This window comes from Paroedura picta, chromosome 9 (assembly GCF_049243985.1).
Source record: "Paroedura picta isolate Pp20150507F chromosome 9, Ppicta_v3.0, whole genome shotgun sequence".
Lineage (NCBI taxonomy): Eukaryota > Metazoa > Chordata > Lepidosauria > Squamata > Gekkonidae > Paroedura > Paroedura picta.
Window position 1 is genome coordinate 4,004,865 of NC_135377.1, and position 72,089 is coordinate 4,076,953.

At 46.5% G+C, this 72,089-nt stretch overlaps 2 long non-coding RNA genes across 2 annotated transcripts; one reads left to right on the forward strand and one right to left on the reverse strand.

Annotated features, from left to right (window-relative positions):
• Positions 1 to 3,380: 3,380 nt before the first annotated feature.
• LOC143844141 (uncharacterized) lies at positions 3,381 to 52,038 on the reverse strand. Its single transcript, XR_013233827.1, has 3 exons — positions 51,818 to 52,038; positions 34,469 to 34,577; positions 3,381 to 3,887 (listed from the first exon to the last, which is right to left on the reverse strand). It is a non-coding gene; the product is annotated as an uncharacterized LOC143844141 (long non-coding RNA).
• On the forward strand, positions 19,331 to 51,697 carry LOC143844142 (uncharacterized). Its single transcript, XR_013233828.1, has 2 exons — positions 19,331 to 19,634; positions 49,737 to 51,697. It is a non-coding gene; the product is annotated as an uncharacterized LOC143844142 (long non-coding RNA).
• Positions 52,039 to 72,089: the final 20,051 nt, after the last annotated feature.

A 72,089-nucleotide genomic window follows, 5' to 3' on the forward strand; every position in this document is an offset into this window, starting at 1 on the left:
CATTGGCAGAGTGCGTGCTCTTTCTCTTAGTAGTAAGGAGTGAGTTGTCTGCATGCAATTTGAACTGACTGGCCCTCATTGGCAGAGTGTGTGCTCTCACTGGTCAGGAATGAGTTATGTTTAGTGATAGTGAGGAGGACTCTTACTTTTTGGAGTCCTTGTTTCAGCAGCCAGTGTCGATGACTCCGTGGGAATTTCCACCAAGCATGAAAAGATAACCTGCAAAGAAACAATCTAACCGAGGCTTTTCATGTAGTGTGTGGGCTAAGGATCGTTGGGGTTATTATCAATCGCTGCTAAGGTAACGTAATGTTACTCACTCATATATGCTTTATGTTTTGAATAACAGTTCCTCTGGGGGAAAGTGGCTGCTGAGGTCCTTCCCAGGTTCCACCTTGAGGAAGACACCAAAACGGAGTAGGATTTCTGGGCATTCTGAGATTTTTACCCATTGAAAGGCCAATATGGCATTCAGCGATGCTGCTCAGTTTTGATCCCTTCCATTATGAAAATATTGTTGTGAATAACCTTGTGAGTGCATTAAACCAGACTGAGTCCACAGAATTTAGGATGGTTAGGGCTGGTCTCTGGATTTAAGTGTTTGTTTTGGTTTATGTAATAGGCCGGTTAATGTATTTCTAATTTATTTTACTGTATTAAATATTTATGTTCTGTTTGGCAAGGCTAGTTTTATCCAGTCTTTTTTCTTTGTTTTTTTTTAGCTTGGATTCTTTACCTAGTCTGTGGTCCCTTTGCTTCAGCCCTTAATCTCTAAATCAGGGGTAGTCAACCTGTGGTCTTCCAGATGTTCATGGACTACAATTCCCATGAGCCCCTGCCAGCATTTGTTGTAGTCCATGAACATCTGGAGGACCTCAGGTTGACTACCCCTGCTCTAAGTGATGTCTGGCAATGTCCCGCTATTACACCTAGCCTCCAGGTGGCAGAGATGAATTCCCCTGGGGGAAATGGCCACTTTGGAAGGTGGATTCAAGGACATTATGTCCCAAATCTCACATTCTCCAGGCTCCACACCCAAATCTCCAACCAGCATGGTCTAATGGTTAAGAGCAGCAGCTCGCAAGCTGAGTTTGATTCCCCGCTCCTCCACATCCAGCCAGCTGAGGGACCTTGGGCTTTTCACAGCCCGGATAGTGCTGTTCTGATTCAGCTCTTCTGCCAGGCATTTGGTTGGGGCCAAGGACTTGTAACATCATCTTGGTTGGCCCCCTCCAGCCACAAGTTCCCCTGGGATAAATGAGGTATTCGTATGGGCAATTCCTTCAGACTTTGAGGCAGTAATGGAATCTGAGAGAGGTGTTTTAATTTGTTTAAACTAATTTAATTAATGTTGTTATTTTTCCATGGCTACTTTTAATGACTATGTGATCATATAGTTAATGACCCCGAGCCAGCTTGCTAGAAGGGGCGGTTATAGAAATCCAAATAATGAATAAATAGTTCTTGGGGCCTTCACTTTTTACGACCCTGATGCTACCTACTAGGCCCTAATTATATAACATATGAACGTGTGTTTGTTGTTTATTTGACCACTGCAGTTCATCTGGTCACTGGTCACATCATGCATAACCATTGATGTTAATCTGAGGAACTGTAACTGCAACCTTTTATAGATTGCTGTAAACGAGAATTCATGTTTTCATGGTGTTTTTAATGTGGTTTATATGCCCTAGATAATAAGTAAGTGTGCTTTAATTTTTTTGATTTTATTTTCTTGTTTGCTCAACCCTCAAGTTCCTAAGTTGATTTTTCAGGTTCAGATTTTGTTCCCTTCTAGTATTTCACTTTTTTAAAAGGCATTTCCGCACATCAGTAAAAATAGCGTTCTGCCAGCTGAATGGCAAAGCACTAAATTTTGTTGCACTTCCCAGCCCTTCCTCACCTTTTTGCTGTCTCGCCTTTGTCTGCTGCCTTTTCGCATGTCTCACCCGCCACATCTGCTGCTGGAAATGGCAGAAGAGAGCAACACACCTTGTACATGCCTGTCAATCAATTCAAGCAACCCATCCCCTTCCACCATATTTTGACACAGTTTAAAGGTCCCATGATGCCCCTGAATTTTTGTAATTAAAAAATCATACTTCTCCGTTGCAATGCCTATTCATGGAATCATAGAGGCATAGTGCTGTTTTAACACCACCCCTTATGGGATCATGAGTCTAATACTTTTAAACATTAATATCATTCCTGAATGTTTTTTGGGGGGAGAAAAGTTTTGAGAGGCACGCTTTGTGTCACAACTTTGAAAAAATATTATTTATTTCTGGCATCACCTACATGCGTGTTCACCTATTCGTTGCTCCAGGCATGTTGCCATTTTAAAAAAGAAATTCCCACCCCCGGGATCAAGGGAGAGAGAGGCGGGTTTCTAGGGCGGGATGAATCAGGCAACTTTAGTGCGTTTGAGGCTCCCTGCCTTCCTTCTACTGGTTGGCTGCTGGTTACTTTCTGGGTGCTAGTACTTTTTAGGTTGGGGAATCCACTTTATGCGATTCCACAACTTCACTTTAAAATGTAGTGAGCTGTCAGCTGGCCAGACGCTGGATGTGGGCGACGTCATGCAGAGCGGCTGGAATATAACGCCTACATTAGGTAAGCATTTCACTATATTTACTGCGTGCAGAAAAGCCCTTAAAATCTGTAAACCCTACCAGGTAAAGCTGTAACTGGTACATCTTTGGGGACAACAGAATGCAGACGAGTGGCCACAAACCCTCCCCGCCCCAGAATACTGACGATTTAAAATGAAATTGCAAAAATATTGGCTCGGAGCATGTGTGCCATGGGCAGGGGAGGGGCCTGTTAGAAGAAGGGAGCAGATCTGTTCTGACAACTTTATTCTCGCCGCATTATTTCCTCCACCACAACAAAATCTGTCAGATGGAGGAAAAACAGGAGACACTGCTGTGAGCAAGACTGCCTGGTTCTGTCTCTTCGTTGTTAAATATAACCTGAATAACAACAACAATCCTTCTAAACATTTTTTTAAAGTTATTTGGCGAAAACTCCCAGTTGGAACTTGTGTGTCTGTTTTGTCAAATTTGACAAGGCAGAGTAAATAAGGCCGGGCTGGCCTTGTGCTGTTCAGGGATCAAGTCCAAATCACATGAGATCTTCACCGGCAGCTGCCAGTGTCCAATGTTTGGTTGCTAACCTCCGGGTCCTACCTGGAGACCTCCTGGAATTTTAACTGAGCTCCAGATTACAGAAGGAGAAATTGGCTGATTTGTAGGGTGGATTCTATGACATTGTACTCTAAGACCTAGGACTGTACAGTGCACAGGTTAGCTTTTCAACAATGGCCTACGGGCTTTGTGTGTGTGTGTTTAATCTTACAAAGAATTAAGTTGTACAAAATAAACATTCACATATTTTTTATTTATAACTTGGTGTCTAGCTTACACAGACATTCGATCTTTTAAGTCTTAACTATTCCAGTTAGGTCTTTTGTTTTCTGTTCTTGGATACATTTCTCCCCTCCTTGTTCTTTGTTTCCTACCCTAAATCTCCAATTTCCCAAACCCAGAGGTGGCAACATTATCCAGTTGGATCCTGGGGTTCTCCGAGAGTTACAACCGATCTCTGGACTACAGAAATAAGAACTACCAGCTTTAGTTGGGGAATTCCTGGAAATGTGGGATTGGAATCTTGGCAGGGCAGGTTCGGGGGAGAGAAGAGATCTCAAAGGGATACACCACTGAGTCCCCCCTCCAAAGCAACCTGAGAACTGATCTCTCTAATCCAGCGATGAGCTGCGATTCCAGGAAATCACCCAATCCCGCTTGGAGGCTGGCCTCCCTCGAAGGGATCAGTGTTGCCTGGAGATCCGCTGTCATCCCTGAAGACCTCCTGCTGTCATCTGAGGGCTAAACAAAAATGAGTCCGTGTGAGGTACAAAACAGCGTAAATAAGAAATCTTACTACTGTAATCAAATAGCTTTTGCTTCTATACCAGGGGTAGTCAACCTGTGGTCCTCCAGATGTCCATGGACTACAATTCCCATGAGCCCCTGCCAGCAAACGCTGGCAGGGGCTCATGGGAATTGTAGTCCATGGACATCTGGAGGACCACAGGTTGACTACCCCTGTTCTATACAGAGAAAGCACGCCATCATATAGCCCTGTGTGCTGACCAAAGGCAATTGTGCATCCCTGAAGTTAGTGCTAGAACTCCTGCTCCCCGCCTCTGTTAACCCACATACATGACACCCGCCTATGGCTCTGCCCTTGATGCATCACACACACACACACACCCGCCCTGGCCAACAGTTTGTGCCAGCCATGTTTGCTGGCTAGCATGCTAAGAATCCTTGGCACATTTCACAAAAAAAAAACCCCATGCGCCTCCTTTTCACCGCCAAACGCTGGAAGGGTACATTCTCCTTGTCGGGAGCCAGCAGAGCGACTGGGGCACAGCTGTCTGAGCCAGGTATCGCAGCGGAGAGTTGAGCCACGTGGGTTAATTGAAGGGGTTATGGGAGGGATAGATTGGAGCCTCATCGGGTTGCCAAAGCAATGAAGAGGAGCTTGGTTGTATGCATCCATCTTCCGCCCCTTGATAGACTTGGAGAGACCGTGGGGTCGGGCTTGCATTGCAGCGCCGCTGGGTGCTGATTGGCCTCCATCTCTTCCCTTTGCATTTTAATTGAAATCGATACCAGGGTGCGATCAGAAAGGAATGAAAGAATAAATAGTTTTATTCAGGCAAGAAACGACTTTGCAAAGAGAGAGGAGCGAGCCCTAACAGATGTTCTTCCACTGGAGGCAAACAGGGAGGAGGTATGCTCACAGGAAGTCTCCAGTTCAGCCAATCAGGACACAGAATATTATTTGAAACATACCAGGAAGTTCCTAGTCTGAATATGCTAAATACACGTCTCCTCTGATGCCCCCTGTAGGATTTTCGTCAATCTGGCACTCTACAGAACTTGCCTATCCCAGCAAAATCAACAAATGCATGTGCCTTCTCTGTTGTGGCCCCCACCTTATGGAATGGCCTGCCTGAGGAGGTCAGAGAGGCAAGCTATGCAAGATGGAACAATGTTTGGATCCAGGGGCATCTTTAAGACCAATAAAGTATCATTCAAGGTATAACCTTCCATGTGTACACACACTTCCTCAGATACAATGAAATGGGAGCTACCACTCCATACTCATAGGTAAAATGTAAGCAGTAAATTAACATGTGGCATAATGAGAATGTTTAACAGATTCCAGAATCCAATAAGGATAACAAGCTGAGTTTACAGAATTACCATTGGTTTGAGTTCAGTTCCAGGGGAAAACATAGTGAGGGAAATAATTATGTCAAAATGGGGGAGTTTGGGGCAGATGTAACTGTGGAATGCTGAGAGCAATTTGCTGAGAATCTGCCCTTGTGCTGCACACAGCTAACCTCAACATCTGTACAGCATCCTCTCCAGTTCCCGGACCAATTTATCACTCCAAATTACGTTACATTATACTGTTCATTAAAATCTACTATTCAAATATATTATTCCATCTAAGAGATAAAAATAAAATAAAGAGGACTTATGGCCCTTCTAGGAGATTGCTGAAACTGCAGATGTAAGGGCTAAATGAGCTTAGCATATGTAGTAGGAAAAGAAACCAATATCCCTATTGAGTCCTGAGGATTCCATTATTCTGAGTGTTGTAATAACTTGCAACTCAGCAATTTCCCTTTCTACTCTGCTCTTGTACCTCCTTTGTAATAAAACAGCTACTTTGAGGTCACCCATTTAATGTCTAGGAAGGTTGGCAGGTTCTCCCAAAGGGTTCCTCAGTCTGGTGATTCCCGTTAGATTTGTATCCATTTATTCTTTGTCCTTTGCATTTAATGCCATACCGTGTTAGAAGATGAGCATGTGAATAAGCCAAAGAAGGTGTAGTTGATGTTGTTAGATCCAGTGATTGTCTTGTCTGGGTGTGCATGGTAGCAAAGTTGGCATCTGGGTTCTTTGCAAAGTCTGATATCAGAGATGCTTTCACTCTACTGACAGAGTTTCCAGTCTGAGGCTGATTCCGCACAGGCAGAAAAGGCCAGGGAGGCATCCGTATGGACCCAGGACTAATCCCTATGTTCATATGACATCGCTGCCAGGCTGCCTCCCTCACGAGCTTGGCGCAAACTGGGCTTTAGAAGCCCTGTGCTAAACCCCACACAGAAGAATCCGTGTTCCCTTTCAATGCTATGGGGGCCAATGGGGCCTGCCCTGCAGCAGGCCCATCTGGACAGGAAGAGACAGGACTTCCATGCCCAGCTCCTCCCTGCCCTACAGAGACCTAGAATAGTAGAGTTGGAAGGGACCTCCTGGGTCATCTACTCTGCCAGAAGCAAAAACAGCCCAGGACAGCTTTGCAGTGCGTCATGGTGCCACAGGGCAGGGCAGGGCTGTTTCGTTTTATTTTACAGGAAGGTGAGTTTGTGTGGAAGGCAATCCCACCTTCCAGCAAAATAAATTAAAAAAAAAAAAACCACAACCACAAGTGACGGGAATGGCAGGTATGAAGAGTAGGTGATAACCCCAAGAGCTAGCAGGCAGGGGGCTGAAAGAACTTTCCATGCCAGTTCAACTGAGCGATCTTCCTATCAGCCTTGATTGGTCTGAGACTCACTTTCTTTCTTTCTTTTTAAATCTCCCCATATGATATCTCTCTTCCTTTTCCACCCTTGGCTGTAAACATTTAACCTTTGCTTCTTTCCCTGCCTCTTAATTGCCTGCTAACAGATTGCCGTGTCCCTGGATTTACTTCTAATACTAAATCATTTGCCAGCCTAAATCCTTGGGACCATCGCTCCACAACAGAGTGCGTGTATCTGGCTTGTGTGGGTAACCCACTTGCTGATAGCATTTGACGTGTGCTGGGTTCCTTAGCCACATCAATCAAGGGGGTATAATTACACGAACTGGCCCAGAGAAGCGGAGCTCTCCACTGGATTCCCTTCTAGTTTCAGAGATCATTCTTCTTCCGAGTCTTTCTGTCTATGGGAGGAAGGGAATGCCCTAGCCATGTGCTGCACATGGTGCTGGTCATTTAGAAACGGTATGCTATTGAATCTGGGCCAAAAATATGCATCAGGGAGCAACACCTATGGCTTTTTAATCTTCCCCAGTACTGATGGCTGCGGAACAGTGTGAGATTCTGCACTATCCAATTACCTGTTTGGCAGAGGTGGGGGTGGAAAGCATCGGCAATTCCCAGCCACCCTACCGCAACTCTGTAGAGTTTTCAAGGCAAATGAGTCACAGAGGAGATACAAATACAGTACATTTAGAGTCAGTAACTGCAAATATTGAAGAAGTAACTAGCTGGAGAGACATGGGAACTGAAGTGACTTGCTCATGCCTGGCAAATAAAAGTCAGTAGTTGCCAGGAAGGTCCAACAAAATCGAAGGCATAAATGACCCAGAATTCGTTCATTTGTTTGTTCATTTGTTTGTTCATTTGTTCGTTCATTTATTGTTACGCTGCCGCTCTCTAGAGGTCTTGCAGCAGTTTACAACATAACAGAATACTGTAAAATACCATAAAAGGCCATAAAAACACCCTTGCAGACAATTAAGCAGATGGTGATCAATTGCAAAGAGAATTCTAATCACCCAGTCCCCCCCCCCCCCCGCATTCAGCCTGATCATGTTCTTTCCTGCTGGGAGTGAGAAACCAGATCTAGTCATGCCTTTGGGGAGAGCCTCCAATGGTAACACCAAGACTCCACCCTGGCGTAAAGAGCTCCATCTTGCAGGCCCTGCGGAAAGCTGACAACTCTAGCAATGCCCCCTCCAAGCAAGGGAAGTCTCCTGCCTGCAAACCCAGATTACACAGGGGAGTGAGGGTTAGAGGTGGTACCGCTGCAGAGTTTTTCTACCAACCAGAAGAAACCAGGAAGGGTTTGTAAATCCATTCCTTCACAACCCCATTCATGACTTAATCTCAGAGGGCTTGGGGAAAATTCTGTTCTACTTGTTTGTTCACTTGGTTGGAATTTGAACTTTTAAGAGGGCTCCCCCACCACTTTTTTTTTTTTTGGCTTGCCTTAACAAGCCATCTTAACAAGTCCTCTTTGCACAAAACACAAACTCGAATTTCTCTTTTGTAAACGTTGATGAAGCACACAAAATGGCCTCTTCCCAGAGGAATAGTCTCTTCAAAGGCTTTTAGTTCCATTAATTAGGCAAGCTCTTTCTCTGTGGGGTACCTCTCTTTTCTCTGTTTGCAATCGTAAAATAATGCCAACAGTGCAGTAAAGAATAGCAAGTGTTTACAAGCCCTTAACTGTGTAATTATGTTCTCAATGCCTACATTGTTGCCTACTGAAAAATATGACTTTATGCTATATTAACACTTCTGCATAACAACCCGGGAATTCACAAGGAACTGCAAAATAGAGGTTGAATCTGTGGAGAATTTCTCCACTTTTGATTCCGGTGTAAAACCAGAAATTACCGCCTCAAAAAGAAAATCCTTTCTACTGTACAAATCTTCACTCTTTTCCAGTACTCATGAATGCCAAGAGCCTAGCTAGCTCTGCCAAAGGAAACAACTATCAAAATTGATTTCCTAGTATGACTAGCTTGACTTCCAGTAACACATTCAGCTCAAGTATTTCAAATAACAAATCACTGGGATACAGTTCCAACTCTCTTTGGGGTTATTTCTTCTCATAGCCCTACTTTGGAGCTATTTGTACTACTCTTTCCAAATATCCACTCTTTGATAAAGTTATTTGTGACCATTGTTAATGGGTTTCCTGACTGCAATTTCTGCTGTGCTTCCTGAGGTTGTAATTGGCCGATCCCACTCCGGGCTGCCCCTGGCGCATTGCTATGGAGCGATATGCTCAGCAGCATGCTGAGGCCCCATGGGGGACACATTTCAGCACCAGATTGTCTGGGAAAGATGTCAGTGGCGGAATAGTTCCACCATGCGGGTGGACAGTGGAAGGAGTTTATTTTGCAAAATTCAAACAAATGCCCCATTAGACCCTGCAGCATAGCTAAGCACTGTGATGCTGATTGGGGCATTTCTTGTCCCTTCTGGGCCACTGTAAGCCCAGCTCTTCCCAGTCCGCAAAGGCCTGTTGGAAGAATCCATGTTTCCTAAGCCCAGGCCAACTGAGGGCCCGATCCACAGCAGGCCCGGCTTCCATATGACTGCCCCCTCGGCCTCTTCCGCCCATGCGGAATCAGCCATTAAGACCTTTTATGTCCCTCAGTGTTGCTGCCTTTTCCTAGTGAATTGAATCCCCAACTCCTGCTCTGACTTTATGGCACCCCTTCCTCAAAGGGGCATTTATTTCAGGGAATTTTTTCTTGAATTTCAATCCAACCCTCCCTGTGTCTCAGAGACAACTTGGGTGGGAGCAGGAGGGTAATAAGTGGGTGAACCCAATCAGTAATGACAGAAAATGGCAGTGTGTTAGGAAACCAAATTCAAATTTTGGATTTCTGCAAAGAAAACTGTATGTTAAGATCCAGAGAGGAAGAAACCGCTGTAAAAGAAGATTTGGAAACTGCAGGGTAAGAAGGTATGTAATTCAGATTACTCCCAGGGAGAGAAAATTCTGTTTGGAAAATTTTGCATTGTTTGATTCTTTAAGAATGCTGACAGGAGGGTTTGTTCTTGTGCAGAAATGGTGTAAGAGAATTAATAACATGAATTCTTAAAGGGGATTTTATATCACACACACACACACACACACACACACAAAAGTATCAACTCTGAAAAAGAACGCTTAAGGAAATCCTGATTTCAATTCATTTATTTTCTTTACACCAAGTAAAAGATCTCTGGTTCTATGGCTCAAGCAGAACAAACCAGAATGTGAAGACTGGATTAGATTCAAGATAGAATTGAATATAAATCTAAGAATGAATGAATGAATGAATGAATTTGACTAGATGGCCCTGTCTGCTCAGTCAGATACTGAGTAATACAACTTCACCGCATTGGGAACCCTCTTTTGGCTGGGAAAGCAGCCTAAAAATAAAAACAAATAAATAAATTGAACTGCTATCCCTTTAATCATTTCAAGTCAGTTCCCTAAATGTACAAATATAACTTAAAGTTTTACTGCATTATGAGTATTGCCATCTTATACCGCTCAGAGCCATGTGGAAGGGCAGTATAAAAATCTAAAATAAATACATGAATAAAATAAATCTCAGCAGTCTATAAATGGCTAGACTCTTCAGTCACACAAATTCAGTTCAAGATCGCACTGTGTCGTGGGTCACAGATCCCAAAACATTGCTCTTTTTCTCTAGAGACAAATGTGTGAGACCATAAACTGGGTAGAAAGGTGCCATACAAATGTTTAAAGTCAATTAAATAAACAAGTAAATAAATATAAGCAATGTTAATCAGCTGAGGAATAAACCTTTGGTAGGTCTTAGCTAATAGATCTTTAAATTTTGAAATTACAATCAGCGGCTTGCTATGAAAGGCCAGAGTCTACCCCCATGTGTTCTCTGGCATATTAATCTAAATCCTGGAAGAATTATGCCACTCAGAGAAATTATGCAGATTAACCAAATATGCAAAATTTCACATCATTTATTTTGGAAGAACTCGTGTTTTGCACAATTAATTCTATTTCTTCTAAGGGTCATTGACCTACAATGAGATCAATTCTCTGGGGTCAAACTGGCACCCCAAGAGATCTGTCACACTTCAGATGTGATAAAAAAAAAATTCCTCACCCTACAGGGAAATAAAAAGAAGGGTAATTTGTGAGTTCTCTTCCCCCATTGCCTTGGGAAGGTCTGGTATATTTATCAGCTGCAAAGACTGTTAAAGTGACTGATTGTCACTTACATAAAAGTGACAATTATGAGATTTACCGAGCTTGGAAAATAGCTTTTATAATTGAGATGAGGGCTTTTTTATTAAATTTTTAAGGCCGTGTTTTGGTGTTAAAATGAATTGTATGGGTGTTAAAGCTCACATTTACCCATCAATGCTTTGTCATCGTCACTCCTTGGGCTGGTAAAGACTAAAGACGCTTAAGACTAAAGACGCTTAACTCTTTCCACAGAAAGTATTCCTCCCCCCCCCCCCCCCCATTTTGAGCAATTTGGGGATTGACAAGGCAGCGGGCATTAAAAAGGTCACAGAATTCTGTCTGGGCTTTTGGTTTCCTTTTTGAACTCATGAACAATCTCAGTTGCTTTAACTGGCAAACTTTCCTGCACTTAGAGCCCCATCCCTGAGACGTCCCTGAGATGTTACTTCAGACGCAATCTGACCAATGGCATCATGCTGAATGTCCTACTGCAGGAGTAGTTAACCTGTGGTCCTCCAGATGTTTGTGGACTACAGTTCCCATGAGCCCCTGCCAGCAACCTGTGGTCCTCCAGATGTTCATGGACTGCAATTCGTGTAGTGTATGAACATCTGGAGGACCACAGGTTGACTACCCCTGTCCTATTGGCATAGTCTTCATCTTAGATGTGGTGATGATTTGTGGGTTTCTATTTCCCCAACCAAGAAAACACTTCCACCCTTGGGATTTACAGGTCTCTACATTGCAGCCCTGGATTTCCTTGGTGGTCTCTCATCCAAATATTAACCAGGGCTGACTCTGCTTAGCTTCTGAGGTCTGTTGAGATCAGGCTAACTTGGACTATCCAAATCAGGGCAGGAAATACCTACTATTACTTCTTCCCCCATGTCTCTTTAAAGTTGCTGTTTTTCCCACAGTGCCAGCTTCTTCTTCGTCTTCGCCTTAAAATTTCCAGGCAATCAGGGGTCATGGGCTGGTTATCTGCATGCCATATAGCAGCCATTCTCAACCTTTTTTTTTGGCCTCAGCCCTTTTAAGACTAGACTAAAAAAGGACTAAGCCAGGGGTAGTCAAACTGCGGCCCTCCAGATGTCCATGGACTACAATTCCCAGGAGCCCCTGCCAGCATTCGCTGGCAGGGGCTCCTGGGAATTGTAGTCCATGGACATCTGGAGGGCCGCAGTTTGACTACCCCTGGACTAAGCTATACTCGATGTTCCTTGCCTTATATATCCCTGAGAGAACCTCTGAACTATTCTTCAGGCTTCAAGTAACGCCAGAAGTGGCCAGCTGGCCACGCCTCCCTGCCACGCCCCTGGAAGTCACGTGTTTATAGTGTGCATGGCATCACTAACTAAAAGATTGTTAAATGAGGTCCACCATAAGAAAACGTCAGGCCGAAATATACATGCTCGACACAATGATTCCCCCCCTCCTCCTGCATGTGTTCAAGAGCGCAGTTTGCAATTTGACTCAAGGAGGTTCACCCACCCTTAAAAATAGCACCCACTCTCTCTAGGTGGAACTGGAGTGCCTCTTATTGCTGGTTGTCAAAGCCAGAGAGTGGAGATTCCCCCCAAATTCCTTTTTATGTCACCCTTTGATTTTTAAATCTCTGTGGTTGACAGTCCTTGGTAACCGATATTGGCATCATTCCCATAAGTTGTTACTGAAGATTGGTACTTCATGATACACTAATTTAATCAAGTGTAGGGGCGAAGATGGGCAGGGCTATCTAAATTCCCCAGGGGTCGCCGCGGTATCATGTATTTGAAAGCGTGCCGTTATTGATGGGCAACCTGGCAGTCTAGCATTCCTGTGTTTTGCAGTAATTGCTCTTGTGAAATGAAATGTCAACCTTTCTTGGCTAATTACAGGCTTCAGAGGGAAATGGATTTTCAAGTCCTCGTTTGTACAGCTGCTTCTAGGTCTGACGTCTCCCAGCCATTGTTCATTAATTATATTTACCAAATGTTGGTGACAGTCCACAACAGTTTCCCTCATCTCTGGCTCAGCAGTATTAGGCAGGTCTCTATGCAGATGCCTTGGAAGTTGCTAAGAGAAGGGGAAATAATGATAGGGGGAAAGCTAGACTCTTAGAGTATAACCTTAAGAATGTATTCAGATTGGTAGCCGGGTTGGTCTGAAGCAGCACAACAAAATCAGAGTCCAGCAGCACCTTTAAGACCCACAAAGATTTAGTCAAGGCGTGAGCTTTCGAGTGCAAGCACTCTTCCTCAAACTAAGAACGCAAGAATGTAAATATGTATCGTGAGCACTGCTGGACCAGACCAGAGGTCTACCTAGTCTCGCACAATGGCCAATTAGTTCCTCTGAAGATCAACCAACAGGATATAGAGCCCAAGGCCATCCCCTGGTGAGAGCCTAAGAAGAGCCCTTACCAAGGACTTCTCTTGGTAAGAACCTAAGAAGAGCCCTGCTGAATCAGACCAGTGGTCCACCTCATCCAGCATCCTGTCTCACACAGTGGCCAACCAGATCCTCTGGAAGACCAACAAGAGGGCCAAGAAGTCAAGGTGATGAGAACCTAAGAAGAGCCCTGCTGGATCCAACCAGTGGTCCATTTAGTCCAGCATCCTGTCTCACACAATGACCAACCAAGGTGAGGCTGAGAGAACTCTAAGAGAACTGGGGCTGGCCCAGGATCACCCAGCTGGCTGCATGTAGAGGAGGAATAGGGAATCGAACCCAGTTCCCCAGATTAGAGGTTGCCACTCTCAGCCACTACACCAAGCTGGCTCTCGCGTAGAACAATACTCCAATCAGGATCTGATACCCAAGGCCATTCTGTTGGCTTGCTTGCAGCTGTTCCCCTGCATCACTCAAGCCCTAAGTAGCTTAGCTGCCTGTCCAGAGCATTCCATCTTGAGGTAGAGAAAGCCCACCGTAAAAGAAACCCTGCCCTGGATGACCCAGGCTAGCCTGACCTTGTCAGATCTCGGAAGCTATCCAAGGTCAGGCCTCAGATGGGAGACCACCAAGGAATTCCAGGGTGGTGATGCAGTGGCAGGTAATTGAACACTGCCTTGAAGCATCTCTTGCCTTGGAATCTCTATAGCAGGGATCCTCAACCGCTGGCAGGGGCTCATGGGAATTGTAGTCCATGAACATCTGGAGGACCACAGGTTGACTACCCCAGCTCTATGCGATCCCCATAAATCAGCTATCACTTGATGGCATTATCCACTTCCCCACCACAAAAGACATGCATTCAGGAAAAGCTTGTAAAACATGCCTTTCCTCAAGATTTAGAGAAGACGAGGAAGGTGTCGTCTTATTTACCTTCTGCAAGAGGCCATTCCTCTGCAATGCATCTCTTTTGCCCTTAAGTGCCGCTGACGCTTCAACAAATTCATTGGAGATGAAAATTCTGTCCCACGGGTTTGTGGGTCCTAGAACGATATATATTCCCCGGCACTCAAAGCATCATTTCGCTTTTGATCTCCTGAAACAATCTTCTCCTTGGCTTTTGAGCATCAATCTGCACTCCCTGGAGGGGATTCTGACAGCAGTCAGAAATTCCCAAAGGTGCCACACCGCTTCAAGATGAGACCGCAGGAAGCTCAGTCAGAAACAAAAGAGGAGGGAGGGAAAACAAATCGCTGGACCCTTTTGCCAGCTAGAGAAACAGAAACGTCAGGTCTGGACCTTGTGAGCCCATGTATGTCCCCAGAGAGCTGTACGATCTGCGCACACAAATGGATTGGTGATCCCTGGGCCCAGCAACTAGCCTCCCACACCCCTTCTTGCCCCAGGGACTGTGAGGAAGGGGGAAAGAGTCTCCTTTCTGGAGGAAACACTGAGGTTTTCAAACAGGTAGACGAATATTGTGCTATAACATGCAAAATTGCGTCAAAAGCTTATTATTGGAAATCTGTCATGCCTTAGGTACCATATTAATCCTGATATGTTTTTAGTTTAATTCTTTTTTAAATGTTTGCTTTTTTAAAAGTATTTATCTGCTGTTAAGCGCTTTTATTAGATTGCAATTTTAAAAGTGGTGCACATTCTATAGGTGGCTTGGAGCTGCATTGCAAATAAATCTGTCTAGCCTCGAGGAGCGCCTGAGCTTTTTCGGCCCTCGCTCCCGCCTGGTGGAATGAGCTACCAACTGACACCAGGGCCCTGACGGAACTAGTGACATTCCAGAGCTCCTATAAAACAACACTCTTCCGCCAGGCCTACAGAGGCCAGGACAAAACAGCTTACAACAAAACAGATTACAATCTTCTTCCACCTCTCCAAAGTTCCATATCATTTGTCTACATCAGGGGTAGTCAAACTGCGGCCCTCCAGATGTCCATGGACTACAACCCCCATGAGCCCCTGCCAGCGTTCGCTGGCAGGGGCTCATAGGATTTGTAGTCCATGGACATCTGGCGGGCCACAGTTTGACTACCCGTGGTCTACATCCTGCACTGAAAGGCCTACTCACAACAACTAAGAACAACTAAGAGCAGAAGTCAGATGAACTCTTGAAACATGGAAGGGTGGTGTCCCAGTTTGTACCTGTAATGTTTCAGTGAGATTTTCTTGCAAACCTGGACCCAACAGCCCCCAGGGGCTGCTCCCACTCTACTTGTCTGAGTACACAATATTGACTTAGAATCATAGAATCATAGAGTTGGAAGGGGCCATACAGGCCATCTAGTCCAACCCCCTGCTCAACGCAGGATCAGCCCAAAGCATCCTAAAGCATCCAAGAAAAGTGTGTATCCAACCTTTGCTTGAAGACTGCCAGTGAGGGGGAGCTCACCACCTCCTTAGGCAGCCTATTCCACTGCTGAACTACTCTGACTGTGAAAACGTTTTCCTGATATCTAGCCTATATCGTTGTACTTGAAGTTTAAACCCATTACTGCATGTCCTCTCCTCTGCAGCCAACAGAAACAGCATCCTGCCCTCCTCCAAGTGACAACCTTTCAAATACTTAAAGAGGGCTATCATGTCCCCTCTCAACCTCCTTTGACAGGCCCATGCTCTGATTCAGTCAAAAGCAGCTTTATGGGTCCCTCTTCTGTGAAAGGAACTTTACAGTACGTAGATCCATCCCTCTGCAAATATCCCCATCACCATTTTGCTCACAGTATTTGAAAGCTGGGCTGTGCCCGAGGAAACAGGTACTCGATTTGCCCCAGCAGTGGCGATCCAAAGAAAGCTAATGCTAAAACAAAATAGCCAGCCTGGGAGGTATCACAGAACTCTTGCTTGCCTGTCCGCCCGCATTGTGGCTGATTACAAGACAGAGCAATCCAAGATTGGAAACGTATCCGTCTGCCCCATTCTGGGGGAAACCTAAATGGTTCTGTCATCTTGGCATCTTCCCCCTCCAGAAACAGGACGGTGTGTCACTAAACAAGCACTTGGAAGGATCCAATAATAACTTTAAGAGCCCCAGCGTTTTTAAAGAAAAATGAAACACAACAAAAGGGACACAGGCCCATGGTCTCTCCGTCCCGGTTAACCAGCTCCAAACATTATCCAGCCATTTCGGAAACACGCTGAACGCTGAAGAACAAGGGGAACTTTTGCCCCGGCCATTCACTGGAGCTTTGCAAGCAAGCAGGGAAGAAAATGACCCCCAACAGCATCCTTTCTGTGCAATTCTCAGGAGGAAGAAAAAAGGACAAGTGGAAGATTTTCTCCTTTGTTAGGAGTCTCCTAACAAAGGAAGCCAGACAGCAGCGTTTCTTCATCTCCAGGCAAGCATTCAGCCGCCATCCAGCCTTTCAGCTAAATATAGAGAAGCCCCCAGCTCCCTCATAAGTGCTGCAGGAGTCTGTGTCAGGGGTGGGGTGGGGGGAGGGGGGGAAACCGAATGCTCAGGCGGCCTTTGGTGACAAATTCCCATTTTCTTCCCTATCAGAAAGTACAGCTGGTTTGTTCTGCTGAACGGGCATAAGTGGCACACTTCATTGTTAGGGGGGAAATGGAGGGAGAAAATCAAAGAAGCAAGTTTGTGTTGAGGGTCCAGATTGGGTGGTGCATTTTTATCTCTCCTTTTCTTCCTCCCCGTCCCCTTCTCTCCCAAAACTTGTCGCCAATGTGCTAGCCCAAGGCTTCCTGTCTTCCACTTTCCAGTGGACAATCATCTGGAGAACTCTGTTTGATTCTCTCCCCCCCCCTCCTCCTGCACATGCAGCCAAGCTGGGTGACCTTGGGCCCATCACAGTTCTCTTAGAGCTCTCTCAGCTCCACCTACCTCACAGGGTGTCTGTTGTGGGGAAAGCAAGGGAAGGCGACTGGAAGCCTCTTTGAGACTACTTTGGGAAGGGAAAAGCAGGGTAGAAAAGCCAACTCTCCTTCTAAAAGCCATATGACGTCTGCTTAAAATGTGGTAGTTGTCATTAGCAGCTTATGGCCTTTCTTTGACTAATCTCTCTAAATACGATACTTGGGTCATTGGGGTCAAGACGAAGAATATGCAGATTTTTGTCCTAACTAGGTCAACTCTAGGTTTTTCTTTTAAATTTTGGCTTTCTGGGATTGAATTGCACAGGGGAGTATATCTCATTGGTGAAAACGAGTGAAGGAATCAGGGCTGTGCACGATTCATGCTTTAAAGAATTAGTGACATCTTCTGCTTAGGCTAACCAGTGCTGGGAAGCCGTGATCTGAATAAACGATGCAGATTAAGTTGATCTACATATATTTCAAGGGTTTTCCGCTCTTCCTTTGCTCCTGCCAGCCTTGGTATGTAGTTTAGACAAATATCCTGCCCTTTGCTTGAATGCTCGGTTTGGATATTAGTCTTGTGTAACAAGAGTTTATGCAGCATTTATGTCTGAGTGTGGGTTGATGTGCTGTGAAGACACTTCTGAGATGGGCAAGGAAATGACAAAGGGGACCAGACAGCACAGGTGGATATTCCAAAAGATGAAGGTGAATGATATACCCCACGGGCGGTGACAGTAAGCTAATCCATAGGAAGAAAATCCCTAAAACAGCCATAGCGTGATGTCTTTCATCGTGGTAAAGGTAAAGGTATCCCCTGTGCAAGCACCAAGTCATGACTGACCCTTGGGCATTTCCTTGGCACTCAATACAGTTTTACTCCCCAGCAAGCAAGTTGGATACTCACTTTACCAACCTCGGAAGGATGGAAGGCCGAGTAAACCTTGAGCCGGCTGCTGGGATCGAATTCCCAGCCTCATGGTCATAGCTTCAGACAGCATGTTGGCTGCCTTACCACCCTGCGCCACAAGAGGCTCTTCACCATGTTATACACCATCAGATAGCTTCTGGTGACTTTATGAATTAATGTCCTCCAAGACCTCCTACCCTTGACAGCCTTGCTCAGGTCTTGAAAACTGAAGGCCATGGCTTCCTTGATTGAGTAGATTGATCTCATAAGAATATAAGAAGTACCCTGCTGGATCAGGCCTGTGGTCCACCAAGTCCAGCATCCTGTCTCACTAGTCCCAACCATTTCTGAATACAAATTTAATTTTCAGTGTCTGTGGCATTCTCATGATAATCATCTTCCAATATTTCCTTGTCCTTTTGACAAGTCCACCACCTATGATAAAATGATGCCTTTATATCTTGACATTTCCAGCATTTCCCATTACAACAGTTGCTCTTGGTGATGTCTTTAGGAGCATTATTTTCACTCCCCATCCTAATAATCCCCAGCATAGCATTTGCCTTTAATAAACTGCAGTTACACACCAAGTCAACATTTTCAGTGAGTTCTCCACCATGACTCCAAGATCTCTCTCCCAGTCAGTTGCTGACAACTTGGATCCCATCAAGATTTGTTTTGTACTGGCACCTCCTCAAGGGGTTTTCAAGGCAAGGGATAAACAGGTGTTTTGCCATTGCCTGCCTCTGCGTAGCATCCCCGGATTTCCTTGTGGGTCAACCTTACTTAACTTCCAAGATCCAGTGAGATCAAGCTAGCATGGATTATTCAGGTTATCATAGCGGGGTGTTTGGAATCACCTTTTAAAAGAGCAACACGTTTAAAGCAACAGGGAGGACATGTTTTAAATTTGAATTTCTTCCCAGGGATTGCAGACATATTCTATTTATTAAACTTGCAAAGCAGCTCGATACACATTTAGTTTTCCAGTGGTGTATATTAGCACCTGCCCAGGGAGAATGAGATTATTTTAGCAGGGTTCACGCACTGCACGGATTTTTCTAATGAATCGCCTCTTTAGCATATATTTCTGCCAGCTGCCAAAGCGTAAGAAGCTGTTTCTTTAAATATTCAACATTCAGCCCCTCAAGTTGCGGCCTTGTGGAAATCCTCTTGCGATCCAAACAGAATCCTTTATCTAGTTCAGTTCCATAAAACAAGCAAACAGTTTCTTATCATCCTGACTTTGAAAGGCAGGCTTTGGCTCAGCGTGTTCTGAAATGTCAGCTTTTCTCTGGGCGTCTCAGTTTTCATGCCCCCTAATTTCTCATTTCATTATCTTTGCTTATCCTCTTGGCATGCCAGTGTCTTGGTTTGATGGTTTCCATCTGATTTGTCCTCTTGACGTCGGGGGAGAGAAAGCAAATACGGCTTTAAAAACCAGGACTCTGCTCTGATTAAAGGATTCATCCTTTCTCAGCAATTTCTTAAGACTGTGGACCGGCGAGACAACCTTATTAAGATGTAAAGCCAAATCTCCATTTCACGTTTCATGTATTCTGTGCTCTCGAGAAGCAATAGACAGTCTTCCGTGATTTCACGAGGAATTTGATGGCTGCATTTTCCCATCTTGGAGTTACTTATTTTTGGCCGTGCCAGCTCTGGAAAATTCCTGGAGATTTGAGGACAGACCCAGAGGAAGGCTGATTTTCAGGAGATGAGGTATCTTAGTACGGCAGGCTTTCGCAACCAGGGCTTCATGAAACTCTGGGGTTTCTTGATGGCCCTGGAAGGGTTTCCTGAATGGATGGGAGTTACCCTATATACTCATGAATAAGCCTAGTTTTTCAGCACCTTTTTTCACTCTGAAAAAGTCCTCCTCGGTTTATAGGCGGGTATATGCAGTAATTGAAATAAAAGCCTGCTCCAGCTAATCATTGCTCTGGCAGCTTGTAGGACATCAACAGTTTGACTGAGGGACTCTGATCTTTTTTTCTTTTTGTCTTCACTTCTTCCTCTTCTTAATCACTTCTTCCAAACTATTCTTTTGGTTTCTGTGGGTGAAAAGTGGGGTACAAAAACCAGCAGTTCTTCGTCCTCTTGACTTTTCTGTATTTGTTGGGGGAGGGGAAGGCTGGATGGGAGATCCTGTGATGGTGGAGCATTTCCCGCCCTTGGCTTATATGCAAATCAATAACTTTGCCCATTTTGTGGTAAAGCTAGCTGCCTTGGCTTATATGCGAGTCGGCTTATATGCGAGTATAGACGGTAATTAATTTTATTTTTAAAAAATGTAACAAATTTATTGGGTGATAGGATCATATATGGTTGTGTCTTTTGGTTTCTGTGGGTGAAAAGTGGGGTACAAAAACCAGCAGTTCTTCGTCCTCTTGACTTTTCTGTATTTGTTGGGGGAGGGGAAGGCTGGATGGGAGATCCTGTGATGGTGGAGCATTTCCCGCCCTTGGCTTATATGCAAATCAATAACTTTGCCCATTTTGTGGTAAAGCTAGCTGCCTTGGCTTATATGCGGGTCGGCTTATATGCGAGTATAGACGGTAATTAATTTTATTTTTAAAAAATGTAACAAATTTATTGGGTGATAGGATCATATATGGTTGTGTCGACCTGCCCCCCAAAATAGCCAATGATGGGCCTGGAGGGGGTGGGAGGGGGAGGGGCCTCTTGAGGGCGTGTACACAGCTATGCTTCCCAACCATATTTGACATGATTGTGCCACTTCTGGGGTTTTTAGAAGCCTGGAGAATGTTTCAGGGATTTTTTAATGGTAAAAAAGTTGGGAAAGGTTGCAGTAGGACATAATGCCATAAAATCTAAGCTCCAAAGCAACCATTTTTTATCCAGGTGAATTGATCTCTGTACTCTGGAGATGCGTTGCAATCCCGGAAGACTTCCAGGCCCCACCTGGAGGCTGGTAACCATATTTACAGTGAACCCCCCTCCTTCCCATATTCTACTAGATCATGTAACTTCAAGAAGGCAATAACATGCATAGAACAAGCTCACCTCCTCTGTTGAGACAAGATGAGTAGCCATGTTAATCTGGATGCACCAGTAAAAAGAACAAGAGTCCAAGAGTACCTTCAAGACAACCCTTTGTCTTCAGCCATGGAGAAAGGAAGTGGGATATCCCCCATATCCCCACATTGACAAGATAGCGGGCAAGTACCTTGTGGCATATCACATCAAACGCTGCTGTAAGATCTAATTATTGCTGAATTATTGCATGTTGGACTATTGTATTTTGAAATGTTGTAAACCACCCCAAGATGACAGGCCCAATATGGGGGTGGTTGTTATAAATCCTAATAATAATAATAATAATAATAATAATAATAATAATAATAATAATAATAATAATAATAATAATAATAATAATAATAATAATGTAGCACTGACCAACCCAGGCACAGCTGTCTCGGGATATCATCTGCCAGGCCAACCAGAGCTGTCTCCACACCACAGCTGGGACAGATGTTGGGTTGATATGAGTCAAGGACCAATGCTTCATCTGGGTATCCTAGAAAATGTTCTGCAGCCACACGCTTAACCACCTTCCTCAGGAATGTGAGGTGTGCCACAGGGCGGTAGTTGGTTGGGTTGCATGGAGGGCAGACCACTGCCTCCTTCAGACTATCTGAATCATAGAATCATAGAATCATAGAATCATAGAGTTGTAAGGGCCCATAGAGGCCATCTAGTCCAACCCCCAGCACAACGCAGGATCAGCCCTAAGCATCCTAAAGCATCCAAGAAAAGTGTGTATCCAACCTTTGTTTGAAGACTGCCAGAAGACTGCCATCTGGTTACTCTGCAGACTGTATTTCACAGAATGTATGCAGTAGACCAGCCTGCCCCAATCATTGTAGTCTATGCATCATAGGCCATTTCCAAAGTATTATAATAATGTATTGCACCTTGGTAAGGTATATCACACTGATCTGCAGCCAGCACCGCCACTGGAGTCTTTTTGGGGTGAAGAGAGTAAGATCGAGGGCTCCCCCCTGGAGACTGACAGATATACTCAAGCAACACAGTCTTATTGCAGAAGCAGTCACCTCCTTGATAGACACGTCCTGGTGGTAACAAAGCAGGTGTCAACTGATACAAATGGAAGATTATTGTTGCTGTCACTGTACGGATGGCTGTCAGCTGGCTCTGCCTCACCAATATCTATCCAAAATAAGCCAGGCTTGTCACCTTTACTATGTTGTGGGGGGGGGGGGCTGTTTGTTGTGGAATCTGACAGAATTTTGTAATGGCTCTGGACACAGGCAGTCCATGAATAAGAGGAGCTAATTGCATGGGTGCATAATATTTCAGTGGAAGCCAACACAAGTAGCACCAAGCAGCACTGAAAGGGGAAGAAAGAGAGGGGCACGGGGCTGAATGCACAATTTCCAGAGACCAAGGAATCACTCTGACAGTCAGGAAAGCTATTTTCAAGAGTTTCTAGATCATAGGAACAGAAGAAGAGGCCTGCTGGAATAGACTGTGATCCATTTAGTCCAGCATCCTGTCTTATGCATTGGTCAACCAGATCTTCTAGAGCAGGGGTAGTCAATCTGTGGTCCTCCAGATGTTCATGGACTACAGCAAATGCTGGCAGGGGCTCATGGGAATTGTAGTCCATGAACATCTGGAGGACCACAGGGTTGACTACCCCTGTTCTACAGGACCAGCAACACAGAGGACGAGGTCTTCATAAGAACAAAAAACAGAGGCCTACGGGATCACAATGTGATCCATTTAGTCCAGCATCCTGTCTCATGCAGTAGCCAATCAACTCCTCTGGAGAGCCAACAGAAGGGCATAAGATATCAAGGACTTCATAATAATAGAAGAGAGATCAGACCAGTGGTCCATCTATTCCAACATTCTGCTTCACACAGTGGTCAAAAAGCAGACGGAGGGCGAACAACACAGAAGACAAGGCCTTCATTAGAACAAAAGAAAAGTCCTGCTGGATCAGACCACTGGTCCATCTAATTCAGCATCTTGTCTTACGCAGCTGCCAACCAGTTCCTCCGGAGTGACAATAACAGGATGAGTTTTTCTCCTGATGTTGCCTCCTGGCTCTGGGATTCAATTGATATCCACTGGTGTTTGGAGCCAGCCCATGACTTCTTCATATACTCCAGTTCTGCTGAGCTCTGCCCCCCCCTCCCTCCGTTTTCCCACTTTGAAAACGGATATCTAACCCACAGGGGGACATGGGCATCCTTCAAAGATAGGTCAACCAGACCCTTGGGACAGTTTCAGCCAATGAGAACTAGCAGCAAAGAAACGCCTCCAGAGTCATTCTGGTCTCCAAGCAGATGGTCACATCAGAGACATTTGATGGTCCTTGCAGAATGGCTCTTAAGAATTTAGCCTGCACTTTTCTCAAAACATTCCTACTTGTTTTCTCTGCAGCGATACTCAGGAGTGTCCTGCAGAGGAGTTGCATGAGAAGAGGTGGAACTTGAACCCACAACCTCAGAGGCCCGGGCAATGTCTGCCATTAAGCCACTCAACCACATCACCTTCAGGCGCAACCGTGGCGTCCCTGCAGCCCAATGCCTCCATTCCGCATTCCGCATTCCTTCCACGCATTACCCCCACACTCCGGATCGCTTGTCCGTATTTGATTCTTCTTTTGCACGAGGGAGAAGGGAAATGCGGAGACATTCAAAGAGGAGCGCATGTCAGCCAAGAGGAGGAGTGCTTCACAAAGCGACAGGTATTTGTGTTGACATTCTGACTGGAGGCAGTACACAGGGCGAGGGAGATGAGGCGAAGCCAAGAGCAGAGCCAAAGCCGGCCCTGCTAATCACGCTTTCCTGCCTTCTCTCCGCAAGCCTTTCCCGGTGCCATAATGAAACGACGGCAGTCATGTTTTGATCAAGGGGGATCGCCCGATTAAAGAGGGAGCATTTTCCCCCTAGATGTATAATCAAAGGTCCCTAACAGCTGAAATCTGTTCTTAAGCAGCCAATGCAGGGTTTAAATTATTCATTTGCCACTGAGCTCTCGACGTGCTAATTTGTGTTGTCACTACTTTGAACCTCAGGCAGAGATGCCAGCGGCCACGAAATGCTAGGTGTGCAAAAATTCTCCTGTGTCACGCCGGGGTAAATTTCCCCACCAAGTTAGGGGTGAACCACCCTCCTGCGCTCTGTTGCTGCTCCTACATGGGTTGATTGGACAGTCGGTGATTTCGATTTCCCATATTGTGCTGTTGGTTTTGTCGTTTTGTTGGCATTGCATACGCCTGGGGTGAATTTTTGTCTCTGCGCTTCAGAAGATAGCTGAAGATATAATGTGGGAGTAAATGCAAAATGATATAGAATCATAGAATCCTAGAGCTGGAGGGGAGCATACAGGCCATCTCGTCCCACCCCCTGCTCAATGCAGGATCAGCTCAAGCATCCAGGAGATGTATCTGTCCAGCTGCTGCTTGAAGACGGCCAGTGAGGGGGAGCTCCCCACCTCCTCAGGCAACCCATTCCACAGCTGAACTAGACTCCTAGAATCCTAGAGTGGGAAGGGGCCATGCAGGCCATCTAGTCCCACCCCCTGCTCAGTGCAGGATCAGCCTCAAGCATCCAGGATAAGGATCTGTTCACCCGCTGCTTGGAGACTGCCAGTGAGGGGGAGCTCCCCACCTCCTCAGGCAACCCATTCCACAGCTGAACTAGACTCCTAGAATCCTAGAGTGGGAAGGGGCCATGCAGGCCATCCAGTCCCACCCCCCCTGCTCAGTGCAGGATCAGCCTCAAGCATCCAGGATAAGGATCTGTTCACCCGCTGCTTGGAGACTGCCAGTGAGGGGGAGCTCCCCACCTCCTCAGGCAACCCATTCCACAGCTGAACTAGACTCCTAGAATCCTAGAGTGGGAAGGGGCCATGCAGGCCATCTATTCACATCTCCTGGTCAATGCAGGATCAACCTCAAGCAGTGGAAGGAGGGAGACCACCAATGAAGTGGAAGGAGGACTTCTCCCTTGCATGGAAAACCCCTTGCTGAGGGAAGCTAAGCAGAGATGGCACTGGGATGGAAGCCCACCAAGGAAGGCTCTGCAGAGGGTTTATATAACCAGTAAAAAAATTGCATTTTAAAATTGTTCCACTGGATATTTACAGTCCCTGTTTGCACTGTGAGAAGTGGATACTCAGAAGTAAAGCTACGACATACACAGCCCAGTCTGTCCATCCATTTGCTTCTTGGTTGCATTCTCCACGGACAGGCCATTCTCATTTGTACTGTGTGATGAAGCAAGTATCCTCAAAGCTAAAATGTGGAGTTGGCCAAGTCATTTGAGCGATTAGGGGGGCAGGGGTGTTTGTGGCAATTTTATTGAGAGATTTTTAAAGAGAAAAATTAACCCAAGAAGGAGGAAAAAGACAAAATTAAGAAGTGACTTCCACAGGGGTGGCCAAACTGTGGCTCTCCAGATGTCCACGGACTATAATTCCCATGAGCCTCTGCCAACAAACACATATTGCAGGGGCTCATGGGAATTATAGCCCTTGGACATCTGCAGAGCCACCATTTAGCCACCTTAAGTCAAATACACTTAAAATTACAAGCTTTTTATTTACTCTAGAATTACAAAAAAAAAAATTCTGTGATGTTATACCCCTCCCGTCATCAAAATCACAAGATGTCATAGTCCCATTGTATACGGCACAGACCACACCTGGAGTACTGTGTGCAGTTCTGGAGGCCTCACTTCAAGAAGGACGTAGATAAAATTGAAAGGGTACAGAGGAGAGCGACGAGGATGATCTGGGGCCAAGGGACCAAGCCCTATGAAGATAGGTTGAGGGACTTGGGAATGTTCAGCCGGGAGAAAAGGAGGTTGAGAGGGGACATGATAGCCCTCTTTAAGTATTTGAAAGGTTGTCACTTGGAGGAGGGCAGGATGCTGTTTCTGTTGGCTGCAGAGGAGAGGACACGCAGTAATGGGTTTAAACTTCAAGTACAACGATATAGGCTAGACATCAGGAAAAAATGTTCACAGTCAGAGTAGTTCAGCAGTGGAATAGGCTGCCTAAGGAGGTGGTGAGCTCCCACTCACTGGCAGTCTTCAAGCAAAGGTTGGATACACACTTTTCTTGGATGCTTTAGGATGCTTAGGGCTGATCCTGCGTTGAGCAGGGGGTTGGACTAGATGGCCTCTATGGTCCCTTCCCACTCTATGATTCTATGATTCTATCAAATCCATAATTTATCTGTCCATTTCCCCCCGCCCCTTTCCATGCAAAAAGTCTATAAGGGATTTCCAGTCAGCCATAAATGCAGATACTGTCTCTTTTCTCTGATCAAACAAGTCAGTTTTGTTTCCTCCGACAGTTCTTTGAGTTCCGCCAACCTTTCATGTATGGTGTGGGTAATGTCAAGCCTTTCCATTTTTGAGCACCCAGTCATCTCACTGCCGTTGTCATATATAAAAACAATGTTCCGTGCCCTTTTCCCTCCATGCTTAGCGATAAAACATCTATTGCCATGTGCTTTTAGGTCTTCTCAACTCCCCAGCGCAGGGACAGCTGGTCTCCCAGGTAGGGCCAGCGCTCTGCGATTCAAGCTTTCCATGTGGTGATGCACTCGTTCCAGGCCTGAATTTTGGCTGCTGGTGCTCGAAGGAGCTTTCTTCTTTTTCAGAAGCCTATCAAAGGCTGCCAGGAGTGAAACATCAAGATTAAGAGGACCGAAGACAGAGTCAAGTGGGTGGATGTTGGAAATTTATGTCAGGCTTCTGAGAGGATTGGCTTTGATGCACGTTGCTTTCCGGGGGAAAAGGGAGAGCTTGAAATCCAGGTATGTGTGTGGAGAGGGGGATGCCATAGACTCTGGCTGTTCCTTCAGCTCCCCACCAAGTTCTGGCCTGCCAAGTACATCATGCGCCGCTTGCAAATCTTGCCTAATTAATTGCCTCAGTTTTCCTGTGAAGAGGAGAGCTTGGCCCGGCCGATTTCAAGCGGAGAGGTGAAGTGCCTCGCCAAAAGGGACAGGGTTGGAGTTGGAATACAGAGCAGGTGGCCTGGACGCAGTTTATTTTGGCAGTGCAAAAGATGAAAATAAGAATAACTTTTAAAAACTGCTTGTCGAGTTTCAGTTGAGAGGAAACCTTGAATACCATTTGGCCAGGTGCTAGCAGGGAATTATAGTTCATCTCCAGATAACCTCCCCTCAGCCAACCCGGAAGGGCAGCCTCTAAAAATTAAGTAATTATTGTTGTTGTTGTTGTCAAAACGATTACAACCTTGATCATATATTTTTGGGGAAATTGGTTTTAGTTCCATATTTGAGAGCAAGGTCTGATTTCTCTTTCTGTATTAAGAAGAGGTAGAAGAGTTGGTTTTTATACCCCACTTTTCACTACCTGAAGGAGTCTCAAAGCGGCTTCCATTCACCTTCTCTTCCTCTCCCCACAACAGACACCCTTTGAGGTAGGCAAGGCTGAGTGAGCTCTGACAGCTCGGTCAGATCATCACTATCAGGACTGTGACTAGCCCAAGGTCACCCAGTGCTTGTAATCACGCTAGGCAAAGGCCCTTGGTCCAGTGCTGACACCCTGGAGAAAATGGGTGCTTTGGAGGGTGGACTCCATAGCATTATACTCCGCCGAGGTCCCCCCCCCCTGCCCCAAATCTTGCCCACTCCCAGCTCCACCCCCAAAGTCTCCAACTATTTCCCAAGCCTGAGCTCGGTTTGCCTGCTCTGGCTTTGGGATATTCCTGGAGATTTGGGGACAATATTTGGGGTTAGCTGTTACCAAGGGAAGGGCTTTCTCAGTTATAATGTGGAAATCATTCTCTTGTGACATCCTTGCTCTGGGGAATTTCCTTAGTTTCTTCAGGGCTTGGGAGGCTGAATTGTTCAGGAGGTGAATCAGTTTTTCTGGGCTGCTGTTGAGTAATAATCTTAATGTGGCAAGAATTATTTAATTTATGATTGGATTGCAAACTCATTTATTATGAGCAGACAGTGCGATGTGATGGTAAGGAAGGCAAATGCAGTCTTCACACAAAAATTGCGAGATGTCCTAGAGGCAGTTTGGTGTGGTGGTTAGGAGTGCGGACTTCTAATCTGGAATGCCAGGTTCGATTCTGCGCTCCCCCACATGCAGCCAGCTGGGTGACATTGGGCTCACCATGGCTCTGATAAAACTGTTCTGACCGAGCATGAATCTCAGGGCTCTCTCAGCCTCACCCACCTCACAGGGTGTCTGTTGCGGGGAGAGGAAAGGGAAGGCAACTGTAAGGCGCTTTGAGCCTCCTTTGGGTAAGGAAAAGTGTCATATAAGAACCAATTCTTCTTCTTCTTTAGTAATATCAGGGCTCTCCCAACCTCACCCACCTCATAGGGTGTCTGTTGTGGGGAGAGGAAAGGGAAGGCGACTGTAAGCCGCTTTGAGCCTCCTTTAGGTAGGGAAAAGTGGCATATAAGAACCAACTCTTCTTCTTCTTCTAGTCCCACTGTATACTTCATGGGTCAGACCCCACCTGGAGTCCTGTGTGCAGTTCTGGAGGCCTCACCTCAAAAGGGACATGGACAAAATGGAGAGGGTGCAGAGGAGAGTGAGGAGGAGGAGGATCCGGGGCCTGGGGACCAAGAAGAAGATCCAACTCCATAAGGGTGGACTCCATAAGTGAAGCCACGGAACTCCTTTGAATGTATTGTTTCAATTTTTCATGCAGGAGTCACCTTGAGTGTGAATTGCTTTGGAAAACTGGGTTATAAATGTTAGAAATCAGAAAATACAATGCACAACAACAGTAGAGAGAGAAAAACACAAACTCTCTCTGTGTGTTAAGTGCTGTTAGGTCACTTCCAGGATCTGGGAACGCTGTGAATTAATGTCCACCAAAATGGCCTCTTCGTTGAAAGCCTTGCTCAGATCTTGCCAACAGTGAGCCATGGCTTCACTGACGGAGTCCATCCATCTCATGTTGGATCTTCTTCTTTTCCTGCTATCTTCTGCTTTTCTTAGCATTATTGTCTTTTCCAGTGGCTCTTGTCTTTTCATAATGTGATCAAAGTAAAATAACCTCAACAGTGATTTTATCTTCTAGGGAAAATTCAGATTAGATGGAGGGGGAAATATCTATTTTGTTTTTTTTTCCCCTTCATATTTTGATTAATATTTGTCACAAGCATTTCTATCCTGCCTATTTTCTTTGCTCTGTTTTTGCTTGTTTTGTTTATTCTGTTTTTACTCAGTTTTTCCCGCCATTGATATGCAAAGCCAGGCGCCGATTTTAACGGTTGTGTTTGGATTGGATTTCAATTTTCTCATCTGTGCTCTTTCATCTTGAAAAGCCCCGTATCAATTTCACGTCTCCCTTGTGCAAACTGATCTCTTGTTCTAGCCCATCTTTCCTGGTGATAAAACGTTCGCATCAAATGTGCTTATTTTTACAAAAGTTTATTTGTGCATCGGCAAATTACCTTCAGTCCCAGAAAAAAAGCCTTCCAAGAGAGGATACTTTCAGAGTGCAACCATGTTAGTTTAGTACAGGCATTCGCAGGTAGATTTGTGTGAAAACCTGGAGTTTCTTGACAGACCTGGGCTTAATCTGCTCTTACTTTGTTTATTCTGTTGTGGATCTTGCTCAATTCAGATTGATTTGAACTCTGGTCTTCCTCTATCTCCCCCTCCCCCCCCAATTGAAACAGAAAGTGTTTTGCGCTCGATTAGGGAAGCTCAGAATGGGGCGGGGGGGGGGGGAGCCAAGCATAGCAAGAGCTTCTTTATTTTCTTGAATTAGGGGGAGGGATAGGATTGGGGATAGACAAGGAAGGGGTGGGGAACCAAGAGTCAAATCTCTGCTGAGAGAAGTTAGGGCTTCTGGAGCACAGTCACTTTAAGGAAGCCTTGCAACTGGGAATCAGGAAGTCTTTGAACTGACGCCCTGGCCAATCAGGGAAGACTGCTTTGCTACGGCATTGGAGGCCCAAGGCAGTGAGTTAATTCACAAAAGCAGAGAGATGCACATTTACACATGGTGGTTTTTGAAATATCGAGGCTTATATCCACTCCAGGATATTACAGGGGAAAGGTAGGGTCACCATGAATCAATCATACATAGTGCAGAGAAAAAAATTTAAAGCACCCCAAATCAAAACGGAAATCGAATTCAGTGTAGGTGGGAAAAAGAAGAGGAAGAGGAAGGTTGGTTCTTATATGCCGCTTTTCTCTACCCAAAGGAGTCTCCAAGTGGTTTCCATTTGCCTTCCCTTTCCTCTCCCCACAACAGACACCTTGTGAGGGAGGGGAGGCTGAGAGAGCCCTGAGATTACTGGAGAAGAAGAAGAGTTGGTTCTTATATGCCGGTTTTCTCTTCCCGAATGAGTCTTAAAGTGGCTTCCAATTGCCCTACCTTTCCTCTCCCCACAATAGACACCCTGTGAGGGAGGGGAGGCTGAGAGAGCTCTGAGAGAACTGCTCTGAGAGAACTTATCTGTGAGAGCAGCTCTAATAGGACTCTGACAAGTCTATGGTCACCCAGCTGGCTGCATGTGAAGGATCAGGGAATCAAACCTGGCTCACCATATTAGAAGCCACTGCTCTTAACCACGACACTAAGCTGGCTCAGTCTGACCCTCATAAGGACTAAACACCACTTACTCTCCCTTGATGGGAATCACTGTAAACACAAGACGTGGAAATGAAAAAGAATTGAAAAATTACAGATTTGTCCATCCTGCCTCTAGACTGGCACAACTGAAGCAGGGAGGGGAAAAGTACACTTGTAAAGCTTAAATGAACTTTAAAGATGCCCAGGTCCCATGGAAGAAAGAGATTCTCCAGTCTCATTAAAGAAAAGCGTTTCATAATGTATTCAACTAGAATATTAATGCCGCTTCCAGGTTCTTTTTCCCCCTGAACATCTTGAGAACCTGCTGGTGGAGGGGAAAAGAAACATGTAAGCGTTTAAGGAAAAGAACAGGTTTGGTCGTCTCTTCCAAAGCATTTCCCACCAGGCTAAAGAGAGGCAGATTTGCAACCGGGGCTGTGACTCAGCCAAGCCGGCTTGGCGGAGCACGAAAGGAGAGGGGGGGGGGGGGCCGAGTCAATTTTGTCCGACATGTTTCTGCCTTGAATTATGGATGAGCTGAGAACTCAACGCTGTTTCTCGTTCACATCACCATCAACTGGAACAGCCAGTTTTTAAAATATTGAATGCCAATATCGGAGTAAAAAAAAGAAAAGAAAAGTAACCACTCTTGCTTTGACACACATTGTGTGATGCCTGTCAATATCTGTAGGGCTTTTCCACTGGACTTCGGAATCCTTACAGTCACCGAAGCACCATAAAATACTAATGCATGTCCCTGACAGCTCTTCCAACTGCTACAGGGATAGACTGCTCCAAGAGCGGACTGGATAAACATCTGGAGCAGAGATCCATCCATGACTGTAAGCCCAAAGTCAGGGGTAGGCAACCTGTGGTCCTCCAGATGTCCATGGACTACAATTCCCATGAGCCCCTGCCAGCGTTTGCTGGCAGGGGCTCGTGGGAATTGTAGTCCATGGACATCTGGAGGACCACAGGTTGACTACCCCTGCCAAAGTTACAGGTTGAGCACTCTGACTGTTGCAGGATGCTCTGTCTTCTTGGTATTTGAGGGACCACAGCATTCAGTCCACCCTCTGAGACAACCACTTTCTCCAGGGGAATTGAAGATTGGTTGTAATTCCGGGAGGTGTTCAGGTCCCACCTGAAGGTCAGCAACCCTATCGAAGAGCTCTATAGAGGCAGAGATCTGTTATCATCAGCATCCCTGGAGCTGAGACGAGAATGATGGTTGGGAGCCTGGCTCTGGAGAAGAGAAATTGTCTCCCCTTGGCTCTGCTTTGTCTTTAGCTATGGTTCAGCTCTCCCTGTCAGCGGAGAGCATCTAGAGCAGACACCTGCACCCTGGAAATGAGGTCTGAGTTATTAAGTGCAGACACCGTCCAGCTGGGGTTGGTTTCGCTCAGCAGTTTTGCTGAGGGAAGCGCCGGGCCTCACTCCATTGTTTACACGTTGGAAAGCAGAAATCGCTGGAGTTGCAAGCCACTGTGCAGGTGTCCCGGGGAATTCTGTTTGCTTCTTATCTACCTCAAGTCCTGGCTTTGCTCCAGAGGTGGGAGAAAAGCTGAAGCTAGGCTCCCAGCCACAGCTGGAAGGCACAAGATGCCCTTTGGTGTGTGTGGATTCTCAAAACCTCCTCAGAAGATCATTCATGAAGGAGTTTTTCTTCAGAAGATTGAGTGTTGGGTGCTCTGGGGCTATGTTGGGACCTTTCTCTGGTGCCATTCACCCAACAAGCCAATATGGAAACTTACAAGTGGCAAACTGAGGCCTAGGCCACTGTTGCCAGCAATGCATTGACATCACTTCCCGTCTGCAGAGGAAGTGATGTCATACACTCATAGAATCATAGAGATGGAACGCACTTCCAGGGTCATCTAGTCCAACCCCCTGTAGACATCACATTTGATACATACGTGGAGGATCAGTGGCTACAAGCCATGATGACTGACGGGAACCTCCACATTGAGAAGCAGTAAGCCTCTGAATCCCAGAACCAGAATGTGACATCAGAAGATAGCCTTGGCCTCTCTGCCCTATTGTTGTCCCTCCATAGGAACTGATTGCCCACTGTGAAAGAGAGGAGGCTGGACTAGTTTGACAATTGGTCTGATATAGCAAGGCTCTTCTTGTGTTCTTATCAGTGGAAGGCTCAACCTCTAGGCCCTGTTTCTGGCTAGACACTGTATGGGACAGGATGCTGGACTAAAAGGACTATTGGTCTGATCCAGAAGGGCTCTTCTGATGTTCTTATCACTGGCAATATGTAGACACTCTGGTATTTGGGTAAAAACAATGGTAAAACCAGCTTCAACCTGGGCATCAGTTGTAATTCCAGGAGACTGGTATTTCGGTCAAAATTGACCTGGAATTACAGATGATCTCCAGCTGACAGGGATCAATCCTTCTGGAGAAAATTGCTACTTTGGAAGGCAAAGTCTATGGCAAAATAACCTGTGTAGGCCCCTCCCCTCCCCAGACTCCACCCTTCACAGCCTGGACAGCCAATTCCACCGCTGAACTACTCTTTCCATTAAAAAATATCCAGACGGTGCCTTCCCACCCATAATTTAAACCCGTTCTGCTCCCAACAGGAGCAACTCCCTGCCCTCCTCTAAGTGACAGCATTTCCCATACTTCCAGAGAGCCATCGTGTCCCCCCTCAGCTTCCTCATCTCTAAACTGAACACTTCCAAGTTCCACAGCCTTTCCTCACAAGACTTGGTCTCCAGGCCCTTGAGCATCCTCATCACTTTGGAGTCAGAGTCTCAGATCCTTGGTCCATCAAAGTCAATATTGGCTACTTGGACAGGCAACAGCTTTTCAGGGTCTCAGGCAAGTGTCTTTCACACTGCCGATTATCTCATTGGTTTTTAACTGGAGATGCGGGGGACTGTATCGTGGACCTTTTGCATGAAAATCATTAGGGATGAGCACAAACTAGCTGACAAACTAAGGTTCATCGGGAAGTTGGGGCGCTTTGTGGTTCACATTATGATGCTCGCAAACTGAAGACATGCCACAAGATTCCACAAATGTTGACATGGTTCATGGTTCCAAACAATTTAAATCACTGCTTTCTGCTCTCCATGAAAAGCAATGGGGAGTAGAAAGCAAGGATCCCAAACTCATAGAAACTGGTTCAGTTTGTGAACCGGTTTGTATAGGGTTGTGGTTCGACCACGAACCGTAAACCAAATTGCAAAAATGCGGTTCAAGCCCATTCCTAGCTTTCATCAGTCCAGTCCTTATCAAAATCTGAAAACAGATACCCTTCTCAGAATCCTAGCTGTGCATAAGCTGCATGTTGCCTGATATGACCATCGACCCCCCCCCCCCTTCAAGAGCTTGAGCACACAAACGATTAAGCAGCAAGAATATGCTAGGGACCCTTTCCCCTTCCTTGTCCCTGAGAGGAGTTTGACAATGATGGTAATGAAGAGCAAAGTGAGCTTTCAGAGTGACATGCCTTGCCACCCAGGAGTAGAAGACGTTATCACGGTTCCTGTCAGGAAGGATGGAGCTGTCACCAGATGTAAGCAGGATTGTGGAGACATCTGATTCCTCGTGTGTGTTTTGGACAACAGCCATCAGGGAGACGGAAAGGCAGTTAGTACTACGGGCACGTAATGTGTTGGTTGAAAACATGATTGTCTTTCCTCCATGTTCCTGGTAAAACATGATAAAATTGAGTGACATTCTGCCTTGTTCCTTGTGAAATGCCAGCTGAAGGGTGATTTGGAGAATGGGCTGCTCTCGTCTACAGGGTTGCGGTGGCTAAGGACCCACCAACACCTAAGTGGGAAGAAGCCAGAGGGAAAGGCGGGTTGATCACAGGAGATGCCGTTAGAGGCATACCTAAGATGCCAGCTCAGGGTTGGGAAATACCTGGAGATTGGGGAGGGGAGGGGGGAGCCTGAGGAGGGGGGGGTTGGGGAAGGGATATAATGCCATAGAGTCCAACTTACAAGGGAACTGTTTAGTCCAGGTGGGCTTATCTCTGTCATCCGGAGGTCAGTTGTCGTCCCAGGAGGTCAATGGTCATCACCGAGAGCAGCCTTCAGTTTTCTTGAAGCCCTGGAAGGTTTTTCCAAATTAATTCATATGTATATATTTATATATAGATTTAAAATTTGCTAAACATTTATCAGCTCTCTATGATCTCTGAAACCATTTCAGCCAGAACAGAATGAGGTCACCATTAGGGATGGGCATGAACCAGAAAAGTGCAGTTTGGTTTGTGGTTCGTGGCATGTCATGTTTGTGACCTTCAAACCATCACAAATATTTAGCCATCTCCCAAACTGGTTCGGTTTGTGAGGATTGTGAGGTAGTAAAACAGCTCCGTGTGTGTGCCAGTGATTCCAAGCTTGCGGGGGATCTCCAGCTGACTCACCTCTACCTGCCCTCCAATTTTGATGGTGAGTAGATTTATGGGGTTTGAGTTATGCCCCTCCCCCCAAAGAATGTGTACCCCCAAGAAAATGCTTTCTGGAAAAATGACAGGAGGTTTTGGCAGGTACAGGTTCAGGAGTGTACAGAACAGATCCCTGGCAAGCTATAGGCACCACATTTGCATCAAACCTCTCCCCTGCATGCTCCTTCTACATGACCTCCAAGTTTGCAGTCTTTAGGTTGCACACAGTCTGTTCTATACACGCCTATTCATTGCCAGAGATCAGCATCTCACCATCTTTGGCCATGCAACTTCACTCAATGCTTGAATTTCATTGGATGTCTCCAGTATGACAAGAGAGGGAGAGGAAACATGCAGGATGTCTTGAAATTGTTTCTCCGAGACAAAGTACATTCAATTAGCTTGATTGGCATTTATTTTCTTCATTTCTTTATGAAAGCTGAAGCCCACTCATGATATTAAATTATATCGATCAACATTCATTATGAAGATGGAGGTAACTGTCCAACAGCCATCCAGTCTGAAGGAACCTCCCTTAGAATCGTTTGGAACCAAAGCCATAGCCTTGCCTTGATGGACTCATCAAAACTACTATTAGTTAATTGTCAATTAGACAAAATGATCAAAGGAAGCCATAGAGGTCTCAAAATACAGTGCGAGGGAGGTCATCCCAACACTTCCAAAAATGGACAATAGCTTGATCCTGTAACCCAAGTTTTCTTGATCAAGATGCAATCTTAATCCAGAATGAATGAATGAATGAATGAATGAATGAATGAATGAATGAATGAATGAATGAATGAATGAATGAATGAATGAATGAATTTCATCCAGTTTATATGCTGTCCTTCCCTAGGGCTCAGGGTGGCTGACAACATTCATAATAACAGAGTAAAAAAATAACATTTTTACATTCAAACATTTAGACTCTAACATTAAAAACAGTTAATATTCGAGGGGGACAAGGAAGTTCATAGTCAAGACTATCATAGGGCCGAATTTAACAAATTAATAAACTCAGAGAGATGATAAGAATCATCCCATGGACCAGAATGCTGGAAGAGTGATGGGTGGGCTCACTTTAAACTACATCTATTGTGTGTTCAAGCCATGACTATTCCAGCAAGATGAAAACATAGTAGGGGATCCAAGAAGCCTATTTGGATGAACAGAGAACTTCAGGAGGAGCTTAGGAAGAAAAACAAAGTGTTCAAGAAATGGAGGGAAGGACGGGCCTCTAAAGAAGAATATTTGCAGGTTACTAGGCATTGTAGGCCAGCCACGAGAGACACCAAAGCTGGGAGCGAGCTGAGACTGGATAAGGAAGCCCACTATAACAAGAAGACTTTCTTCAGATATGTGAGGTGCAAACGTAAGGTGAATGAGGCAATAGGCCTGCTGTTGGTGAAGATAGAGAGACTTTGACAGAGGACAGTGAAAAGCTCAGTACCTATTTTACCTCTGAGTTTTCCCAGAAGGATATGGACACATCTAGGGATGGGATTAGGCAAGGAATGGTGTCTGGGTGGCAGATTGACATGAACAGAAAGGTTGTTGAGAGGTGCCAGGATGCACTGGATGAGTTCAAATCCCATGGGCTAGATCAGGGGTAGTCAACCTGTGGTCCTCCAGATGTCCATGGACTACAATTCTCATGAGCCCCTGCCAGCGTTTGCTGGCAGGGGCTCATGGGAATTGTAGTCCATGGACATCTGGAGGACCACAAGTTGACTACCCCTGGGCTAGATGATGTGCACCTGGGAGTGCTCAAAGAACTTTCTGGAGAGCTTGTCGAACCTTAGCCCATCATCTTTAGGACCTCTTGGGGAGGTGCCAGAAGACCGGAGGAGACCGAATGTTATCCCAATCTTATCTCATAGCTGCAATCGAAAGGCTTGCCTCCGCGGTAACCATACCAGTCTCCAAGTGAATGACCACATTAGAAACATTTGACAGTAACTGCAGAATGGCACAAGGAAGTTGGCATTTTTTATTTTTGGTATGGTGTGTTTAGGGCAGCAAGCAGATCCGAGGATTGTCTGGTAGCCCGGCAAGGGACGTACAGAGGTGGTTTGCCATTGCTTATCTTCACATGACCCCTAGTGGTCCTTGGAGGAACTACCACCCCAATCCTTGAAGGTCTCCCATCCAAACACAAGCCAGGGGTGGCCTCGCTTAGCTTCCATGCACTGATGGGCTTAGGCTTGGCTGGGCTCTCCAGGTGAAGGCAGGGAGTCAGCCACTACCTAAGAACTGCCACTGTGTAATAGATGAGGGAGGTACTGACCTGGATGGTCCAGGCTAGTCTGATGTTATTGAATTTTGGGAGCCGAGCACAGTCGGGCCTGCTTAGTACTTGGATGAGAGTTTGCCAAGAAATTCCAGTTTGGCTATGCAGAGGCAGGCAATGGCCAACCACTTCTGTTCAGCTTGGACCTTGAAGACCCTCTGGGGCCATTATCAATTGGCTCTGACTTGAGAGCAGATTACAAATGAATGAGTGGCTGGCTTGATGGCTGGATGGATGGATAGTTGATGAGCAAAGGTTGGAGACACACTTTTCTCGGATGCTTTAGGATGCTTAGGGCTGATCCTGCATTGAGCAGGGGGGTGGACTAGATGGCCTGGATGGCCCCTTCCAACTCTATCGGTGCGTTGATCTCCACTCACTCGGAGAAAAAAAATGGCGATCGCTTCGCCGGAAGATCAGAGGAGAGAGCCAGGGGGAGGGACTTTGTAGAAACCACAACAATGGTGACGCACAGAACTTTTTCGCTAGTGTTGCAGATTGGTTGCAGGAGTGTATCACTTTCCGGAGGGTGAATCCACTTTTGGGGATTTCCCTGAAAGCGCTACAAGGAAGCGCTTTTTGCGGATCAGTTTCAGGTGTGTGGCATATTGTCAACGATGTTGTGCATAACGGCAAATGAGTAGCGTTTTCAATTGGCAACCATTGTGCGATTTTGAAGGAGTGCGGAAAGCCCCTATGAGTCTGTGATTCTATGATTCTGTGATTCTATGATGGCAGAAAAGCAAACAAGTGGGTGGGCAGATAGCTCCATGGATAGGTAGATGGAGGACAGAGAGAGATGATGATGATGTTGATGATAGATGGTAGGTAGGTAGATAGGTAGGTAGATAGAAAAGGTTACCTTTGGGGCATGGACCAATGTGCATGTGTGTGTAGGGGGCCTAGTTCTGGAATTAAATTCAGACATCTTCCTAGTTGAATTCTGGTTTAAAATTCAGGAGAGAGAATAATTCCAACATGGTACAGGGACAAAACAGATGGCCTCGACTCCACCCCACTGTTGTCTGATTTTGATATGGACTCACTTCTGCTGTGTGCGGAATAGCCCCTGCCTCCCTGCACCTCAGATTAAAAGGGCCTTTGAAGTGACTGATCAATGGAATGACTTTGGTGAATGCTTTATAGTGCTATATGTTATAATTAGATGTCAGCAGGCATTCTTATATACAAAGGGAAGTCAATGGGTGAATCAACTTTATCCCATTATTTCACAGATCACCTCCCAATCCCTAATCATTGCATGGTCACTGCCCACAATGAAACATGTTAAGGACAAAGGAATCTGAAAATTGCTTTTTTGCTTCTTAAGGACCAAGAATGCAAAATCAATTCTACCAAGGAATAATTTAAGAGTTGGGGGAAAGTCTCTTGTTTTATTCAGTGCTTGTACCTGTGGTTGGGTTACACTTGGTGTTCCATTCCAAAGTCTCTGCTACACAGTTCTATGAACTTTGCCAACAAAAAGAGGCTTAGTGATAGAACCTCTGCTTGGCATGCAGAAGGTCCTGGGTTCAATCCCCGACATCTCCAGTTGAAAGGACCAGGAAGCAGGGAATGTGAAAGACCTCTATCTAAGATGCTAGAGAGCTGCTACCAGGCTGAGAAGTCAGTACTGACATTGATAGATCAATGATTTTGTTCAGTATAAGGCTGTTACATGCACTCATATGATACAGATTTTTAAATCTGACGCTCCCTGCCGCTCTCCCTGCCACTCTGATAGCAGGGGTGGGAATAATAAGTCTTTTAATGGGTATTTTAATGGGGATAGGACTGTTGTGACCCGCCACGAGCCTACGGGAAGTGGCGGGAAATAAATCTAAATAATAATAATAATAATAATAATAATAATAATAATAATAATAATAATAATAAAAACCCAGACAGCACCCAGCAATGTGCCAACAGAACGAAATGGGGAAAAAAAATACCAAGTGATAGCTTATTTAATGTACACAGTTCCTACATATTTCACTATGCAGGCTTAATCAGGGGGGATATGCTCTTCCGCCAGGGCAGCTCTCCCACTAATCCATCGGAGGATCCCCTCCAATATTGAGATCTCTAACATCGAGATCATGGTTAGATCTATTGCACTGGCGCCACCCTCTTCTGAATATTATTCTCCCCACCAGGCTGAACTTGGGGGAAGTTGGGTAAATATGATTAGAATTGTGACCACTGCCGGTTATATGTTATATGTCAGTGGTCCCAAACCCACGGGCCAAGGCCCGGCACCGGGCCGCGGCTCCTTCTTCCCTCCCCCCCCCCCGAAGCGAGAAGCTCACCAGGCCGCGAGCAAATCAGCCGCCAAAGCAGCCGATTAGCTCACGGCCCGGCAAGCTTCTTGTTTCGGGAGGGGAGGGAAGAGAAGCTTGCCGAGCCGCAAGCTAATCGGCCGCTTTAGCTGATGCACTGTTTATTGTTTTTACGTTGCTACCCAATCTTAGACATTGGGGAAGACAAGTTTGGTCTAGTGCTGTAGTGGTAGGTGTTGTGGTTAAAGTGGCAGCTTCTAATCTGGTGAGCCGGGCTTGATTCCCTGCTTCACAGGATGCCTTTTGTGGGGAGAGGAAAGGGAAGGCGACAGGAAGTTGCTTTGAGACTCCTTCGGGTAAAGAGAAACGGTATAAAAGAACCAACTCTTCTTCTTCTCCAGTGATATCAGGGCTCTCTCAGCCTCCCCTCCCTCACAAGGTGTCTGTTGTGGGGAGAGGGAAGGGAAGGGGATTATAAGCCACTTTGAGACTCTTTCAGGTAGGGAAACGCGGCCTATAAGAAGTAATTCTTTTTCTTCTTCTTCAGTAATATCAAGGCTCTCTCATCCTCACCTCCCTCACAGGGTGTCTGTTGTGGGGAGAGGAAGGGGAAAGCGACTGTAAGCCGCTTTGAGACTCCTTTGGGTAGAGAAAAGCGGCATATAAGAACCAACTTCTTCAGTAATATAAAAAACAACTGTTATTATTGTTATTGTTATTATTAAAAGCACAATATCCAAAAAATATACGGAAACAGCTGGAATACAGTATATGGAAACAGCACGCAGCCCCTTCTCCCCACTGTCTGATTGGCAAAATCTTCTTTCCAAAATGATTCCTTTGATGACTCCTGTGTACGTTATCTTCTAACAGTTTGGTTGGAGAACAGGCACACAATTGTCATTGTTACGTTTTGTCTGGTTTCATGTTTCTATTCTATTGTGCGCCGCCGTTATTGGCCATTCTTGTTGGGCTGCACAAAGCCTGAGATGTGTCTTCTCTTCATGAAAGTGGTGTCCTGTGTCTTAACACACAATCGCAATGTTCTGTTTTAAAATGACAGGCATACGTCACAAAGAAATATCGATTTGTTCGCTTTTGCCCTCCAGATGTAAAGTCGTCTGACGGCTTGGCTCGGGGGGATCTCTGATTCTTTCTTGGAGCATTTCAATTCTATTGTTATCATGCTGAATGACAATCAGACACAATGCTGAGTGCCCAAACAACCTCTGTTGAATGAGCCTAATTGGATTAAATCAAGGGGAAGTTCATGCAAATCAAAGACTTCTGGTGTCAGCGGTTGGGAAATTGAGACAAGAACTACAAACCACAGCTAGGAAGAATGTTTATCAATGACTCTAGATGGGGGTCCCCACATGTTGGAGCTTGTGGGCATTTTTGGAATACTGACATAGGGCGGGAGGAGCAATCCCCGAATGGCTGGCATGGGAGGTGGAGCCAATCACAAAATGGCTGCCCCAGGAGGTGGAGCCAACTACACAGAAGAAGCAAGAGGGGCAATAAAAATATACTGGGAAATAGAAATCAGAGGACAACACCAGCCATGTGGTGGCTTCTGCAACTGAGGCAACATTATTATTATTATTATTATTGTTGTTGTTGTTGTTGTTGTTGTTGTTGTTGTTGTTGTTGTTGTTGTAATCTGCCCAGCCAATTGTATCTCTGGTCGCCAGGCATCCTGGAGCCCCGAGGCACCATGTAGGGACTCCTGCCTTAGACATTTGGCTCATCTCTTGCCACTAGGGTTTGCTAACTGTGAATTAGGACATTTGGGGACATTTGGGGAGGAGCCTGGGGAGGGCAGAATTGGTGGGAGGGACCGCAGCAGAGATATGATGCCATAGACTCCACCCTCTAAATCTGCCATTTTCTCCAGCAAAACTGATCTGTGTGGACTGCAGATGAGTTGCAATTCTGGGAGATCTCCAGCCCTAGCTAGGAATGCTGGCTCCCACTGAGAAATGAGAGATCGTCCCAGAGGGTCCCGCAACACACTGGGGCCAATCACTCATCTCCTACAAGCGACTCACTGTTCAGTCCAGGGAATCCCTTGGAATTGCAGCTCCTCTCCAGACTACAGAGCTCAATTCCAGGAGAGGAAATGGCTGCTCTTGAGGGTGAACACGACAGCTTCGGACCCCTCTGAGGTCTCCGCCCTGACCAGGCTCCAGCCTGGATCTGACCACTCTAAGTAGGTGGGAGGACTAACACGGAGGAGGGGGAGACCCACGTTTGCCACCCCATTTCCTTGGAGGAAGGAGAGGAATAACAATCGGGCAGGCAGGCAGGTTCAAATCACTGCCTCCTTCTGGCTTTGATGAAAGGCCATGAAGATGCTGCGTAAAGTGAGAGATAAGGAGACGGCATCCACTGGGGGGGGGGGGGCTCCTTGGTTCCCAGGACACCGCAAGCCTCCGCCGTTATGTACTTCAAGTGATTCATGACGGCAGAAATCAAGCAAACTGCCCATTACGGCTGACAATGGCCAGAATAACTGAATCAAAATATTACATCTCACAAGGCCTCTGATTTCTCACTCGGGAGCTGCCGCAACTCCGAGCAAGCCTCCCAGGCTGCCCCGGCAGACGGATTTGCTTCTCTGCGGCTTGCTGCCTTCGTACCACAGGAGAGCCGGTAATGAGGCATGGAGCTCTTCACCTGAGCTAAAAACAGAACGGCTGGGAGTCAGGCCAGCTCAGCAGCGATCCGGCATCGCTGGCGTCCAAGGCCGGCTTCTTCACGGGCTGCGAGGAAAGGAATCGGCTGCCTTTGGTCCATTTCTGAGGAGGCATCTGTCCGACTGAGATGCTCACCGGGGAGCGGTGGGGATAAGGGATGCAGGAGGAGCACCTTTGCTATCTACATAACAGTTGGCTTCACAAGTCAGGCTGCAGCAATTCCAAGAAGGGTGGATCATAGAATCATCTTTAACCGCTCTGAGCGGAGCGGATTAAATAAAGCAGTAAGGGCCCCGAGGGCGGGTCCTGTCCGGGATGAGGAAGGGTGCCGATAGGGAAAGGAGTCCTCGTTATTCCCCACAAGTGTGGCAAAGACCTACCGACCGACCCAAAAGGATCAGGGAGTGGTGTTCTCTTGGTGTCAGATTTGGTTGAACGGCTGCTGGGTGGCAACGTAGATGGTTTTTGGCAAGCCACTCTAAACCACTGTTGATAGTGCAAAAGAAAACAATTGTTGTTCTTTTTAGGCGCGAAGTCATGTCCGACCCATTGCGACCCCATGGACGATGATCCTCCAGGCCTTCCTGTCCTCTACCATTCCCTGAAGTTCATCTAAGTTTGCTCCGACTGCTTCAGTGACTCCATCCAGCCACCTCATTCTCTGTCGTCCCCTTCTTCTTTTGCCCTCGATCGCTCCCAGCATTAGGCTCTTCTCCAGGGAGTCCTTCCTTCTCATGAGGTGGCCAAAGTATTTGAGTTTCATCTTCAGGATCTGACCTTCTAAAGAGCAGTCAGGGCTGATCTCCTCTAGGACTGACCGGTTTGTTCACCTTGCAGTCCAAGGGACCCGCAAGAGTCTTCTCCAGCAAAAATAGTAGATCGTTTTTGCAAGCGGCTGAGCCATTGTTGATAGTGCGAAAGACAAGATAGAGGTATTTTAAGAAGCAAACACATTCTTTTTTTTAAAAAAGAAACACCCAGGATGATGGGGGCATCAGCCCTCCGCCGCCTCTAGCCCCAAAGCGTGTGCCTACTGGGAACGAACATATGTAACCGAGCCTGTACTTGGCACAAATGAACGTCGTCCCAGGAAAAGTTCACAGAAGCTTGGTGCAACTGTTCCAACTGTGCACGGCAGGCCTGTGTAAATTAACAAGTCCCTGTTTTATCGTTCCTGTAACTCTGCTTTCCACCTAGTTTATACCGTGGAAAATCAGCCAGCGTTTTCGCTGAGGGAAGCCAACACAGGCCCTGCAGCGATCCCCTCAAGAAAGACAGAGAAAAACCCACTTGTGAAGTCGTATTTATTTTTAAACTCTTCTCTCTGTCGATGTGTTACTTTTTCACCCAACGGAGGGATGAGCGAGCACGGAAAACTCAACTAAGTAGAACAGGCAGATCCCTGAAGAGGGGGAGGAATGGGTTTTTCTTTGGGTACGTTAGAGCCAGAGGATTTGGGGTGTGACGAATCCTGCAGGACCTTTGAGCGTTTACACACCTTTTCCTAAAGGAAGGCTTCATGGACCAATTTAATAATGCATTTTCTGTGTTTAAAATATTTCCTTCCTTCCCTCTCTCCCCTTCCTTCCTTCCTTCCTTCCTTCTCTGCCCTTCCTCCCTTTCCTTCCTTCCTTCCTTCCTTCCTCAAAATGCAATAATAACAAACAACAAAAGCAATAGACTAACAGCTTGTTGTGGAAGAGATATAAGAAATGATTAAAAGTGGGGGTCTTTTATACCTCCTCAAAAGGGCATTAAGATAGAGCCAGAGCAATTTCCTTAGGGTCCCCAGATCCAGGGAAAGCAAACTGACCTCAACCAGAGCCAGGGCCCTTTTGGGTCTGGCTCCGGCCTGGTGAGACCCTTCCCCAAGTGAGATCAGAGCCCTGCAGGGCCTCTTGGACCATTCAACAGGGCTTGCAAAAGGAAACTGTTTTGCCAGGCCTAATAACCACTGCTGAGGAAAACTGGCCCCCCTATCCAAGCCCCATTAATCCCATCTCAAAGCAGCTGCCAATCACCTTCCCTTTCCTCTCTCCACAACAGACACCCTGTGAGGGAGGTGAGGCTGAGAGAGCCCTGAGATTACTGAAGAAGAAGAAGAAGAAGAAGAAGAGTTGGTTCTTCTATGCTGCTTTTCCTCTCCCCACAACAGACCCCTGTGGGGTGGGTGAGGCTGAGAGAGCCCTGATATTCCTGCTCGGTCAGAACAGCTTTATCAGTGCTGTGGCGAGCCCATGGTCACCCAGCTGGCTGCATGTGGAGGAGGAGTGGGGAATCAAACCCTGGCTCACCAGATTAGAAGTCAGCGCTCCTGGCTTCAGCTTTTGAATTTCTCATCACTGTTGTTTTAACCCCAGAAGTGGCTCCTTGTCTTTAAAATATTTATAAATCTTCCTTTCTCCCCAATCCATCTCAGGATTCTTCCTGTTTCACACCATTCCCTATTTTCTGGGGCTGATTGTTTCCCCGCAAAACACCCGCTGCTCCTGCTGTTGTTTATGCATCAGTAAAGACGTATTATGCATGTATTCAAACCGCAAAGCTTGCATTGAATATTGGATAGATAAATACTGTGTACCAAAGAAGCCGGGCCTGCAAACCAAACAAGTCTGCAAAATCGAGGGGCCCGAAAGCGGAGAATTGAAATGGTTTCACACAAAAAAAATGTGATTAAGTTTTTAAAAGGAATCAAGAGCAGCAATGCTCGTTTCTTACCAGTTTTAATGTAATGGCCCTCAGTTTGAAGCGGCCCCATCTCGGAATCACACGGAGCTGAAAGAGACCTCCAAGGGCCATCCAGTCCAGCCCCCCACCTTCTCGGGATCTTAAAAAATCACACACTTCTGACAGGTGTTCATCCAAGCTCTTCCTAAATCTCATCCCTGAAGGAGACCCCATCACCCTCCGAGCCAACATATTCCATCTATGAGCAACCCTCACCATTAGAAAATGCATTCTAATATTTAAGTGAAACCTCCTTTCCCGTAATTTGAATCCATTGCTCCTGGGTTCTGATCTCTAAAACTGAAGTGAACAAGTCCCCCTCTTGAGAGCCAGTTTGGTGTAGTGGTTAGGAGTGCGGACTTCTAATCTGGCATGCCGGGTTCGATTCTGCGCTCCCCCACATGCATCCAGCTGGGTGACCTTGGGCTCACCAGGGCACTGATAAAACTGTTCTGACCGAGCAGTGATATCAGGGCTCTCTCAGCCTCCCCTCCCTCACAGGGTGTCTGTTGTGGGGAGAGGAAGGGAAGGCGACTGTAAGCCGCTTTGAGCCTCCTTCGGGTAGGGAAAAGCAGCATATAAGAACCAGCTCTTCTTCTTCTTCAGTAATCTCAGGGCTCTCTCAGCCTCATCTTCCCCACAGGGTGTCTGTTGTGGGGAGAGGAAAGGGAAGGCGACTGTAAGCCGCTTTGAGCCTCCTTCGGGTAGGGAAAAGCAGCATATAAGAACCAGCTCTTCTTCTTCTTCAGTAATCTCAGGGCTCTCTCAGCCTCATCTTCCCCACAGGGTGTCTGTTGTGGGGAGAGGAAAGGGAAGGCGACTGTAAGCCGCTTTGAGCCTCCTTCGGGTAGGGAAAAGCAGCATATAAGAACCAGCTCTTCTTCTTCTTCAGTAATCTCAGGGCTCTCTCAGCCTCATCTTCCCCACAGGGTGTCTGTTGTGGGGAGAGGAAAGGGAAGGCGATTGGAAGCCACTTTGGGACTCCTTCGGGTAGGGAAAAGCGGCATATAAGAACCAACTCTTCTTCTTCTTCTTCTTCTTCAACATGCCTAGCTTTTACATGGATAAACACAGCTGGGCCCATGCACAGGATGGTGGTGAGACCTTTTCATTAGTTCTGCCTCGCTTTTGCTTGATTTTTTAAACACTTTTTCAATTACTTTTCTATCTTGTTGCATAGGTAACGGGCTTTCATTGATTCAGTGATTCACTTTTTGACCCGTTTCCTTTGTTTAATCATTTTCTGTCCCCTTTTGTGTCTAGCCTTGAACACAGGGATCACATTTATTTATCTTTATTTATATATTTTACCACTTATAACCCCGCCCCTCCCAGCCGGCTTCAGACGGCTTCCAGCCAAACATGCATAATAGATAGAATTTTACATATATTATTCAAACTTTAAAACCATCATACCAGTTGTACCAGCTTTATAGCCAAACTGTTTCATTTAAGGGTGTTTGGTTTTCCGAGGGGGAGAGGAAGGAGAAGGCTAGCTGCCTTTGCCTGATGCACCTAAAATGCCATTGAGTCTTGAGAAACCTTAAGGATGTACTAATCTATGGGGGGGTGTAGGTTCGGTCAGAACAGCTTTATCAGTGCTGTGGTGAGCCCAAGGTCACCCAGCTGGCTGCATGTGGGGGAGCGCAGAATCAAACCTGGCATGCCAGATTAGAAGTCCGCACTCCTAACCCCTACACCAAATTGGCTCACCAAATTGCCACAAATTTTAAACATTGTAATAGTATTATGTTTTTCATGATAGTGTTATTGTTTTATTGCTATGTACTGAGACCCCAAGATGGAACATTCTATAAATCATTCTATAAATCAAACAATCTGTTCCACTTAATATTTCTGGTAAGGCCTTGGAGGAGGAGCTGGTCTCATGGCTTAAGTGCCACTCAGAGCTTAACACCCACTTAGGGTGGCTGTCCCGCCCCTGAGTGCCTCCTCCTCCAACCGGCTTGCCTGTCTCTCCAGCAGCAAGCCAATCACCTTCCATCCCCCACCCCTGACCACCCCTCCCTCTTTCAACTTCCCTCTGAGGCTCGGAGGCTGCAGATCCCTGCCACGTGAGAGCTGCCGCTGCCGTTGACTTCCCTTTCCAGGGGCCTCCAGCCCCCGGGCCTTGGGGCTCCCTGGGAGGGTGCCTCATACCTAGATGACCGAGCCACATGGCCACAGTATCAGCTGGTGACACACTGCCATAACAGCTGCCTGCAGCCTTTCCAGGTCCTGGGGGGAGGGAGAGGCCATCCGGAGAATAGCCGACTGCTGCCTTTCCAGGTCCTGGGGAAAGGGGGAGGCTGTCCACAGTTCTTCCACCTGACCCCACCGCAATCTAGCGCCTGTTGTATTCCTGAATGCAATGGGCTTGACCCCTAGTAAATAAATGAATACAAGAAACCCTGAGATACTGATTTCTCCCATTTTGAATGCTACTCAGGTTTCCAAATTTTTTATCATTCGGCCTGGGCTGTCTTCCCGCAAGGAATGTGCTTTCACCTATTTCTGTTCCAAATATATATCCAAATAAAGGTCTTATTGGTGTGTTTCAAAGATACTCAGGTATTTAGAGCAGTATTTAGTTTTCCTGGAATGCTGGTGATCAGGACTTGAAAAAGATCCAGGAAGATTTGAGGCTGGCATTTTAGAGCTCCGACACACCTGTGGTATTTTGTTTTTGTTGTGTGTTGTTTTTAGTTTTAGAGGATTCCTGAGCAGCAGGGGAGAGATGGAGGGAAATATTTCAGGAAATAGACTCAGACATTAAGGGGTTTATTAGAACTGCTTTCCATGGTTCTCTGATCATGGACACAGAGAAGAAAGCTGGGGGTTCTACACCTCACATTTTACTACTCAAATATGTTTTTAAACAGAGGCTGGAGAGCCATCTGACGAAGAGGCTGATTCTGTGAAGGCAAAGGGGTGGCAGGTGACAGTGGATGAGCGATTGGTCCTGAATAGTGCAGGGGGTTGGACTAGATGACCCATGAGGTCCCTTCCAACTCTATGATATGTGCCAAAGTGGCTTACAAACACCTTTCTCCAGATTAGAGTCCCCTGTTCTAGAACCACTCTGGCTCTTTTAAATATCCTGCATAGTGCAGGGGGTTGGACTAGATGACCCATGAGGTCCCTTCCAACGCTATGATTCTATGATTCTAAGAACCAAAAGGCTAAAGAAATTGCAGTTGGAGGGCTTAATGATTCAGAATCTGTGCACAGAACATTAAACAGTTACACAAGAAAGACTTGCATTGATGGCAAAATGATTAAAAACAGCTCATAGTCCCAAAGAATAGCCTCAGATCTGAAGAAAAGTATACAAAAGTTATACAATAATGTCAAACATGGACCATATGTGAAACACAAAAGCCATGCTAGCTAAATGCAACCCTTGTCATACATGTTTTGGCCAGACCATATGTGAAACACATATAGTTTGTCCAAAACATATATGATAAGGGTTGCATTTAGCTAGCATGGTGCATTGAGTGTCCAGCAAGTCATGCATGATTCAGAGGACAACGGTGGTAATCATTCAAAACAGCTTTGTGGGTCCTGAAGGCTTTGACTGATCCTTCAGATGTGTTCTGCTGCCTGTAAAACACAGGTGAACATGTGAGCAAATCATCTGGCAAACCCCTTAAAAACACAGAGGTTTATTTTAGCATAAGGGTAAGTCTACCAAGGTGGCTGAGGGGAACCTCCACTAAGCCTCTGAACCCCAGAACCAGAAGGCAACATCAGGCAAAGGCCTCAGCTTCTCTGCCCTGTTGTTGACCCTCCAGAGGAACTGGCTGGCCACTGTCTGAGACAGGATGCTGGACTAGATAGACACCTGGTCTGATCCAGCAGGAGTCTCCTGATGTTCTTGTGAAAGCCTCCGAGCCTTTGGTGTTGGCCCTCTGGAGGCATTGGTTGGCCACTGTCTGAGACAGGATGCTGGACTAGATAGACACCTGGTCTGATCCAGCAGGAGTCTCCTGATGTTCTTGTGAAGGCCTCAGCCTGTCTGCCTTTCTGTTGACCCTCCAAAGGAACTGGTTACTCTCTGTGTGAGATAGGAGGCTGGACTAGATGCACCCTCTCTGGTCTGACCCAGCTCTTCTAATCTTCTTGTGTTTCTGTGATTCAAAGCCTACCATTCTCTGGCTCCCCCGAACCCACACTCCCCATAGATTAGTACATCCTTCAGGTTTCTCAAGACTCAATGGCATTTTAGCTGCATCAGGCAAAGACAGCTAGCCCCCAGAATCTGTGCACATTGACATGGTTTTCCGTTTAAAAATTTTTTTGCATGTGTATATTGACTTTCTGCTAAAAGTATGAGGAAAGTCAATACGTACATGCAAAAAAAAAAAAAAGAAAGAAATCCCCCCACAGTCCTTCACTCCTTGATGCTTTGTAATCTCAGAATGCAAATTCTGAACATTCAGGGAGGACTGAGGAATAAGCAGTTTGCGTTGGCACAGGGAGTAGCCAAATAGGTCAGCGTGAGAAATGTTCATGTGCAAAAGGCTCCTTTCTGCACTTGTGGCTGACACTGTAAATGCCTTTCTTTTGTGTCCATAAACTTTGTATATCTTTAGTATCTAATTAAAAAAACACACCAAAAAAAACCCTCTTAGCTTTCCTGGAGAAGGGGAGTAATTGATGTCCTTTAGTTGGAAAAACGGGAACAGGGGATGAGATCTTTGCTTTGCTAACAGTGCCCCCAAGAGGACAGCAGGGGAAGAGCAACAGAATGACTTGATTGTACAAGCTTTGATGTTGGCAAAATTCTGCATGTGTTCTAATAGCCTCTTTTCTCCCCAGGTCTGTGCAGCTGGATTCAGGACTGGCGGGAGAGAAGATCGTGATTTTTATTGAGTGTGCGGCTGCTAAGTGCCATCAAGTAGCTGACGACTTATAGCGACCCAGTGAAATAATGACTGCCAAAACGTCATATTCTTAACCACCTTACTCGGGTCTTGCAAACAGAAAGCTGTCCTCCATTGCAGGGTTTCTCCACTTTTTTACCATTGAGAAACCCCTGAAAGATTCTTCAGGCTTTGAGAAACCCCAGAAGCGATGCGATCCTTCAGGATATGGTTGGGAAGCATAGTTGTGTCCATGTTCCTTCCCTCTTGACCCTCCTCTAGGCCCATCACTGGCCATTTTGGGAGGGTGGGTCAATAGGAGCAAGAATGGCCATGTTGCCCATAAAACACATTTTTTAAAATATAATAATTACTCAACTCCCACACATTAAGGAAACCCTTCCAGTGCCATCAGGAAACTCTAGAGCAGCTGTCCCCAACCCTCAGTCCGCAGACCGGGACCAGTCCGTGGATCAGTTGGTACCGGGCTGCAGCTCCTCCTCATCCTCCTCCCCGGCTGCTGCCTCAGGGGCTGCCCTGCCATTCTGCTGCCGGCTCACCTTTGGTGCTCTCCAGCAGCCGCCATGGCTGGGGCTCCCCCTTGGCTTGGCACTGCACAGCTGCTGCTGACAGCGCCCCCCAGCAGGCGGCAGGAAGTCAGGGGTGCCGGCGGGAAAGCCAGGGTCTTCCCCTGATAAAACAATCAAAGCAGCCCCGTTGGATCAGTTGCCCATCTAGTCCAGCCTCCTGCCTCACACAGTGGCCAATCAGTTCCCCAGATGGAGGAGAATAGCTAAATCGGAGGCCAGGGGCTTCTCAGAAATCAGCAAGATGGCCGGGGTAGCAGCTTTTGAGAGACAAATCTCTCTTGGTCAGGTAATTGGAGCTTCGACTACCAACAGGGCAGAGAGATTGAGGCCTTCCTCTGATGAGAACATAAGAACCCTGTTGGATCAGACCAGGGAGGGTCCACCTAGTCCACCCACACATCTCATACAGGGGCCAACCAGTTCCTCTGGAGCAGGGGTAGTCAACCTGTGGTCCTCCAGATGTCCATGGACTTCAATCCCCATAAGCCCCTGCCAGCATTTGCTGGCAGGGGCTCATGGGAATTGTAGTCCATGAACATCTGGAGGACCACAGGTTGACTACCCCTGCTCTGGAGGACCAACAACAGGGCAGAGAGGCCGAGGACTTTCCCTGATAAGACTCTCAAAAGAGCCCTGATGGGTCAGACCAGGGAGGGTCCATCCAGTCCAGCCTCCCATCTCACAAAGGGGCCAACCAGTTCCTCTGCAGGGCCACCCACAGGACACAGAGTCTGAGGCGTTCCCTGATGTTGTCTCCTAGCCCTGGGATTCTGCCTCTCAAAGTGGAGGGTCCCCTCAGTCACCGTGGCTAGTGGCTACTGAAAGATGTATCCTCCATGAATCTATCTAATCTATCCCTCCCTGCCCCAAACCCTGCCCACTTTAGGCTTCACCTCCAACATCTCCAGGTATTTCCCAGCCAAGAGCTGGTAACCCTACCATCAGCTTAATTGGATGCCCTTGAGTTTGGGGAAAGCAGGGGGCAGATTTCTCATTTTAGGTTCTTGTTGTTGTTGTTATGTGCCAAGTCGTGTCCGAACCATCACGACCCCATGGACAATGATCCTCCAGGCCTTCCTGTCCTAGTCCTACTTTAGCATGAGTTATCTGGATCGTGGTCATCAGCAACACATCTTTTCACTTCCCAAATTAGCCCTGTAGAAACCACACAAAAAGAGGCTATACAGGCCTTGTTATCCCCCACACACATACACAACTCAGCACCACATTGTCACCGATTGATAGGCAAGAGGGGTAGCTAACCTTCAAGGCTGTGTTTAAAAAAAAAAAAAAAAAAACAGGCATTGGCGAATTTTCAAAGGTTGCTCACTGTGAGCCAGATTTGTTGCATTTCAACAGCTCGGAGAAAGTCACCCCAAATTAATTCAAGCCCTGCACAGTCGGAGTTGTGGTCTCGACCCAGCGCTTCGCAGAGATCAATACTTACCACCTCTCGGGCTGCAGAGAATCATTTCAGAATTACTCGCTGCTGAGAAAGGTCTCCGAAGGCCTCTCTTTCAGTGACACGAAGTCTGATGCTGCTGTCCGGCCGTTCTTAATGGCACGTCTGGGACCTGTTCTGCGTTCGCCTGGCAGGAGGGCTTTGCGGAGGAGAAGTAGCTGAGAGCTCCTCGGAGGCTTCCCCTGCCTCCCGGTCCCTGAGGCAGGTTCCCGAGAAATCAGTGGAGTTAAAAAGCTTCTCAGAATAGAGCACGGGGGGGGGGGGGGGGCAAACTGTGGCTCTCCAGATGTCCAAGGACTACAATTCCCATGAACCCCTCTGGTTGGCCGCCCTTGAAATAGAGGAGGTCACCAAAAGAGCTTTCTCGGCATTTGAGTTGGCAGATGGCAGAGCCAAAAGCAAGCAGCAAAAGATGGAAAGGGCTACCCCAGAGAGAATGTGTGTGTCTTTTATTGTTCAGGGCACATTGTGTTGGAACACAGAAGATCTGTAGTATGCATGATTCAGAAGCATGTGCAGAATGTCCTGCAGGGGGCATCATAAAAGATGAGTATTTAGCATAGTGGGAAAAGGAACTTTCTGGTGTGTGTGTGTGTGTGTGTTTTTAAATAATCTCTTCCAGTGTCCTGCTGAACAATATTAGACTCCAATAGCACCTTTAAGACCAACAAAGATTTATTCAAGGCGTGAGCTTTCGAATGCAGGCACTCTTCCTCAGACTAAATGAACAACCATCATAACTGTGGAGATATAAGGCAAAAGCAAATTATGGCAAATTAGTAAACGGTGTCACTATATCCAAATTCAGCCATGTGATGCCATGTGATAATTCTTTGCTAAAACAGCCAATCAGTCCCCTTGAGTTCAGTTGTAGTTCACAAAAACATTGGAGAAATAAAACTGTCCATGTTAGTCATTCATGGCAGACACTTTCCCAGTTGTTGCTGGCCTCATCCCTCTCCACCCAAGTGTGAAAAAATCCTTGCAAGTGACAAGCTATATTAGCAACTATCTTGTCCTGAGACCAGAGAGCTAAATTCAAAATCACATTACATATTACAAACATCACATTACAGTCGCATTGGCCCAAATAAAATAAATTTAAAAGAAGAGGATTGTAAGGAATGTGGCTATAAGAGGCTAACAAGGTTAACATGCATAGTGAGATTTAGAAAACCTATGTCCTTATTGAGTCCAGGGTATGCCATTGTTTTGAGTGTTGTAATAACTGATTGGCACAGCACACACACACACACACAGCTTGTATCCAGAACAAACAGAACAAACAACCAGAATTGCTGGTTCTCCCATTCTTCTTTTAATGCAAAATTTGTTTCTCTGCTTAATGTAAGCCATTTTATTATTTTAAGCAGCTTGGTGCTGCTCTGTCATGCATATTTAAACTCTGGCAGCACATTGGACCATATTTGCTTCCTAATTGTTGTTTTAATTGGCCTCAGTCCCTGGAGCCATGTGTAGATGGGCCAGTCTAGTTTTCTAACTCCAGGTTCAGAAATACCTGGAAATGGGGGAGGAGTGGAAGAGGGGGGGGGCTTAGGGAGGGGAGGGGGGGCTTTGGGAAGGGATATTGCCATGCAGTCCACCTAGCTAAGCTGCCATTTTCTTTAGAGGGGAATAGGATAGACTAGTGCCTCATCCATAATAAGTGGCTCAATATCGTAATCCCTAATAATCTCAAAAATTGGCGTACAAGCAGAACGCGATATTATCAGTCAATCTTCTTCAAGCCCTAAGGACCGATTCTATTGAAATTAGGCCTGTTCAAAAAAATTTCCTTAGACTTTGAGGCACGAGAGAGAGTCTACTATGAAAGCAGAAGTTAAATTTACAATGAGAAATAGTTATAAATATATACGTAGAACTAGAAGTTTTATTTTAACAGTTTACATCCTATCTTGTCTTCTTCTTGATACTAGGCATAGGTTGGATGGTTTTTCCACGTTATGGCATGACGGTGTTTTTGTGTAAAACTTAATGTGGATTTGTAGAGAAAATAAGATGCCTAATGGAACGAGTAGTAGGTACATGTGGGTGGCCATGTTGGTCTGAAGCAGCAGAAAAAACTGGCAGTCTTCAAGCAAAGGTTGGATACACACTTTTCTTGGATGCTTTAGGATGCTTAGGGCTAATCCTGCATTCAGCAGGGGGTTGGACTAGATGGCCTGCATGGCCCCTTCCAACTCTATGATCCTATGATTCTATGATTAGTGAAGACTCGAATGGGGAAAACTCCTTTAGGATGCTTTAGGATGCTTAGGGCTGATCCTGCGTTGAGCAGGGGGCTGGACTAGATGGCTTGTGTGGCCTTCCAACTCTGTGATTCTATGATTCTATGATTCTAATAGTAATAATGGAAGTATTAATACAGTGGTAATATGGCACTAAAGCTTTGTTGAATATCAAATACTGTTAAGATTTAGATGAGGAGGGAGGGGGAATTAAGAATTGGAGGAGGGGGAAGGGAGAATTTTGATGCTTACCTCTGGCCTTTATTTTCACATTACACAATATATAATGGTTTTTAAAATTGCTATGTATAACCTCCAGTTTTATTGGTATAGTGATTAGAGTGGCGGCTTCTAATCTGGCAAGCCAGGTTTGATTCCCCACTCCTCCACAGGCAGCCCGCTGGGTGACCTTGGACTAGTCACAGCCCTAATAGTGCTGTTCTCCTACAGCAGTCCTGTCAGAGCTCCCTCTGCCCCACCCACCTCACAGGGTGTCTGTTGTGGGGAGAGGAAAGGGAAGGCGACTGTAAGCCGCTTTGAGCCTCCTTCGAGTAGAGAAAAGTGACATATAAGAACCAACTCTTCCTCAGTAATCTCAGGGCTCTCTCAGCCTCCCCTCCCTCACAGGGTGTCTGTTGTGGGGAGAGGAAAGGGAAGGTGACTGTAAGCCACCTTCAGCCTCCTTTGGGTAGAGAAAAGCGACATATAAGAACCAACTCTTCTTCTTCTTCAGTAATCTCAGGGCTCTCTCTGCCTCACCCACCCCACATGGTGTCTGTTGTGGGGAGAGAAAGGGAAGGCGACTGTAAGCCCCTTTGAAACTCCTTCTGGTACAGAAAGGCAGGGTATAAAACCCAACTCTTCTTCTTTTCTGCTTACCCCTTTTTAAAAATAAAATAAAATGTATGTTAATATCATGGAGGGTAGAAATATTTTCTCTTGCAAACTGATGCATAAATGGACTCCGGGGAATGGTAGAGGACAGGAAGGCCTGGAGGAACATTGTCCATGGGGTCGCGATGGGTCGGACACGACTTCGCACCTAACAACAACAAAGGGGGTAAAGACTTTGCAAATGGAATACCAGAGGACAGGGGTGAACAAACCTGATGAGATTCACATCATCAATCTCCAAATGATCAAGTCACTTCCAGGGGATATCAGAAGTGACATCATCATGTTACCAGTGACATCACATCGTCCCAGCAAGGGCCCCAACCCAGGTCAGGCTCCCACCTGTGTCCACTCTCAGGTGGCAACCATTTTTGAGAAGCCCATCCCCCTCCCCCAATTCCCCACAGCATTGTGGCACATTTTTGCTCCTCCCAGAGAGTCCCTGGCTTTTCTCTAGTCTTTCGCAAACTAGCTTTTCTGTGAAATTCGGGGGAAGCCTGGATCTGTGGCACCCCGGACAGCAAAAACTGGCTGCCATTTTCCCATCCCTTTCATGCCCATTTCTTCCCCCTGCCAATTTTTTGTTTCCATTGGTAATGTGACTATTGTTATGTCAAAGGAGAATATTGGGGGGGGGGGAGTTTATAAAACCATGTATGGGGTGGAGAGTGTTGACAAAAGTTTGACCTCAGGGGTGTGCAATGAAGCTGATGGTCAGTAGGTTTAAGATGGATGAAAGGAAATCCTACATTACACGGAGAGCGATGGAAATGTGGACTTCACAGCCAGAGGATGTGGTGATGGCCACAGGAGTAAACAGCTTTAAAGGGGGGTTAGACAGATTCATGGAGGGTAAGTCTTTGTCATGAACCTGGAATGCGATTCTGCTGAACAACAACCAAGAGAGCTGAGCATTTCTTAGAAAGAGATACATGGCGGTCTGCATCGTTACTGAGAGGAACCTCCAAATTCAAGGCCATGGCCAGTCTGAGTCAATGATGAGTCAATCAATGGCCAAACATCTGATTCACCATAAAGCACCTTCAAGTGTCCAGTACTTTTTAGGGGAGTGGTTGGGGCTTAGTGCTAGAGCCCCTGCTTGGCATGCAGAAGTTCCCAGGTTCCAATACCCGACATCTCCAGTTAAAAGAGACCAGCCAGGGGGTGACGTGAAATACTGGAGACCCTGGAGGGAGAATTTCTGTTTGAGTAGGCAATATTGACCTAGAAGGACTACGGTCTCTTTCAGATATCAGGAAAAAGTTTTTCACAGTCAGAGTAGTTCAGCAGTGGAATAGGCTGCCTAAGAAGGTGGTGAGCTCCCCCTCACTGGCAGTCTTCAAGCAAAGGTTGGATACACACTTTTCTTGGATGCTTTAGGATGCTTAGGGCTGATCCTGCGTTGAGCAGGGGGTTGGACTAGATGGCCTGTATGGCCCCTTCCAACTCTATGATTCTTCTATGATTCTAGCATAAGGTCGCTCCCTTTGTATTCATGTGGAACCTCAATGTGCAGGGGCAGTGTATCTCTGATGATCAGGTCCTGGGGGTGAGCAGACAGCCTTTGTCCCATTTATTCCTAACCACGATTTCTTCAGGATCAGGCCTTGGGCGCGTCCGACACAGCCATTTTTTTCTGTTCCCCAGGAGTCTGCCTTCATTCTTCTTCGCCGTCCTTGTTCCTGTGTTTCCAGTCCATCGTTTGCTGGATTCCAGGCACAAGGCGACCTCTCGTGAAGCCAGGATCACAGGAAACGGCTCAGTTGTCACCTTGTGTGCTTGTCAACAAGCCTCATTGATTTTAGCCAGGATTATGTCCAAGGCTGCAGGTGCCTAGATTTGGAGTCAGAACCGCCGTTGTTGTTCTTCACTCCCTTTCTGCTATCTGCCTGGCGGAGTTGGGGCCCTGCCACGACCCCCACCTGCCACGGCGATTAGACCTGTGATTGGAGAGCTGCCACGGCCCAGCATGCTTTGCGGGAGAGCAGCAGAAGGCATGTCTTCCCCGTCAGGAGTTTGGATTGCTCGCGGGGTTCTCGGCGGGGAGATCTGGATCTGTGTACGAGGCATTCGGCCGGCAAAGGTAATCGTGGCGCATTCCTCGTGAAGCCGGGGATGCGCTTTTGGCAGGTCTCATTTATCACAGCTGCCGGAGAAGCCAGCCCGGCTTTGAAGGACGACAAAGATGATGATCCATTGAGGATTGCTATCAGTGCTTCAGACGCGACCGTGCTTACAGATTGCTCTGCGGGCGAGGAAAGTCTTAGAGATAGCAAAGCACCTGGTGCCGAATGCCGTGCCTTCCTCACTGCAGGGGGGGGGGTGACCTTTGAACCCACAGCTGGATTCCTAAAATGAAAGAGGGTGGAAATGAAGCCGAAACAAATCATATCTCCTCCTACTATATAAGTAAGGGCCAACAAGTGGCAACTGACCTACAGTGACCCTGGCAAGGGATGTTCAAGGGAAGTGATTTCACACATTGTTCTCCCTGCTTCCATTGGAAGGAATATGCAATATATGCAGTGTGCATGATTCAACAGCGTAAATAGACTATCCTGCAGGGGGCATCAGGGAAAATGTGTATTTAGCATAGTTAGAATAGGAACTTCCAGGCATTTTACAAATAATCTCCACCTGTTGGCTTAATGGGAGACTTCCTGCTCCTCTGAGCACATTTCCTCCTTGCTTCCCTCCAGAACAACAACAACAACAAAAAAACACTGAACAGAACAGTTAGACAGTTAGTTAGGTCTCTGTTCTTTCTATGCATATTTGTTTCTCTTATCAATAAAACCATTTTATTATCTCGGGCCACTCGGTCCTCCACACCTTGGCATATCCAAACTCTTCCAACACCACTTTCTCCTTACAATACCCCTGTCAGGCAGGTTAGACTGGGAGACGTTGCCTTAAGTTCCCCCAGTGTGCTTCAGGACCGGACAAACACTTGAACACGGGTCTACTCAAACCACAGCACCACATTGACTCTGTGGGGCAGAATGAGTCACCGTAACCTGCAGACTAATCCTCAGTCGTTTCCCTCCAAAATTTACCCTTCTGCCAGACCTACAGACAGGTTCCTGACTCTGACACTAGCCGCTGCTACAGTTTTCTCCCCTTCCAGAACTTCTGTTTTGTCTGTATTCCGGTTATCCCCTTTATCTCTGAAGACACTGGCCTCCCTCAGTCAGTTTGCAGTTTTAATCCTCATCAGACTAACAGTTCTCTCGAAATGGTACTAATAAATCTACCGACAAGGATTCTCGACCCTTATGTGGAACATCCGGCTGCTTATGTGGAACATCCACATAAGGGGTGAGAATACTCGTTCCCTGCCCCCTCTCACCCACACACCCTCTCCTTACCTGCTGGCAGGTCGAGCTGGGCTGCCCCTGCCCCTGCCCCTGCCCCTGCCCCTGCCCCTGCCCCTGCCCCTGCCCCTGCCCCTGCCCCTGCCCCTGCCCCTGCCCCTGCCCCTGCCCCTGCCCCTGCCCCTGCCCCTGCCCCTGCCCCTGCCCCTGCCCCTGCCCCTGCCAGTCTCCCGAGGCTGCCCCTGCTCTCCAGAGGGCGGAAGCAACCTTGGAAGACTGGCAGCAGCAATGCCAGAGCACTGAATGTGCCTCAGTGCTCTTCTGCCTGGCATGGTCCCTGAGGATGGGACTATGGATTTCATGTCCGTAGACTTCCGTTGCGGGGACTGCACCAGTAGATGTTTCTCATCAAAAATATCCTGTTGTCACCTGTTTTGTTCCCTTTGCAAATCTAAACATGGCCAATAGGTCTCGGCCCAAAGGCCAATAAGGTCTTGTTTGGCCATGTCTGTTTCATATTCTCCCCCCTGCTTTGTCAGACCTAACCCTTTGTCCAAGAGGCCCAAATAAGCATTGATATATTCATTGATTTATTTGCAAAATATATACATTGCTTTCTGCACCCCTTTCTGCACCCCTCAGGGTCACTAGTGCTACTAACAAACTATACAGGCTTATCATGAAAGAGGGTCTATAATACCATGAAAACCAAACAAAAAACATCATTGGACAAATGCATACCAAGCTAAATTATACATAAGGTAAAGGTAAAGGCATCCTCTGTGCAAGCACCGAGTCATGTCTGACCCTTGGGGTGACGCCCTCCAGCGTTTTCATGGCAGACTCAATACAGGGTGGTTTGCCAGTGCCTTCCCCAGTCATTACCGTTTACCCCCCAGCAAGCTGGGTACTCATTTTACCGACCTTGGAAGGATGGAAGGCTGAGTCAACCTTGAGCCGGCTGCTGGGACTGAACTCCCAGCCTTATGGGCAGAGCTTTCAGACTGCATGTCTGCTGCCTTACCACCCTGCACCACAAGAGGTCCTTATAAATTATACACACAAAACATTAAAATGACAAATTGTACAGTGGGAAGAAGAAGATGAAGAGCTGTTTTATTTATACTCTGCTTTTCAGTATCCAAAGAAATCCCAAAGTGGTTTATAAACACCTTTGCTTCCTCTCCCCACAGTGTGGTGTAGTAGTTAAGAATGACAGCGTCTATTCTGGAGAACTGGGTTTGATTCCCCACCCACCCCACGTGTGCCAGCTGGGTGACCCTGGGCCAATCACAGTTTGCTTAGAGCTGATCTCATAGAGCAGTTCTCTCAAAGTTCTCTCAGCCCCACTTTGGTACTCCTTTGGGTAGAGAAAAGTGGGGCCTAAAAAAGCCCAGCTCTTTTTCTTCTCTGCTTAACTTTGCAACTGATTGAATCTAATGTTAATTGTAGCTTGTATTTTCTGTGAATGATGCAATCTGTCTTAAGTCCCCAGAGAATGGGCAGAAAATAAATACAATGAATGAATGAATGAATGAATGAATGAATGAATGAATGAATGAATGAATGAATGAATGAATGAATGAATGAATGAAAATTGGGAACCAATGCAGATGGAAAGAGTTAGTCCAAGAAAGCAGAGAATGGTATAAAGTTATAGAAAGGAGCTGCCCGTAAGTGAGAAGGAAAGGAAACCTGGGAATATCTGAACTGAGCAAACCACTTTGTGGAATTCTGCCTGGGCCCTGCTTCCAAGTCTCTTCCGAGTGTTTGAGCTGAGAGAGCTCTGAGAGAACTGGGACTAGCTCAAGGTCATAGAGTCATAAAGTTGGAAGGGACCTCCAGTGTCATCTAGTCCACCTCCCTGCACAATGCAGGAACTCACAACTACTCAGCTGGCTGCATGTGGAGGAGGAGTGGGGAATCAAACCCGGTTCTCCAGATTGGAATTCATTTGTCTTTAACCACTACACCAGATACTCTGCTTTTTAAGCACTACGTAAAGAATCATGGGTTCAGATTTCCCAAGAGAGAAACAAAATTCAGACATGGAATTTGGGGCTGAACCGTAACCCAACTGACATGAAGAATGCTGGCGTATCAAACAGAAGAGTCACTGCCTAATTGGCAGTAAATATTTTCCCTTTGTTTTCCATGCGAGGCTTTCATCTTCCTATTGTTGAGTTTTCCTCCCTTGTTCCTAATAGATTTGATTAGCTTATTCAAAGCGTCCATGTTTTAATACAACAAGCTTATGGGGAATTATCATAACCAGCCCAGAGTGACAGTAAATTAATCTGTCAGCTCAAAAGAATCTTCTCTAGACAATTAAGACAAAGCTAAATTAAACTAATAGGTTTAATCTTTTCATTTCAATGCACTTGTCTGCCAGATGACATCGGGGAAAGGTTGGCGTCTTATCTTAGCAGGTTGATCTTCCAAGGCTGGATCCTCCTTTGCCTCAGAGATAAGTACAACTTGTTTTTCTTTCTTGGCCTAATCAGAGATTGCTTGCCATTTATTTCAGTTGTACTATGGATGGGGAAATTCACAGTGCTATTTCTCCCCTCGGCCACTGTGTTTCTTATTGAAAGGATGTAGCCTCATGTATGGTCGAAGTCAAAGTTTATTGAGAGAGCCAAATAATATGGACTAGACCAGGGGTAGTCAACCAGTGGTCCTCCAGATGTTCATGGACTACAATTCCCATGAGCCCCTGCCAGCATTTGCTGGCAGGGGCTCATGGGAATTGTAGTCCATGAACACCTGGAGGACCACAGGTTGACTACCCCTGGACTAGACAATCTGGCAACAGTATTTAGGAATGCTTGTAAATTGTATGGGCCGATATTCAGACGCCTCATGTTTGTAATTTTACAGATGTGCACGCCATATAATAAATATTTAATTAAACCCAGCAACATCTGACAGACCATCTCAGGTTCATCCTCTCATGTGATTTATGTCCTTGTGTGTCAGCAGTCTACATTGGACAACAGTCCCCACAAGAACAAATAAATAGACATCAATCTGATATTAGAAACCATGACCATTCAAAAACCCGCGGGGGAAGATTTTAACCTTCCTTCAGCTGCTGACCTAAGAGTGGCAAAGGAATTCCAAAGGGAGGTGAGAAAGAAAGATGGCTGAGTTGCAACTGATAATGAAACTCAAAACAATACATCATTCTGGACTGAATCGAGATCTAGGTTTCCTGTCTCTTTATCAATGCTGATTTCTCCATGCCTACTACCCCTCTTCACATCATCCAATCACACCTGCCTTGTTATTTGCCTGCTCTTGTTATTTGTCTGTGATTTCATTCAGCATTTAAAAACACTCCACTTTCCAAGATACAAAGACACATGAACTCACATTCTTGCTGTATGAAGAAATGAGCAGTGATTCAGAAAAGCTCCTTCCCTGCCACATGTGTTGCTAATCTTGGTGCTCTTGGACACCTGCTTTTGAAAGTGTGTTATCCAATGTGTGCCTAAATTTCATCCAGTCCTGGATATATTTAATGCTCACTTACTTATGGATCTTAGCTCTACTTGGTCCTTCTTGACAACACCATCTTCACCCTTGACCTATATGTAATGGTTGGGGGCTTCTTTTCAATATATCTGATGAAGTGTCCATGCACATGAAAGTTTATTTGGAGACCAAGGCATATGAAGAAAGGCTGGGGGAGTTTGGTCTGTTTAGCCTGGAGAGGAGACGACTGAGAGGGGATCTGATCGCCATCTTCAAGTATTTAAAAGGGTGCCATATGGAGGATGGAGCAGAGTTGTTCTCTCTTGGCCTGGAGGGATGGACCAGAACCAATGGGATGAAATTAATTCAAAAGAAATTCCATCTAAACATCCGGAAGAAGTTCCTGACAGTCAGAGTGGTTTCTCAGTGGAACAGGCTTCCTCGGGAGGTGGTGGGTTCTCCTTCTTTGGAAATTTTTTAAACAGAGGCTGGAGAGCCATCTGACGGAGAGGCTGATTCTGTGAAGGCTCAAGGGGGTGGCAGGTGACAGTGGATGAGCCATAGGGTTGTGAGTGTCCTGCACAGTGCAGGGGGTTGGACTAGATGACCCAGGAAGTCTCTTCCTACGCTATTATTCTATGAGTCTATGAGAATCAAACTGTGCTGGTTTTAAAGGTGCCACCAGACTCAAACGTTGTTCAATAGAAGGATGATCCTGCGGGACACCAAATATGTCCAAAACTTTAGGTTTCAAGCTGAATCATGCAAGGTATGGAGTTGTACGGCATGTGGACAAGGATCTGCTTGAGGCTTAGAGGGACTGGATAAACAATGTGATTTATTTCCAAAGCTGTTGAGAGGCTGTGGGCACCAGTGTTGCAAACAGGCATAATTTATTGCCCACTTAAATGTATGGTGCTTAATTGCCCTTCCTGTCACTTTTAATATTGTAGATAATGTCCTGGGCAACATGACACTTCCGAGCTGACGATGTTGGAAAAGCAAAGTGGTGGAGGCAACACAGATCTGCAAAAAATCATCCAAAAACCTGGCTCTAAATCCCTCCATGTACAATTAGTGATGTGCAGTCAGATCGGAACTTATCAAAATATAAAGTGAATACATTGAATGCTTTAACTATTAATATATCCAATATGATATTTTTTAAATTTCAGAAATGAAGTTATTATTATTATTATTATTATTATTATTATTATTATTATTATTATTATTATTATTATTATTATTATTATTATTATTATTATTATTATTATTTCTACCTTCTTGATACTCTTTTAGCCTGATGAGTTTGGAAGCAGAGGGAAAAGAGTAGGTCAGTTGATAATGTATGTGACAGCCACGTGGACCTACTAAAAGAGTTAATTGATGTTGCAGCCAGACAGGATTGTATTGATGTGTTTCTCTGCCTCTTTTTTCTACCAGTCATTCAACATTCTGAATTCCAGATAAGCGGGAACAGTCATTTCCCTTCCTGTTTCAACATTGGCAAGTTCTCGGGCTTGTGCTTTGAGAGGCTATTTCCACACAGTTCCTATGCTGCCTCCTTTCTAGGGATAGGCATGAACTAAACCACAAAGCAAAAAATTGCTATGCGTTTTGCCCTGTTTGTGGTACATGAACCAAAGTTCGTGATAGGCCTACTGTTATGAACTTTCATGAACTGCAGAGCAGTTTGTGGCAGGTTCTGGATAGAGCAGCAAGCATGGGGTTAAACGGATTCTGTCTCTTTAAATCCCTGCTTTCCATTCCCTGCAAAAACCACAAAAACAGCGGAGCAATGGGAAATGGCCTTCTCCTAGTTCAGGGGTAGTTAAACTGCGGCCCTCCAGATGTCCACGGACTACAATTTCCTCGTGGGAATTGTAGTCCATGGACATCTGGAGGGCCGCAGTTTGACTACCCCTGTCCTAGTTGATCAGCTGTTTTTTTTTTACATTTTCTGCAAAACTCATTTAAAAGGCCTGCGGTCCTTTTCATTGGGGGTCATGGTTTGATTCTGAAATGGTTTGATTCACAAACGAATCTCTCTCTTCATGTTGTGGTTCCAACTGTGGTTCAGCCATGATGAATCACGATTCAGCATGAACCTGCTTGTTCTGGTTTGTGCCCGTCCCTACCTCTTTCTGTTCCACGTCTGCCCTTTGGCGTAGCTGTTGAGGATGCTAAGTATCTCCCTGCATCTCCTGTGCTAGCAAGACTGAATATCATTCATGCTGTTGATCATTTCTCCCATTCGTCTGGGATTTGCTATGGAAGCTCCCTTCATGAGGGGTACAGTCTCTAAGATCTTCATCCCAATGGGGTAGGGCAATTACAATACAATACAATACAATACCTTTATTGGCATAAAGCAGATTAGGAGGATATACAAAGATAGTCAAGATACATCGGACAATTTAAGTTTAAAAACTGAGGACAGAAATTTAGCCATAATAAAAGTGACGTCGGCATCCTTATCACTCAGTAAAAATTGGCAAACCAAGTCTCTTGAATGGTTTCTCCATTTTGGTATAAGAGGCCTTCTCTGTTGAGTGAACAAGGGGCAATCTAGTATGATATGTTGGATGGTGTCAGGTGAACTTGATTCACAGGTGCAATTATTTTTTTAAGTATGAAATACAAGAGTCACTGTCAGAAAAAAAGAAATGTCTCATTGTCTTCAACAGCCTGCGAGGATTCCTCTCTCCACCTGTCCCGCCTCACATGGTTGGCGGGAGAGTAAATAGAATGGCCCCAATTATGCTCCTTTGAGTTCCTTAGAGGAAAGGTGAGATGCAAGAGCAAAAATGAGCCATCTGGAGAGGTTAATTAGGGGGGGGGGAGCATCTGGTGTTTTGCACACCCTGAACAGCCAGAACTGTGGCACTACATGAGCTAAATCAATGGGTGCTTGAACGGGCCTAGCGAGAAGAGTTAAGTCCAGCCTACAAGCGGGGTGTATATCATTGTGTGCTGGTGCCAGAAGGATTTTCTTTCTCCTAGGTGGGGGAACTATGTTGAACAAAACAGAGGACAGGTACTGACAAAGGAAGCTTTAAATCTCAAAAGCTTGTGCCCAGAACAGCTTGGTCTCCAATGGCCTCCTGAACCCAAATCTAGGGGCATTTCCGCACCCGTTACATATAGTGAAATGCTTAACTTAGGTAGTTGTTGTCTTCTGGCCCTTCCATAGGACGTCACCAACATGCAGCATCCGGGCAGCAACTGGCTGGCTGCGTCCTCCATTTTAAAGCACTAGTTGGGGAATCGCATAAAGTGGATTCCCCAACCTACAAAAAAGCAAGCTAGAGGAGTGACACCAACAAAATAAATGTATGGAGGTGAAAAGGCACTACTTCTGCCTCCAATGTCCTGCCCTCGCACCCACCTCCCTCTCCCTTCTCCCAGGAATGGGATTTTTTTTTTTTAAGTGAGCTGCCTGGACCAAAAAATAGGTGTACAAGTCTATTAGAGAGCCAGCTTGGTATAGTGGTTAGGAGTGCGGACTTCTAATCTGAAGAGCTGGGTTCGATTCCGCACTCCTCCTCCACATGCAGCCAGCTGGGTGACCTTGGGCTCGCCACGGCACTGATAAAGCTGTTCTGACCGAGCAGTGATATCAGGGCTCTCTCAGCCTCACCCACCCCACAGGGTGTCTGTTGTGGGGAGAGGAATGGGAAGGTGACTGTAAGCCGCTTTGAGACTCCTTTAGGTAGAGAAAAGCTGCATCTAAGGACCAACTCTTCTTCTTCTTCAGTAATATCAGGGCTCTCTCAGTCTCACCCGCCTCACAGGATGTCTGTTGTGGGGAGAGGAAGGGGAAGGTGACTGTAAGCCACTTTGAGACTCGTTCAGGTACAGAAAGGCGGCATATAAGAACCAACTCTTCTTCTTCTTCAATAATATCAGGGCTCTCAGCCTCACCTTCCCCACAGGGTGTCTGTTGTGGGGAGAGGAAGGGGAAGGTGATTGGAAGCTGCTTTGAGACTCCTTCGGGTAGAGAAAAGCAGCATCTAAGAACCAACTCTTCTTCTTTTTTCCAAAAGTTTCCTTTCCTCCTAACAGCCCTTCTCAGCCAGTGGGGCTCAAGTCTTCACCTCCACAAGTGGCGTATATCATTGGACAGGAATGTGGCCATCCAGATAAAATGTCACAATTCTTGTGGCCCAAGTTCTTTAGAAAACAGAGTTAATATAGATGATCTTTCCACAGGCGACAATTTTATGCTTGCTATAACTGTTCTCCATAAATCTGATTCCTTAAAAAAAGATTTAATCTCTATACATGCTGAGAAATGCGATCATTTCATTTCTACTGATTTATTAGTCCCACAATTAGCCAGACTGGCTCCCTGGTTCCTCGTATCTCAGAATTATATTTTAATTAACCTATTTATCTATTAACTTTCTAAACTTGCTTTGCAGGGAAAACCAGCGGCAATGCAAACCAGCACTTTTGGGCAATTAACGTCTCTGTTTTATCTAGGCCCTGGCAGAGTAGACATCTCTGGCGATAAACGCCTATTGATTTTGTGAATATTTGACTAATTGGATATTTAAGAGAAACTGAACTTTAGCAGGGGAAAGAAGAAGAGAACACAAGGATAAAGGACAGGGGTAGTCAAACTGCGGCCCTCCAGATGTCCATGGACTACAATTCCCATGAGCCCCTGCCAGCGAATGCTGGCAGGGGCTTGTGGGAATTGTAGTCCATGGACATCTGGAGGGCCGCAGTTTGACTACCCCTGATATAGGTCTTGCAGTCAACAAATGGAGAAAGCACATTAAGTGTGAAACCTGGGGAAGAAAAAGGGCTGTAGACGAATTAACAGGAGAAATCCAAAATATGCTCCTGAGATTTCCTATATAGTTCCTACTCCATTTTAGAGAGCTCTAGATCAGGGGAACCCTGGGGTTGCATTAGAGCTGCAAAGGGGTTTCACGGCCTTTCTCAGAAGTTCAGATGTCCAGCCACTGCTTGAAGACCACCAGTGAGGGGGAGCTCCCCATCTCCTTAGGCGGCCCATTCCACAGCTGAACTAGAATCCTAGAGTGGGAAGGGGCCATGAAGGCCATCTAGTCCCACCCCCTGCTCAATGCAGGATCAGCCTCCAGCAGCCAGGAGGAGGATCTGTCCAGCCGCTGCTTGAAGACGGCCAGTGAGGGGGAGCTCCCCACCCCCTTAGGCGGCCCCTTCCACTGCTGAACTAGACTCAGAGAATCCTAGAGGGGGAAGGGGCCATACAGGCAATCTAGTCCAACCCCCTGCTCAATGCAGGATCAGCCCTAAGCATCCTAAAGCATCCAAGAAAAGTGTGTATCCAACCTTTGCTTGAAGACTGCCAGTGAGGGGGAGTTCACCACCTCCTTAGGCAGCCCATTCCACTGCTGAACTAGACTCATAGAATCATAGAGTTGGAAGGGGCCACACAGGCCATCTAGTCCAACCCCCTGCTCAACGCAGGATCAGCCCTAAGCATCCTAAAGCATCCAAGAAAAGTGTGTATCCAACCTTTGCTTGAAGACTGCCAGTGAGGGGGAGTTCACCACCTCTTTAGGCAGCCCATTCCACTGCTGAACTAGACTCACAGAATTCTAGAGTGGGAAGGGTCCTCAGAGGCCATCTAGTCCCACCCCCTGCTCAATGTCCGGGATCCTAGTCCGGGACAGCTATGCCTTCAGGGCTCTCCCAGCACCATCGATCCCAGGAGTTGAATGTGTCGGCCTGACGTGGGAATCGGTCGAGAACGTGGCCATCTGGGCGGTGTACCGTTCACCCACTGCCCCGCCCGATGCCCTGCTGGGCCTGCTGGAGGCGGCGGCCGCCTGGACATTGCAGTTCCCCAAATTATTAATTTTGGGGGACTTTAATGTCCATGCGGATTCGTCGGCTCCAGGACTTGGCCTGGACCTGGTGTCGGCCATGGCGACACTGGGGTTCTCGCAGTTTGTTGCTGGTCCCACTCATCAGGCTGGCCACACCCTGGATTTGATCTTTGGTGCTGGTGTTGAGATCGATCTGGTGGCTAACAACATCGTTCCGTGGTCTGACCACCATACCCTGAAGGCTCGCCTACGGATGCCACCCCTCCCCTGTTTGGGTGACGGACGCATTCTAGTCCGCCCACGGAGACTTATGGAATCCGAAGGATTCCTGAATGCTCTGCGGGACCCGATGCCCTCCGGTGTCTCGTTGGAGGCCTTGGTAGAGGACTGGCAGTCCCGCCTGTTGGCCGCCATTGACGAGATAGCCCCTGAGCGCCCTCTCCGCCCTCGCCTCAAGCAGGCTCCGTGGTTTACTGCGGAGCTTCGGGAGAGGAAGAGGGAGGTGAGACGGCTAGAGCAAGTGTGGCGGAAGACCCGCGACGAAGCTACAAGAACATCTCATCGCACGCTTATGAGGGCGTATGAGATGGCGGTGAAAGCGGCAAAGTGTGACTACTTTGCTGCGGAAATCGCGTCCGCTAGCTCTCGCCCAGCCCAATTATTTAGGGTAGTTCGGACTCTTACTGCCCTCGAAGGAGGGCACCAAAATAGTAGACAATTGGAACTTGGCTGCGAGGCTTTTGCGAGCTATTTTGCGGATAAGATCTTGTCGCTCCATCGTGACCTTACTGCCACAGTTGATACAGTTTGTGAACTAGAAGCTCCGTGGCCGTTACGGGGGATCAGGTTTGATGGCTTCAGGCGCCTCTCTTTATCCGAAGTGGACAAATTGCTAGGGTCAGTGAGGGCGACCACTTGCCCCCTTGACCCCTGTCCGTCGTGGTTGCTTAAGACCAGCGACCCACGGATAGGTGTTCCCCTGAGGGAGATTATAAACCTCTCCCTTACATCGGGAGAATTCCCTCAGCGGCTCAAGGAGGCAGTGGTTCGCCCTCTTCTGAAAAAACCATCGCTGAATCCGTGGGACCCCGCCAGCTACCGCCCGGTATCGCATCTTGCATTCCTGGGCAAGGTGGTTGAGAGGGCCGCCGCGGACCAGCTCCTAGCATTTTTGGAGGAAACTTCGGCCCTTGATCCATACCAGTCTGGCTTCCGTCCTGCCCATGGGGTGGAGACCGTGCTGGTCGCCCTGACAGATGATCTCCGGCGCCAGCTAGACCGGGGCGGGTCGGCCATTCTCGTGTTATTAGACCTGTCAGCCGCATTTGATGTGGTTGACCACGAGCTCTTGGTTCACCGCCTCGCTGATACTGGGATTGGAAGGGTGGCTCTTAAATGGCTATCCTCCTTTCTAGAGAACAGGTCACAGAGGGTCGCTGTGGGGGAGGAGTTATCCGACTCCTTTGCACTCCCATGTGGGGTGCCACAGGGAGCGGTGCTCTCCCCCACGTTATTTAACATCTATATGCGTCCCCTGGCTCAGCTGGTACGGAGTTATGGGCTTGGGTGTCATCAGTACGCTGATGATACCCAGCTCTATCTCTTGATGGATGGCCGGCCGGATCTCCCCCCAGAAAAATTCGCCAGTTGTTTGGAAGCAGTGGCTGGATGGATCAGGAGGAGCCGCCTGAGACTCAACCCCTCCAAGACGGAGGTCCTTTGGCTAGGCCGAAGGGAGCAGGAACAGGAAGCGTGTCTTCCCTGCCTGGACGGGGTACAATTGTCATCTGTGCCCCAAGCCAGGAATTTGGGAGTGATTCTGGATACCTCACTTTCCATGGAGGCCCAGGTCACTAAGGTAGCTCGGACGGCGTTTCTCCATCTACGCCAAGCTCGGCTACTAGCGCCCTACCTGCCCCCGGAACACCTGGCCACTGTGATCCATGCAACGGTTACTTCTAGATTAGACTTCTGTAACTCGCTCTACGCGAGCCTACCCTTGTCTCTAACCCGGAAGTTACAGCTGGTACAGAATGCAGCTGCACGGGTCCTCACTAAATCATCTTGGAGGTCCCATGTTCAGCCTCTGCTGAAGCAGCTGCACTGGTTGCCAGTTTGTTTCCGGATTAGGTTCAAGGTTTTGGTATTAACCTTCAAGACTATACGCGGCTTGGGTCTTGCATACTTGAGGGACCGCCTATCTCCTTATGCCCCCCGCAGGGTACTTCGCTCTGCGGGTAAGAATTTGCTGATGATCCCAGGACCCCGGGAGGCACGCCTGGCCTCGACAAGGGCCAGGGCCTTTTCGGTCCTGGCCCCTACCTGGTGGAACGAGCTCCCTGAAGAGCTGCGGGCCCTGTCGGAGCTCTCTGAGTTCCGCAGAGCCTGCAAAACGGAGCTCTTCCACCAGGCGTTTGTCTAAGGCCGGGTGATGGCCCGGGGCTAAGATCGGACCCCTCTCCCCGGAGGGGGGAGGCCAGTACTAGACTGACCTGGTTCCCCAGATTGTTCCACCCTATGCCCAATTATCCATCCGTTCCCTTCTGCTCATCCAGTGGGCCTGTACGGGAATAGTTTCTTAATCGCCATCATTGTGACTCAGTCATTATTTTAATGGGGTTTTAATGGGGAATTTTAATGGTTAATATATTGTATTTGTATTAGAACATTGTGAACCGCCGCGAGCCGGTTTCCGAGAGCGGCGGTCATACAAATCAAATAAATAAATAAATAAATAAATAAATGCAGGATCAGCCTCAAGCATCCTTGATAAGTCTCTGTCCAGATGCTATTAAAGACCGTCAGTGAGGGGGAACTCAACACTTCTTTAGCCAGCCAATTCCACTGCTGAACCATTCTGACTATGATTTTTCCCCCCTCATATCTAGCCAGTACCATTCTATGCATAAACCCATTCCTGCAAGTCCTATCCCCTGCTTCCAACAGGAACCACTCCCTGCCCTCTTCCAAATGGCAACCCTTCAAATACTTAAAATTTCCATTGCCACCAGTGGGTTGATTAAAATATCACCCACTAATACCGCAATCTCATTTTAAAGGCCCTGCCCTAGGGTCCATATTGCCTGCTACACAACTACAGGTTACCATTCTTCCACACAACAATCGTTCAGCCAGTCACAACCCATCCTCTGCTCCTGTTTTAGAAAGCATGTTCAAATGGTAGAGGTCTATGAGGTATGGAGAACAACTACCAGCATTTAAAATCTGCTGATGGGGAGAAATCTGTGAACGTACCAGCAATGAATCATGCAAGGTATACAAAGAAATGGTTCAAACAAGCTGTTCTTCAGCCCTATACATGCCTTAACTGGTCTTATTCTAAGGCAGGCTTTTTAAAACTTAGAAGCCACGACATTCTAAAAACTCCCCAGTACCATGGAGTCTTTGTCCAGGCATAAAACTTTTGGTACCTCTATGTGGCGATGGCAGCTATCCAGATGTTATCAGCCAAAATAACTCATGCATCCCACTAAAGGACCCCTGAAATGGCGAAACAGAGGTTCAGTGAAAGAGCCATTGCTTTGCATGAAGAAATTTCCATGTTCAATCCCTAGCGTCTCCAGATAAAGGATCAGGTTGACATGAAAGAGACCTCTGCCTGAGATTTTGGAGAGCTGCTCCAGTTTTAGTAGACAGTGATCTGATTCAATATCTAAAGTAACTCCACGTGACCTCATTCTCTTGTGCCCAGGGAATGTATTACCTGTCTCTTTGGGGTTCATTCATTCTTTTCTTGCCTTCCCCAGGAAGAGATACTATCTGGCATTTGGCCCCTCTCCCCTCTAAGCTATCAGGTTCCTTGTATCTGATGCCATGTCCATGCGTGCAAAAGCTTAAACCTTGAATAAAACTTTGTTGGTCTTAAAGGTGCCTCGGAAACTAGTTTCCTACTGGACTGCAATGTGGTCTTTTGATTGTTTTCTGCTAGATAGAAAAATTCCCATCCCCAGGCCTTAATCACTGGAGGCTCTCAGTGGGATGGGGAGGGGGGTGCCTGAGAGCAATTAACTTCCCTCACGCATCCTGTCCTTATGCTAACAGAGAAAGCTCGGAAAATGAACATAGTGTTTTGTAATTCCCAAATGGCATGCATCTCGCCACCCTTGTGAATCCATTTAAATGTTAAAAACAGACTGACCTAATCAGTTAAAGCTATTAATCACTTTAAGTCTTCAGATTTAGTTAGCGAGGATTAACTTCGGTTTAAGTACAGTGTCGAAATTGTATTTCATCTCATTTGTTGCAAAAAATATTAGCCTGACTGTTTACATTCAACAGAAGCTGTAGTCAATTAGAGCTCCCTGATTGGAATATTTGTTTGCCAGATCCTTAAGCCTAAAAAAGTTTTTAAGAGGGCCATAAAATTTTGGTCCTTTAGAACAGGGGTAGTCAACCTGTGGTCCTCCAGATGTTCATGGACTACAATTCCCCTGAGCCCCTGCCAGCAAATGCTGGCAGGGGCCCATGGGAATTGTAG